At 38.6% G+C, this 72,089-nt stretch overlaps 2 protein-coding genes across 4 annotated transcripts; one reads left to right on the forward strand and one right to left on the reverse strand.

Annotated features, from left to right (window-relative positions):
- The first annotated feature begins 9,638 nt into the window (after nucleotides 1–9,638).
- VWDE (von Willebrand factor D and EGF domains) lies at nucleotides 9,639–46,651 on the forward strand. Of its 3 annotated transcripts, XM_040086773.1 has the most exons (31): nucleotides 9,639–9,726; nucleotides 14,800–14,984; nucleotides 16,307–16,538; nucleotides 18,457–18,522; nucleotides 19,237–19,496; nucleotides 20,882–20,971; nucleotides 22,059–22,203; nucleotides 22,718–22,932; nucleotides 23,261–23,334; nucleotides 25,225–25,498; nucleotides 25,581–25,789; nucleotides 26,243–27,228; nucleotides 28,411–28,547; nucleotides 31,327–31,482; nucleotides 32,074–32,178; nucleotides 32,521–32,635; nucleotides 33,962–34,212; nucleotides 34,331–34,550; nucleotides 35,077–35,214; nucleotides 35,801–35,863; nucleotides 37,310–37,990; nucleotides 38,312–38,407; nucleotides 38,503–38,598; nucleotides 39,114–39,209; nucleotides 40,443–40,538; nucleotides 40,877–40,972; nucleotides 41,462–41,557; nucleotides 41,657–41,752; nucleotides 43,031–43,126; nucleotides 43,690–43,793; nucleotides 44,885–46,651. In XM_040086773.1, exons 1-31 carry the CDS (start codon nucleotides 9,639–9,641, stop codon nucleotides 44,903–44,905), a joined length of 5,583 nt encoding a protein of 1,860 aa, XP_039942707.1. In that variant the 3' UTR covers nucleotides 44,906–46,651. The 3 variants fall into 3 exon arrangements, with proteins under 3 accessions (XP_039942707.1, XP_039942723.1, XP_039942714.1); XM_040086789.1 differs by lacking the exon at nucleotides 9,639–9,726 and having other exon boundaries at nucleotides 14,806–14,984; nucleotides 33,962–34,200; XM_040086780.1 differs by lacking the exons at nucleotides 9,639–9,726; nucleotides 44,885–46,651 and adding an exon at nucleotides 44,109–44,140 and having other exon boundaries at nucleotides 14,806–14,984.
- Nucleotides 46,652–50,478: 3,827 nt separating this feature from the next.
- Nucleotides 50,479–57,997, reverse strand: LOC120755135 (von Willebrand factor D and EGF domain-containing protein-like). Its single transcript, XM_040069763.2, has 5 exons — nucleotides 57,741–57,997; nucleotides 54,872–54,967; nucleotides 52,965–53,069; nucleotides 52,463–52,558; nucleotides 50,479–50,891 (listed from the first exon to the last, which is right to left on the reverse strand). Exons 1-5 carry the CDS (start codon nucleotides 57,946–57,948, stop codon nucleotides 50,782–50,784), a joined length of 615 nt encoding a protein of 204 aa, XP_039925697.1. The 5' UTR covers nucleotides 57,949–57,997; the 3' UTR covers nucleotides 50,479–50,781.
- Nucleotides 57,998–72,089: the final 14,092 nt, after the last annotated feature.

Below are 72,089 nucleotides of genomic sequence, written 5' to 3' on the forward strand. Positions count from 1 at the left end.
ACAAGGGACTCGTAAGCATTAATTTCCATCACATTTCAGGGCAGGTTACAAAACAAATTTTTAACTGCTGTTTGAAGGCTGTTGAAGATATTGGAACTTTTATTATCCAATGCTTTTCATTACCTTGTTTTTTGTTTTTATAATTGCAGACTGCATTTTAAATTCATGACAGTGGATTCTATGAAAGCATTTCATGCAGTGGACAGCTACAAACACACAAGCTACAAACACACAAGAAAACCCACGTAATGCAAATTATTTTCCTACTTACTGGAACTGCATAAAAATGAGATAAATCCAGCAGCTAAATTTTATCAACATGAAGTCATGTAGTTCCGTGGGGCCCACCAATGTAACAGACACTATTACAACAACCAATATTTTCCATTCTTTTCAACCTTTCTCCCTCAACTTGCAATCAGACATTGATGCAGTTTAACAGTATAATTTGGCTTTGATTTTTACAGTTTTTTTCTGGTATCTTTTATGTTGATTTCATGTGACAGTTTCAGCAATGACATGCTGAAAGTATTCTCCAAGCCCCTGGGTGGTCTCTGAGCCAAAAAAAAAAAGGACTTGAAAAATGAACCGTATTATAGAGTAATAGGCCTAACAGGAGATTATTATTAATAATGCACATTTATTTAATTTTGTATTTTCATAGCTCAGGCCTACAAAGATGAAGACTTAGAATACCAGTAGCAGTAGGATGCTACAGTAATTCTGTCACTCCTTAAAGCACTGCAGCTCCAAGCTTTTCCAGGTGATGAATTTTTCTTAACTTTAAACTGAGATATGGCAGGAAATAGGTCTGTTTTTTAGCAGCACTAGCCCTTCCACTGCTGACAGAAGAGACATAAGAGTTTATGGCTTTGCTGTAGTCACCCATCAAACCTTCAGGTATTTGTCAAAATCACATTTCCTCATCAGAAAGAGCACAAGCTGCTGACATCTTCTGAATATTTTCAAGTTTGAAGGAGTGTTGTATGACACTACATATATGATGCCTTGACATTAGTAATTGCATAACACCTCAGGTTAAGCATATTACCATTTTTATAGCAAGGGAGATAAGTTGTCCAACAGGTTGGAGCAAATCTTTGCTTAAGGAACACAAAGAAGTGAAGCTCACTCAACTCAGCTGCTTATGCGTTTTTTCGAACACAAACAACACTCTACCAAATGTAACATCAGGCATGATTTCCCTTTGTCAGGATCACAGATATAACCAAAGCAGCTCTGAAGTGAGACAGGTATGGTACAGAAAGGATGTACTTTTAATGGGAAAAAAAATTGTTATGGGCATACGGTTTGGGGAAGGATTAAGGCAAAGACAAATGTCTACACATAGGTTTTGTAGGAGACACAATTTGCAGGGAGCAGATTCACTACAGCCTTGCGCTAGCTGAAGAAATGAAGTATCTGGTTTGTTGGGTTTTTAAAGTAGTGCCAATATCTCAGTCTAGATTTTATTGATGAAGCTATTGTTTTATTCGTACTTGTCCTGTGTAGACATTGGAACAAAACTTGTATCATTAAAAAAAAAAAAAAAAAAAAAAAAAAAAAAAAAAAAAAAAAAAAAAAAGCCAGAAGATTTATTTGTCCCCCCACTGACCATCTGGCTTTCATTCTCAGATCTACTTATGATCTATTGCTAAAATGACAAAACTGAGATGATTAACAATATGAAATGTCAGAATACAGAAGTTAATTTTTTTATCCTTACTCAAAACTTTGTCTCCATAAGCCATTTAACTACCAGGTTCCATCCAGTCACATCTGGGTGCCAGAATAACATTACATCTAATACAGTTCATATCAAAATTCCCAACTACAGAGGAAGAAAGGTAGTGAAACAGAATGTTCATAATACAGTAACATTGAGAGAGTTGCCAGAAAAACATACAATTAAAAAAAAAAATTACATAGCATTTACCATACTTACACTGCCAATAAAATGAGAATTAATATTTTAAACTAATATTTTTTCTGTGTCTCTCAGTATAGCTTTCCTTTCACAACATTTCTGTTTCTTCCTATTGTTAGCTTAAGAACCTGAGGTATACATTCACGAGCCAGCTAAGGTTCCCTATTTAAATCTGGCAATGTTTAGGTAGCTGTTTACCTCGTAATTATATGCAATTATATATTTTTTTGCATTTTTACTCTTTACTGAAGATTAAGAGCTTAATAAAAATCAAACCATGTATCACTCAATACCAGTGCCTGAGAGGGACCAATACCATCCTGCTAAGAGAAAACAGAACACACAAGTGAAATCATTCTTTGTCCCATTCTCACTTTTGTCCGATCCGATGCTTTGGTTTTCCTGAGCCAGACACTATAGCTATGTTTAACACTTCCTCATGCCTAACACTTCATCAGATTAACAGCCTTCAATTCAGTGTAATTAATTTAGCACCAGGCTTTTAAATCTGGAATACTACTAAATTAATATTTTAGTGGATTTTCAGATTTTTTATTTTTTAGAAATCAAATTAGCAACACTACTCCACATGAATTTGTAAAACAGCTTTTGAACATTTTGTACACTTCTTTAAAACCTGTGCTTTGTTCCTGTATCAATAGACTTCTGTCAGATCGAGTCATGCTCTATTTTTTTAAGCATAATAAAAACCAATGGTGTTAACCTAAACATTGAGATGACCAAACTATCAAGGAAGGAAGTTAACAGGGCACCAGGCAGAGATTGTCCTTCCAGTTTCTTCAAACTAAAGATAATAAAAACCATTTTCATAATTTGCTGAGCCAAGAAAATTGTATCAGTAGTGAGATATCTTACTTCTATCCAAGAAAAAGACTTCATTTTATCTGGGGAACAGACAAGAAACATATTTTCCATTAGAGTGAGGCAGGGGGATCTGTTTTCCTCAAAATACTTGTTTAAAGCCTCAACAAAGCCCAGGGGGTGGGGGGGTGGAAATCACATCTCTCTGTGAGGACACTTCTGCTTTTTCTTACTGTATAAAGATACAGATGAAAACAGGCATGCTGGGCGAAATCCTCAGCAAAAACTAGTGGAACTTCATGCAATAAAGCTAATTGATAATCTGTGCTTCTGCCCCTTTAGAGTGCATCTGTTCTTACCATCCCATCCTATATCGAGACAGTAAATATTGTCTCTACAATGCAGGGAAATAAATATTTCTCTACAATGCAGGGAAAGGCTCACAGAAAGTCACAGCTCAGCTCAGCGTAGTAGTTAAAGCTGAGGAACCCCTCTGCCTGTGCTTACTTCCTTTTATGATCCTCAGCTGTGAACTCCCTCCTTCAGAGACCACAGAGACCATTTCATAAAACAAAGGCAAAGAATATGCTTTTTCTGGTTTGGTGAATGCATCTTTTTCTTACCAGGCCAGCCACAGGTTATTTGTTTTCATATTCAGGGTTATCAAATAGCCATAGATTGTGTGTAGGATGTGTCCCTTATCAGGGGTGCCATGTCTGTATTTGGACACAGCCAGAGGTGGCTGCTCAGTGACCTCACTGACTCACTTCCCAGGAAGCTGCTCCTACATCAAAAGTAAAAGCTAGGAGGAGAAATGAGAGGCCCAGAAAGAAGGAACACGGCTTTTAGCACTAGGCTATGGGATTTGGGAGATTTTTAATCCCCCTTCTTCTTGTAGAATTTTACTGAAACACATTTTAACACATCTAACACATTTTAACACATCTACTAAAACACATTTTAATGTCTACATGAGCAAAGCTTTTGATATTCGCAAAATCTGAGAATTTGAGATAAATATTCTATTATTTGCTTCTCATCTGCATAGGTTACTTATTTAAAAATATTTTTTCTCGTCTGCATCTTAGAAGACCACATAACTTAGTCAAGACTTTTATCCAGTAATGTTAACTTTTATTTCACAAATATTAGAAATAGTGGTGCAAACACAAATAGATGAAAGGCAGTCAGACTGGGTATGAAGTATACCATTACCTATAAGATCAATGTTTTGCACCTTACTCAAGTAGCATTTATTCTATATAGCGTAAAGAATTAATTCTATGGTGTCCTACTTTTTAAAAATTGCTACTAAGTGAGCTGTACACACACAAAGACAAACTGCATGGGAAACAGAAAGAGATTAAATAGTAGTTGAGAATTTTATCATACTCAGCAATGTAATTACATGTCAGTGCTACATTTCAGTATGCATAAAACAATTATTCCATTAATATCCCAGTAGCCAAGGGATTTCCCAGACTTCAAAATATTCTGGCACATTCTGAGTAAATACTGCTGACAGACCATGAGCTAACAATATAAAAATACTTGAGAAAAATAAAAGATTAAGTGGTTGATCCAAAGATGATTGAAGAATAGAAAGCCTAACAATGATTTTATTTGACTCTTAATAACTCCTGGAGACAGGTCTCCCATCACTTACATTAACTCTTATACTGCTTATCAAAGCCAAATTACATAAGATTTTTAAACTGAAGTCCTTTACTGCATAAGTCAAATATCGTATATACAAGAGGTCAAATATAAAAGAGAATTAGGGACTAAAGATATTAAGGATGTCATTACTTCTGAAAGTTAAACAGACTGTCAGTGCTGAGTACATTTACATGGCAGTTTAAGAAATACCATCTATAAATTTTAAAAGCATTTTGGAAAACAAATGTCACTCAAAAGCCCCTCAGTTTTCTGAAAAAGCCACCAGGAGAATAAGCATGAGTGAAGTTAACCACTTGTGATGCTGCAATATTAGTAACAGAATGACCAAAATGAATAAATGCATGTGACCATTATCTATTCTCTGTTTCTATTTATTTGGTGTCAAAGATAGGAAGGGGAATAAAATATCTCCTTCTGAAATGGAACTGGCAATGTGTCTTCCTATGTTTTAGTGAAGTTTCAGGACATTAGTTTCAGAGCTGTTAAACTATGTTTTTAAATCAAATGAACCTTAGTTAAAAGTCACACAACCTACAATTTGAAGGGAAGATTGGAATTTGACTTTAAGGGCAGAATTGATTAGACAAAAAATGTTAACAATTTATTGCTTTGGAAAAGATGAGTTTCCTTACCATTCACTTTTATGAACTGGCACAAGCAAAAAGGAATTATTTTTACACAAAGAAAGAACTGAAAACATTAAGGGGCAAATGCAAGAGGGGTTGCAGGCTATCTCTCAGGCATCTGCTCCATACATGAGGGGTGTTATCCGCTGAAGGCAACTCTTTTCAAACATTCAGCACTTGGCAATACTGCAATAACCCTTTGAAGCTCTGCAGAGAAATTTCTCCCTGCTTCCAAGTTCTGCTCACAGCTTTATTTGGAGCTATCATCCATGCTCTATCTCTGCACAGATAACAAATACAACAACATAGATTTAAAGGGATTATTCAGATTTACCTTGCCTTACACTACAGACATGTACTTAATGGAACAGCCTAAAAGATTCATTTAAGAAAGACTTCCATTTGTACTCTTAGCTACACAGTTGGGAAGAAAAGGTTTATAATTATTTAGATATAGTGGGCATATTTAGCCTAAGCTTAGTGAGATTCTTCTCTAAGTATTTACCCGTGTTTACAAAACCTGGTTAAGAACTTCTGTGTGTCAGAGCCAGCAAATCCCTAAGTATCAGAGCTGGGGATTCATTGTTCAGGACAGCATCCACCTAGCCAGCTGCCTTGAGCTCTCAGCCTCTGCTTCCCCTCTGTTGTGCCCTACCATTCACACTAATTACTTGTTATTCCAAGCAGCCCACCACAAGTACCGCCTTTCTTGTAGGTGATTCCCTTATCTACCTTTGAGTAGATCTAAACCTGAGTTGAGGGTTTGGATACAACTAGGAAAAAAAAAAAAAATCTGTGGCTTTGTCTAGAGACAACTTTTAAAATTCAAGGTGATTTTTCATTTCCAGTTTAAGCCTGAGCAGCTGCACATATCTATTGGTACATATTTTGGCAAAAACTGCAGATTGTTCTTCTCAACTTAGTTACCTAAAAGTCTTTAATCAACTTTCTATGCACTTGGCGGCTGCTCACTCTGGGCTATTTCTCCAAATGCAATGGGAGATAATGACATCTTGTTAAATAACGTATAAACATGTACTGCGTTTACATTAAGCTACTGATCTAAGGTGTACTGCTACAAACATCTCACTGGCATGTTAGCAATAGAAGTGTCAGATGACAAAGTTGCTATGTTGGCTACGTTTATGAGAAAATTCCCTTTTTTCCCTTGGACGTTTTTTCTGGGATCCCTGTTATTCACACACAGCCCATGACTGAGCTTCACAGTCATGAACTCACGCAGATAACCTTTATATCAGAACAATACAGTTGCAGATCTGTGGCAGTGTCCCTCACGCCTAGCAGGCGTTGACCACAGGCTAGGTCAGCTCTGCACTGCGGCAGCGTGGATCAGTGGGGGTTACAGGCACGGCGAGTAACCTCCTCCCGGTGGGTTCTTGGTTCCCCACACTGGCGGGTGGCCCTGATGGTGTCACAACTATGGCGGCAGAAAAAGGGTCGACTCTCTTTGAGCAGGGTAAAAGATGATTTATTAAAGGGGAGTCTGGCAAGGAGCTCCGCCTCAGACCCTTGCTGCCCAGAGAGAGCCCAGATCAAAGCTGAGCACGAACTTATAAACGGGGGAGGATCCAGGGGTGGTGACAACGGGCCAGCCAATAAGGGAACATGGGTGTAACAGGGGGTGTCAACTCTTAAACAATGAACGAATCACAAGAGGGGAGGAGGGGATTCCCCAGGCACCAGCCTATCACTTGATGCCTCTCCTGGATCTTTCCAGAAGCCAGGGAAGGGTCCCGAAGTGACAGACAGGGCAACCAGGAGGAGAGAGGGGGGATTGACAGGGAGAGGTGCAGGGGAGGAATGATTGACATAAAACGTCTGGTTATATAACTAACTCATAGTGGGGAAACCATTACAGAAAATGGGGGGCACAGTGGAATGAACCATTACAAAAAACATCTTATAAAACTTACAAAAATAACTTAATAAAACAACTCATGCACCACCACACAGATCCAAGAACTTAGCATCAGCAGATCTGCCTTCTTTATCTGGATTTTTAAACTCTATTTTCAGCATTGCCCATGTTGTGTTTCTCGTCATGCAACACGTCTTTTTTTCTTTGATTTATCACTATGCTCTCTTCCCTGTCTTATGAGACAGTCATGAGTCAGCAAAAGCATTCCTGCTCAGGCTTTGTTCAAATAATTAATTTAATTTATTCATAGACAAGTCTTCAGAATCCACCTTAAAATAAATATATATTCAAAAGATTTACCAAACAGGCTGAGATTACTAAACTCTAAGTTAGGTTTGGAATAATTTTCAAAACCAAGCTTAAATCTCTCTTACTTCATTGTTAATCATAAAATCCACTGTGGGAAATGCTGTTTTGTGCTGCAGCGTCTAAATGCTCCCTAGAATTGATATCATTGTTCCTTGTGCCATGTTTTCAGTGGAATATTAAGTAATGACTTGGACAACATAATCATGACAGTATCTTAAATTATTCATAACACTCTTGGTTTTCCTCCCAAACATCCTGCTATTTATAATATACACATACAAAATTGCAGTTTGACTTCACATTCCATTGTAAACGAAAGAAGTGTTTTCAGTAGTGCAACACAATTTTACGTAGCCTATGATTTACTTAATTGAAACGATGGAAATTACTAACAGAAACTATCTGGAATTTCACCTGTTGGAAAGCCCTGTTCTCCTATTATAATGGGACTGCCTTAGAATTACTTTCATTTTCCATAAATTCACTGTCACTGACACAACTCAGTTACCATGAGTGCCAAGTACTGCTTTTGGCAAGTTGTCAGCTCTTTTAACCACAATATGTTTTTCCCCCTGCTGTCGCCGTAAGAGGCTACAAGGCTGATAGTAGCAGAGGGAGCTGGCAGAGAAAAATCAGTCTAGAAAAGATGAAAGGTGCCTGTACTCCAGCGGCCATTACTGCCACCTCTTTCTATCCCCTGAATGATCCATGACAAAAGGTGTTAATCCTCCCGTAAATCCCACTCCATCATGACTAGCAGGGGTCAAAGAAGTAGCTCAATGTTTAAATTTTGTCAAAGCTTCTCACATCTCTCTTTCTAGGTCTTGACTTTGTAACTTGTTTAGTAAACCTCCTTCTTTCCTCTTGTTTACTTTATAAACGTGTGGTTTGGGAAAAAAAAGAGTAATAAAACACAAACTAATTTCAGACATATGCAGCATTTCAGGATAAAAGCTTGTCATACCTGCTGACAAATAACAGGGAGAGTTGATTAAAAAATTAAGAAAACTTATTGTTAAAATTTCCCCGAATCTTTAGGACAAAAGCGTCTGACTTAGCTGACAGGAATCCAAGACACCGGATTCAATCCTCAGGCTGTGCCAGTAATTCCTTTTAAAAATTCACTGTCATCATGGAGCTGAACTGTGAGCAAAAGAGGACTTAGGTTACCCCAACAATGCTGCTCTGCCTCTGCCTTGAATTCAAGCCCTGACACCTCCTCCTGCAGAGAAAGCTGCTCTGCAATGAGCCATCCAAGTCAGTACCTCATGGAAGCAGTCTTAGTCGACCATTTTAGCCTGGCAGATGTTCAGTGGATAGCAGTAAAGGTGTGTTTTAGTGTCATCAACTTTTATTTTTTAGACTTAGGCCTACATATGCTACATATATACCTACACATAGAGAATGTGAAACATCTCTGTGGACTGCTGTACTGCTTGGTGTGTATAAAGTAGTTTAACGACTGCACAAGCTCAGGCCTACAGTGGAAAATACCAGCACTGTCAAATCTTAAATGCTGAGGTTTGTCCTGCTCTTTGACATGACAATCTCCAAGGAGGCACATCTCTTAGCAAATCTTGAAGCTTGGGCTCTTGCAACTGTCAAATATTTGCTAAACTCAGTCTGCATTAATGGTACTGAAGATTACATATGGGAAAGCTTAAAGCAATATAAAACATTCTTGGGAATCTATCGAAGAACCAACTTGAAAACGGCTCTTCTTCAGAATTTTACTGTACATCAGAAAACAAATACAGTTCTGAGTTGGAGGGCAATAGGACATTGCTCACGATGACGACCTGCTTTGGGACTGCTTGGACCTCTTTGGGATATGGACAAGCATCATCACAGAGCCCCCGACAAGAACCAAGAACTGTTTCACTCGTTTTCTTTCCGAGAAGCCCCACGAGGGAGCCCCGGACAGGGCATGCCACAGCGGCCCGGGCACAAGCTCCCGGCCGTGGCAGCCGCAGAGCCACGCCGGAGCGCGGACACCCCTCGGCCACCGCGGCGGGGCCGGGCCGGGCCGGGCCGGGCCGGGCAGGGCAGGGCAGGGCCGGGCAGGGCAGGGCCGGGCGGGGCCGGGCCGGGCAGGGCAGGGCCGGGCCGGGCAGGGCCGGGCCGGGCAGGGCCGGGCAGGGCAGGGCCGGGCGGGGCCGGGCAGGGCCGGGCAGGGCCGGGCCGGGCAGGGCAGGGCAGGGGGGCGGGCCGAGGCCCCGAGGGAGGGGCTGCGCGGAGGAGCGGGCTGGGCGCACGGAGCCGCCGCGGGCGCCGGGAGCGAGCCGGGCCGGCGGCGAGCGCGGCTGGGAGCGGAGCGGCTTGGAGCGGCGGGGCCATGCCGGGGGCCATCCCCGCAGCCCCGCGCCTCTGGCTGGGCGCGGCCGTGCTGGGCTGGCTGGCGGCGGCCGGGGCCCGCCGGCGAGGTAAGGGACCCCGGGCGCAGGGAGCGGGCCGGGCACCGCCGGCGGCAGGTGGGCGAGCCCGAGGGGCGGGGGCGGGCGGCCGCGGCGGGGCAGCCACAGCGCCGGGCTGCGTGCCACGGGTGTCGCTGGAACAGGCTGCACCTTATACCTGCCAAAGTAGGAACTGTCCTACAGCGCACTTGCGCGGAAAACCTGCCCAGGGGAACTTCGAGGGGCGCTGGGTCTCCCACCCTCTCTTCCTGGCGCTCTTCGCCTGCGTGTTGGAGCGCAGGCAGCGCCTTGGCTCATCCTTACATGGGACCTCTGCTAAACCCGTGTCTGTATAGTTTCAAACTTCGGATAGAAAATCTACATCAAGTGTAGATACAATAACAATGAGAACTACTAGAAAATGTTTTATAAACATGTATTTTACACTTTTGTAAAGGTTATGCGATTATTCACTACCTTTGCAAAGCGCCTCGTAGGTTGTGAACAGAAGTGGTGGAAAAGTGTTTTAACACCCAGTCTAACGAGGTTATTTGTAAAGATGTATTAATTTGTGCGTGTTGATTCTATTTTCTTCATTCGTCCGTGCATAGGAGTCACCATGTTCAAGACTGTCGTTGCTACAACATTTTTGCTCATGTTCTTTTATAGGTCTCATCAAAGAAAATTGTATTTTTTAGGTCGTTACAATAATTTTTATATTATCCTTTAAAAGTATTACTCTAAGAAGTTGCTCCAGGATAACTTCTTCCAAAAAAGTGAACTTTTTTTCCTATTTTATTATTTTGGAAGAGTTTAGATCCACAAATACTTTTGTTAAATTCAGTCATAGTTCTAATTTCTGCCTTGGGATGTTGGTATGCTGCAACCTTTGCAGTCAGTAGATGCAAGAAGAAGCACATTCACGCTTTTTTTTTTTTTTTTTTTTCCCCAGTGGGTACTTACTGAAGTCACTGTAAGTTTATCAGTGGTCATTTGTCAGACCCCAGCCTGTGGGCAGCAGGACATATACACTCATAAGCTATTTGTACCTGAGGAACTGGATTGCCAGTGCTGCCACTCTCCCCTTGCCTGTCTGTAGTCTGCTGTGACTCCTTTTCCCTTCTCTACTCTAGTTTGTACCTGGTAGTCCTCAGTTTCTTACTGTTCCATTGGGTTGGAAACATTCTGGGCAGGTGGAAAATCATTGACCCCTCTTTGCACATGGATAGAATAGAGATGTGGACAGGAAGTTGAAAAGCTCTTCCTTTGTGGAACTCATTTGCCACTCGAGTGCCTCAGAGATAGTCATCAGGAGCCACTTGATATCTCTGTGGCAAATAAGCTCCTGTGTTGACTTCAGCAACCTCTTTGACTTTTGGTTAATGTGTTCAGAGGACCTCTTACATGGCTCAGTTTACAGCAGCTGTGGTAGAAACCTCAACGTGTTTGCAGAGATTTCATCTGTATCTCTCCCAAAAGGCTCATTCTCTAGCACAAGGCTATCCATGTGCTTAAGATGTTGTGGTTTAGGGTCACATTTCTCAGTATCCATCAGGACCAAGGAAGTCTGGGATGGATCCAAGCAAAGCTCACTGCAGTAATCCTGAAGACAGTCAGGAAAAAGCAAATATGGAATCAAATTCTTCCTGGTGTGCAGAGACAGAAGTTGAAGTACAGTAGAGAGCCATGTGCAGTAGATAGAGGGTGTTTGTGGAAAGAGGCACAGAATATAAGTAAACACAAATGCTAGGGAAATAGCTGCATATTTTCTCAGGATGGACTGCTCTTTTTCAGCAGACACTGTGATGTATCTGGACCTCCAAACAGAATGGGAGAGTTACAACTTTCTAGGAACAAGTCTCTCCTGATAACCTATTGGTAACCTTTTGCATGTTTCTCCTCAAGCTGAAGTGTGAACACGGGTGCACAATCTACAAAGGACACTGGATATCATGGTTTTATTTCTCAAGTATTCATTTGTGTATTTTATAATTGGAATTTCACTATTCTATTGCAGATATTTTAAAAGAAGGTTATTCAATCACTAATGCACTTAAATCCATAAAAATTATTAAAAAGAGTATTCTCATATGTATGAAAAGGTTTTCGTCAAGAACAATCATGAGTAAATGCTAAATTTTGTTAATACTTACATGAGTTTTCTGGTTTGTGTCAGAACATACTAGGATATTTTATGATTGTGGATGAAGTCAAGTCACCAGTAGTGCAGAAATCTTCCCCTAATTTAATGTTCCTCACATCCTGGGCAGAGCTGGTGGGTAAGCCTGCCCTGTAGGTAACCTTCCTTAGCACTTCAAAGCTATCAGAACCTGTTTTCAGTTCCTTGTAATTTTGCCAGATTTGAATCATTGGGAAGCCTCCAAGAGAGATTGAGAAACACTGTTTACAAGGGTGTGTAGTGACAGGGCAAGTGGTGATGATTTCAAACTGGAAGAGAGTAGGTTTAAATTAGATACTAGCAAAATATTCTTTACTGTGAGGGTGGTGAGGCACTGGAATGGGTTGCCCAGAGAAGCTGTGGCTGCCCCATCCATATAAATATTCAAGGTCAGCTTGAGCAGAGCTCAGAGCAACCTGGTCTAGTGACGGGTGTCCCTGCTTGTGTCATGGAAGCTGATATATTTGATCTTTAAAGTCCCTCCCAGCCTAAACTGCTCTATGATTCTATAAAATTGCTGGGTGTAAGACACAGGCAAAGCTTTTCTGGAGCATTTCGGTGAAGTCAGTATTCATCATTCCGAGAAGAATGTAGCCTACTCCCTCTTAAATGTTTCTGATTGGAGCAGATCTGTTCTGCAGGGGTAACGTTTTTGCAGAGAACATGACATTAATTTTTTGTGTGTCTGTCCATAAATATGATAATTAATTTGTTTCTGCTGTTGGTGAAGTTAGCACTTCAGTTACACTCAGGTGCGTAAAAAAGTTGGTTTTATTTGTGTTATTGTTGATGACAGTTATTTTCTGTTGTTTTGCGGAATTAAAAAAAAAAAAAAAATCAACCAGTGTTAAACAACATAAGACTTCCAAACAATAACTGTGGAAATATTAGCATACTTCTAGAAAGGAGAAAAGGATTCATAAAGAGCTGGATGGCCTTTTAAAGTAATATGCATAATAAGAAGAAACTTCTAATTTGATCTTTAGTAGGATTTATAACCCTATTACAAGTGACTACAGTCAGCTGTTTTAAAGATCTATCAAATGATGATCTAATTAAACTGTGGAGGAAAAGAAAATAAAGACTTGTCTCATGTCTAGCCTGATTTATTAGTGGAGAAGGTAACAGATATTAATTGTTTCAGGAGTGATTCAGTTACAGGAAAGAAAAATAACGAGAGTGCTGTATGAAAGGGAGAATTCCAGTGAAAAATAGAGGACAGGAAGAAACTTTCATCATGGTTCGTAAACTGCTTGTGCTGTAGTTTGCTTGAAAAACATTTCAATAACACACATGACTGACCTGTGATTCTTCAAGGGCCTTCCTTTAAATTCCAGTGAAGGGTAGGTTCCCTGTAAGGTCAAATTGTATGGACATGAATAGCCTACAGGCTACTACAAGAAACTCAGAAACACAGTGGTGGCACAGTCAATTACACTGACTTCCAGCTGCCCTTAGAGGATAGAAGATAAAGCCATTGTTACCTGCCTGGGTAGCCTAAAGCCGTACCAGATTAAATCTTCAGTCTTTGAAAGACTGTAGGATTCTCACACTGTGCTGAAAGAGATAAAGTTTATTCTTTCCCTAGGACATCTTCTCTGTTTAAAGGTGGGGAATTACCTGATTTTGAAACTGTTTTATATTTGTGGTTATCTAGAATGACATGAAAAATGTGGAAGAAAGTTTATTATCTTATGTTAATAAACCAAAATGTTTCTAATCAATGAGACAACTTTACCATGCAAAATATGTGACAAATACAGACAAACCTGGAGATCAGAGCATTCATATTCAAAGTGTAACATTAGACAGCTTTGCTTACAGCTGCATCTTTAAATTTAATAGTAGCATAATAAAAGCAAAAATTTAGATTCATTGTATCATTCAGTATAACCCAAAATTCTATTTACAGCATCAGTTGGTATCCACTTTTAAAAGCAAGGTAAATAGATAGGTGTACTTTTAATGCCACTTATGTATAAATGTTTTCTTATTTTATTTTTTCCATTCTTTCACTTCCCAAGCACATTTCTGAACAAGAATGACTATTCAGGATGTTGCATGTAAATATGCCATTAACCAGAACTTTTGTTAGACAGAAGTCGACTCATCTACCAGATCACACTCAGAAATTCTGGCATTCTGCTTTGTTTCTAAATGAGTTTGCATTACAAAAAAATCCCCCAAAAAACTGTGGTAGATTTCTTCAGATTCTGATCCTTCATTTTATCTATCAGAAAATTTGAGAGATTTTTTGAGGCCACAAGGTCACTTAGATGTCAAAAAATATGTTTGGCAGTTGTATTTTCTTTACGATAATTTAGTATGTTATTCATGCAAATTGACTTAAAATGTGTAATCAAGTATCCACCCATTTTTATACACACTTTTGTGATGTTTTGCATGTATACATGCAAACTGCATGCAACTATCCAACTATCATGCATTTGAGGGAATTAATAATTTCATGCAGAGGAGTTCTGTAAAGTGGTAATCTATTCTGAAAAGACCTTGGGATAAACTTTACTCCTCCTGAGGTAAATTTTTTATATTCTCATGTATCTGACACCCCATTTGTATTTAGGTTTCATAAATACCAGTGGAATTAGAAAATCAAAATCCAGGTAGAATGTATAAACGTATTCCTTCCCACTGGTTTTGCATCCAGGGTAAATGCCTGTGTGGCTATTAATGCATTTATTGTTGACTAAAAGAAGGAAAGTTATGACATAATGAATTCTATTAAATTTCAGAGTGCTAACATGCAAAGCTGTTGTTACTAAGACTTCAATATATTCTTTAATAAAATTAGTTTTGCATGATATTGCAATGTATCCTTATTTTCCTTTAAAAATGCTTAATACCTTTTCTAAAATACTTGTTAGACATTCCATCTTGATACTCAAAATCCTCTCACTCCACAGTTCTTGAATGCTCTCCTGGTGGACATCAGATCCTGCAGAGCCCTTACCGAAGCGTGGATTTTGAATCATCCCTCCTCCAGCAGTCAGCTATTCAGGATTTAATCTGTGACCATTCCTTAACACCAGGATGGTATCGCTTCATGATTTTTGATAAGCCTGCTGAGATGCCAACCAAGTGCGTGGAGGTATTGTTACAAATAACTTCATTCTGAGAAATAGATATTTTGTTGAGGAATTTTGCAGTAAGATAGGTATAAAAAACCAATATGATTATGGGGACTGATGTGAAACAATACAAAGTTCCTATCTCCTTTAAATACTTGACTATATTAGAATGTGTGAACTGGAAAATTAAGTCTTAAGCATTGAAAATTTTACACTGAATGGGCAATAGCAGGGGATGATAGATTAAATCCCTTTTAGAGCACTCAAAAACTGTAATTTCCACTCAGTGCTGAAGAAATTTTCTCAGTGGCAGCATAGCAAGGCTATCACGTTGTTGAAGTGGAACTGTGTGATGGTCAGCGTGTTGGGAAGGCCATCTGAGAGTGGTATAAAGGCTTGCAGCCACATGAACCCAGTAATTGTGGAGCTTTTAATGTCATCATGTCACAGAAAAGAGATTAGTCCTAAAGTGACTTAACTAACAGAGCTCATTGATTATTTGCTTTGTCGTCTGCAAGCCTCTAAAGACTCACGAATTACTTGAAATATTTTATACTTCAGATATAATTCTTCAGTCTAATATACTTCAGTCTAATTCTTTACTTCTAAGCTTATTTGTAGCTTTATTTTGGAGCTCTGTTATATTCTAAGGAGATACATCTTTTTAGTTTCCCCTCTTCAAAGCATTTCCTTCCTTAAAAAACCTAAACATGTCATTAGAATATTGTAGCCTTGATTTTTCTAATGAATTGAAATTTCCTTGTCCCAGTCTCTTAAAAAATAAGCTAAAATCCCATCAATTAAGTGTTTTTAAATTAATACAAAGCAGTTCAAACAGACTAATGCATCAGCTGCTCGCATCTCTTAGAAGAAATCCAGGTTAGTTGAGCATTCAGTTGATGGCAAAGGGCAGATAAAAGGTGACAGCTTTAACACCTTTAGCTGATACTCAGTGTACTTCTGCTCTACACTGCGTTTGCTGTGCTCTGATAGCATCCACAGTCACTTACTGTAGGTTAATGGTGCAAAGTAGCTCCCTAAGCCATAACACAACTGTGAGCTTTCCTGAGCAAAACACTCAGATGCGGATTCCAGTGAAGTTCTTCAGGCACTAAATTATAGCCTGTCTTTAGAAACAAACACAAATTCACTAGGTTCTGTAAAGGACTTAAATCTTTTGTGTGCATTTGTATTCAGATTTAGGAAAGTCAGCAATCCCACTGTTTGCTGACTTGCTAAAAGCTCATGCGAGAAATTAATTACATATGTACCTCTCATTAAAGCACAGCAACAGTTTGATGTAGCATTAACCATTTCCTGATGTTTTTCTCTGGTGCTCAAGATGAATCACTGTGGGACTCAAGCCCCTGTCTGGTTGTCTCTGAGGGAGTCAGAAACCATGCCTGGCCCCGGTGAGATCAAGCAGTTAACAGCTTGTGCTACATGGCAGTTTTTCTTCAGCACTTCAAAAGACTGCTGTCTTTTCCAAATCCCTGTCAGGGTGAGGAACTGCGGAGATTTCTTTGTTTACTTACTGCAGCCCACCCAAGGATGCATGGGGTATTGTGCAGAAGGTGAGAAAATGCATGCTCTAACTCACCTAAGTGTGTGTGTTTATAAGTAAGTGTTTGTCTGATCTGTATCTGTCTGATATTTGGTAGAGTGGAAATGTCAGGAAATAGTTTTGCTAAAATTTTTTGCAATCCTTACTTTTAATATTGATCTGATAGGAGAAATGATCGGAAATGATGAGGTGGGTCCTCTTCACCCCTCCTTAACTTACATGTAGCATTTGACTAATTTTCAAAGACCAGAAACTTAAGAATTGAAGTTTTCCATATAGTGAGGTGGGGTTATAAGGCACATCTAGAAGTCAAAATTCAGTATACAAAAATTCAGTGTAATTCATGACACTCAGACTGTTCAAATAGCCATTACTGAACCTGCATAAAATTATGTATCAGAGAAATTTTGTCTCAAGTACCTCAGCAAACTGTGTTTATATCAATTATTATTTATCACTGTTAGGAATGTTTTCGTTGTAATTCTTATTGTCTTTCTGGAGCATATGCATGTTGCTAATAGAAAATTCAACACAGAAATGCTCCACTGATACACCTTTTATTAGTAGTATGACAAAGGAGACCTTTTGCAATGTCTGCTGTTGTCTTGTGATGCTTGTGTAGCAAAAGTATGTTGTGTTCACAGCTCAAAACTTCAGTATTTTGTTATTCATGACAGATTTTTTGGATAATCAAGCCGGGGTTAAATCCTTACAGTTATAAATACTGTGAAACAGTGACAAATTATTGCAGTAGGAAATTCTTATTAGCTCATATAACACACCATTATGAAAATACTAGCAGTATTTTCATGCATCATATGCTGTATTGCTTAGAGTCATATTCTCTGTTACAGACTACTTTTAAAAGCTTAGTAGCAAATCTATCAGTGGGCTTTTTGGTGCCTTGGCCCATCGTTATACCTTTAGATCCGATTGTTAAGACATTCTCCAAGGGTTCAGCAAGCATGTGCCTGAAACAATGAAGAACTCCTGCACAACTGGACTTGCATTTACTTGGGATCCTGGTACATGATGAGGAAAGAAGATGTAGCTAGACAGTGAGCTAGACAATTTTTACTGCCTCAAAACAAAGCAGGCAAAAAAAAAGCATAACTCTTATTTTCCTCTACTGAATACTGTAAATCTGAAGCACATCTTGAGTTTAAATGCATATATTTAAGATGATGTTGTCATGTGAAGTACATGGTACTGTTATACTGCTTTTTGTATCTAGGTTGCCATGTGTACTGTGTTTTCCCTTTAACACTTGACAGCTGTAAATACCTGATGCAAATTTTCAATCTGTACCCTACATGCTGAGGAATTCAGAAATTATACCACTGAAGTGTGGAACAGCAAAGTCTCCTCATCACTCTTTTTGGGGAATGAGACTTCCAGTATTGCTGCTGCCCTTCTTGAGTAGAGGGCCTAACTGGCATTTTCACATTTAAGTCAAGTTCCACTTACTTTTCTATAGGATTCAAAATACAAAACAATAGCAATGCGCAATCACTTTTTCTGTAGGATTTCTTCAAAGGTGATTTTTTTCAAAATAGGTCTGCACTGAATTTCGCTGTCTGGGGTTACAGTTAAAGAATAAGTGTTCAGATGTGAATTTGGAGAGGCAAAGTATATATTTGAGAGAATAATTCATTTTTATTCACTAGCAAAATGTATAAGTATTGGCTGAGCACATCAGCAGTAAAAATTGTAGAGGTGGTAGAATGTTCTGTTCCCTTCCTCCTGGATGATTTCCATCACAAGACATTGTGCTCACTGCTGTCATAGCTGTACAGGGATCAGATTACAAGATTGCTTCTATTATGAAAATTCACACTTCAATTAGTGTTTTGTGATATTTGGTCTATAATCTAAGAGCACTGGTGTTTGTACTCTGTATGTGTGTGAAATTTAAAAACACTTTATAGCTGTTTCAGATGCAAGGCCACAGACCTGTGATCCTGAGGGAACGGAAGCTGAAGGCATCTCTACCAGTGAGTATTTTGTTTTGATTTTCGAGATTTTCTGTGCATCTGTGACCCAATAATGTCAACATTTAGTGATATTCTGACTTGAACGAAAACATGTTCATGTTATCAACAGTATTGCTTGGTTTGGTGCAAAATGAGCAGTTTGGAGGTAATTTCAAACAAACTTGAATTTCAGAAATTCTTTCTCAGAATATTCTGAGTAGTTATCAAAATGTCAAAAAACAACGCTGAATGGCAGATTACTCTGATTCTTCAGAGTAAAATATAAGAGAAATTTATAAATCATATTGTTGCTGATTCTGCTCCTTTTGAAATAGCCTTTTTCTTTTTCTTTCCCCGCTTTCTTCATAAATAGTGAAATTATCCTTCTGTAAGACAGATTCCTTTGCATGTTGCTCTCTCCTGCCTGGTAAAATAATTAATTGCATTTTATTTGCTCTATGGGTTTGGTTTAGGTTTATTTGGATTGCCTTTTTCCCCCCTCTTTAACACCTTCCTATTGTCTAGAATATAAAGAGTTTCTTCTCCTTTCAGTAATTATTAGAAGGAATATACATGTTTTTCTTTGATTCTCTTAAGAAATTACGTAGTGTTTCTACATATTAAAAAGGTAAATATTATTAGTGTATTAATTGGCAAAAGATATGTCAATGTCATTGTATCCAATGCTGATTTTGTGCAGAATAAAAAGCACAGACCACACTTCTGTTTGATTAGGTAACCTGGCTCCTACATCATCTGCACCTGTGTCGCCACCACTTCCGTCTGTTCCTGAAGTTGTAGCAGAGATGATCAAAGGCAGCATCTACCTAAGATGTACCTTTGGCATTCCTTTTGCAAACAGCTCTGTTGGATTCATTGTTACTTGGTCAAGACTTTCTTCTGAAGGTGTCAAAGAAGAACTTACACATGAAACAGCTGTTCATACCTTCTCACTTCTAGAACTAGATGGGATAAATGTCAGACTTGGAGACAGAGTACGTTAAAACATTATTATGATTTATTTGTATATTTGTAAATATGGCTCAGTAGACACTAACAGTTTTTAGAGAAAGGTCCAACACCTTGCTGTATAGTTTTTGTTGGCAGAAGTCTACTGCCTCTATTTATTTACACCAACTGCCCATATGAATGTGTAAATATCACAGAAATATAACTACCTCTGAGGTTTTGAGACTGGTTGTCTCAACACAGTGCAGTGTGCCTCCAGGAGGTATATTTTTATTTGAATAATGTAAATTAAGAGGAGTTTTAGATGCAGCTGCATCTCAGTGAAAGATGGAAGTGAAAGTGGAAGAGCCAGAGGTTGTGAAAAGCTGTGTTGTTGATTCATTAAACATACAGTTTTTCCTTGGATGAGCTGCTGCTTACTGGTTTTGCATCTGGGATTTATGTTTTAATCTCTGCCATCAAAAGCAGTGGGATGCCTTGCCTTCCACTGTACCAGAGTGAAGACATAGGCTTTCATGGTAACTTTGAGAAGCCTAGGCGTTGGAAAATCAATAGATCTTTTGGCTGTGTGTACCAAAATACAGGTGAATTTTTCCTGGAGAAAATAAAACCCAAAAAACCGTGGTTGGTATGCATATGTACATTCAAGCCAAAGCCAGGCTGCTGGATGACTTAAGGACAGTAGTTGCAATTGTCATTGCTAAAATCATTTGGGGACTTTGTGAAGACTTGCCTGACAGTGTTGGCTTGGAGACAGTCAAAAGTAAAGGCACAGTCATAATCTACCTCCTGCTATGAATCACTTTCTTTTCAGGATCAGAAATACTACATGTGTCACCAGCACATCTCAAAATGGATACAGAACAAACACCAAACCAAAGCAAAACCACAGTGTCTAGTAGCATGAAACTACTTCAGAAGAGAAAAATCACGCTGAATTCCTCATCTTGAAAAAGATTTTCCAGGTCTATAACATCAGAAAAATCATAATCTAAGACCTGATGGTCACTAAAAAAAATTAAAAGGCAAAAACTATGAAATGGAAAAAAAAGTAGTAAATAACATGTAAACAAGTGTAAAATACATTTTCATAGATATAATTGGTTGCAGAAATGCTTCAGAAAAGATTTTTTAAGTATCCATTAAATATGATTTGTATGCAGCCATTAGTTGAAGCAGTCTCTGCACCACTGGTAGAATATGCCAGGAATAAGTCCTAGGATGCTCAGTCTGTTTCTATTTTTTTTACTTTTGCTGTATTTATCAATTACCAGTGGCAACTGGTACCTTCTGGTACAACTAGAAGACTGGCCATGGTGAATCATTGAACTGACCATATTGGCTGAGTTTTGTCTTCATGTGACCATTTCATACTAAAAAAGTACTCTCTTATTCTGGTTTTACCCTACAGGTGTACTGTAGCAGTTCTTCTTTTTTCATGGAGAAGCCAGATATACAAAGCTCTTCAGTTGAGAGCAAGGAATTTTTTGCTGGAATTAAGGTAACTTGTAAAAACATAATGTAGTAGGAACTTTTGCTACTGCAGTCAGTCCTCCGACTAGAAGACACTGAAAATGTATAAACTGTGAATTAGTAGTGCCTGTTGTTGGCTGGGGTGCACTTAAATTTGTCCAAAAGCTGGAGAGTCGCAGTGGTTTGTGTGCTCCCTGCATAGTCAAGGTGCAGGAGGGCTGCATTGGCACCTTGCACACACAGTGCAGGCCTCGGTTTCCAGCAGCTGGAGCTGACTGGTGCTGTGCTCATAAAGTTTGAGGGCACAGCCCTGAGCCAACCCGGTCTGGGTTTGAAGAGGGGTAGCTGAGAGGTGGGCTGTGCTGTTCTGCTTGGGCAGGGGCAAAGCACCAAACTAGTTTTGGTTCCTACTCTGGGTAGAGCCATAGGGACCCATTTGCTGGCCGAGAATGGAACCCCAGTCCTAGAAAGACAAGACTTCATGTCATTAATTACATATTGGGTATATTCCTGCTGACTTAGCCCGAGCTTCGTTCTGTAGGATCGGAGCCCAGATTTCTCTCGTGGAAGTGCCGTTCTGCAGCATACCCTGCAAAGAGGCAGTGTGTTCTCTTTGTTTCCCTGTGAGCCTGCATTCAGGGCTCAACCCAGCCTACCAAGCTCAGCTGTAGGGCCCTCCTACTGATCTCTACATGAGCTTTTGACTATACATTTTTGGTGATCCATATTGTAAGCTTGCAGAGAGGAATCCCAGGAGAGATATGGTGCTTCCAAATTCTTTTGGAATTGTTACCTGCTAACCAGCTTCCCATTTCCTTCCTCCCACCCAGGCAGTACACAAAGCTGTTTGTACCTTAGCTTCCAAGGGCTACTCATTTTTGTGGTGAAAATGTGGTTTGCTAACTCCCTCCTTCCTAGCTAACCTTTTTTCTTGCCTTTTCCTTATCCTTGCCCCTTTACCCACCTCTTCAAGACTATGGCTGCTGTGCCTGCATCTTCTCCTCAATATGCTGCTTCTCCTCAGCCCATGTAAATAAGCACTCCTAGGTGTTAGGAAGCAGTGCTGCAGTTTACTCACAAAGATAGCGTTTTAAGTATAATTTCTTCTGTGCCAGATACACCCAGAAACATATGAAATATCAGAAGATGGGAAGGAATACAGGCTGACAGTAGAAAGTAGCATTCCTATTCCTTGTCCTGAACTTAGCCAGCTACAAAGGGACTGCAAAATCTCGCTAGCATTAAACAGTGTTGATGAGGGTAAGTATTACCCATATTTTCTTATATTTCGTATATTTAATTGTATTTTTGTATATTTTTATAAATATTGTGCTGGTTTCCTTCTTCAGAGAAGTTATTACACTATAAAATACTAAAGGTAATTTTGTTTACCTCTTGCATTACAAGTATTATATATGCAGTCATCAAGTCATAATTTTTTACTCTTATAGCCATTTTCTGTAATATTTTCTCAAGCACAAATCCTGTGAACCAGGAGGAGCCTTGCCTATGCAGACAACCATTTTTTTCACATTATCCAGGCTATCATGATTTCCATTTGTCTATCAAACTGGGGAATGCAAAAACATTGTCGGGTGTGAATATGAAGAGGTAGGGAGGAGGTTTTTTGCATGACCAAACCCAAGAAAAACGCATAATTATTTTAATTTATGAAAGTGTGTGTAAATAAGTTAATATCTATAATAACAGTAGGATGGAGAATGTTGCTTCTTTAGAGGGGGAACTCACTAATGATGTATTTTCTTTAAAACAGGTAAAGAGGAGTTAGGTCTAAACTTGGCTCTTTCTTCTTGTCATGTGGATCTTCTCCAGAAATCCTGCAGTGATGGAATCTGTAGTCAAGCTGTAATTTATTTCACTGCTGTGACAGACTTCATGCAGGATGGAGACAGGCTTACCAGAATTACAGTCGAACCTATATCCAGTGAGAATTTCCTGTGGAATGGCTATGTTCCAGAAAGCACACAGGTTGAAAATCTTTGTGTTAAGATCTGTACACTGTCCAGAAATGTAGCTGGTATTAGTGAGACTTTTATTTCAGTTGTTGCTGATTCACACCAAGTTTTCTAAGTGGTTGATTTTAGTTGCTTTGGGTTTTTTTGAAATTCTGTGTTTTAATTTTAATTTTTTTGTTTTACATTTTAATATTGAAGTAACTACTATGATTATAAGGACAATATAATATACTTTTTAGAATAGTAAACTACTATTATAAGATAAATACCTGAGTATTTTACCTGAGTGCATTTATTTCCTAACCTGAAATGTTTTACAATTGTTTTTCTTTGTTTTGAAGATTACAGTTAAGGATCTACCCACTGCCTACTGTTACTCATTTACCGACCCTCATATAATTACTTTTGATGGAAGGTAATTACTGGCCTGCTGCTCTTAATTTTAAGGGTGTTGGGAGTTTTTTGGATGGGTTTTGGGGAATGTGTTTTATTTCCTTAATTACTTCTCTATTTATTTCTCTATTTATTTCTCTGTTTATTCTAAATCTGTGATACAAGTAATTGCAGTTTCCTTCAGTTGCACTGAGTGTTTTACAATTTCTTATGACAATAAGGATAAATATGCATTAGTTGGTAAAAGCTTGCCAGTCATGATGAGGTTTGTAATATTTGCATTTCTAAAGGCAAGTTTTAAGGTTGTGGCAAGAGAATGAAGCAAATGGACAAGAGGAGTGGTAGCTGTGGAGTGTGTTGAAAGCAAAAATTAGAAATGTTCATATATTAAATAGGAACCATGATAAAATGATGGCATAAACAAAACTTTTAATGCAAACAAAAGCATAGTTTCCCTATTTTTGTGTGTCAGTATCTGAATCTGTATAAGGATCAAATTATGAGAAGCTGTCTGGTGTCTGGGTAGCATTTTGCTGTGTTTATTAGTGAAATAATTGAGGCATTGAAAGCAACTTGCTGCTGTCACTTGCACATCACTGGCCAAAAAGGATTTTGAAGTGAAAACAGCTTTCTTAGCCACAGCTGGTTTTGGTGTGCTTTCTTACAAGGTATTTCTGATTCATAAAGGATGTCTGAACGAACACAGGCTCCACACCTGGAGATTTTATATTCTTGGTTCAGCAGAATGACATTTCAAGGGGCAGGGTGAGAAGAAGAGGTTATATTGCCTCCAAAAAAAGGATATTCAGCCCACACATAACAGAAGAGGAAATAGATGTTGTGACTGGTTCTCTGATAGAACTTTGACTACTACTATTACTAATAAAGTCAGTGGGCTTATCCTGATCTTGCAGTTTCTCCTTCAGTGGAAGTTTTAACTGGGCGTTGTAGCCATGGATACATTGTGATCAAGCTTTCTCATGAAGCAGTGTTTTACTGAAATGTGATCTGTCTGGAGGCATGATGCTGCTATTTTATTTTACGAATTACATACCGGATTATGGACAATCGGATGCAGTCACAGTAGTTAAGCCATCTGCAGTTTGTCAGCTGGCCCATTATACACAAAGCAAATTGACAGTCTACAATCAACTGTCAAATGCCATTTATAGCCAAGAGGCTATTAAACTTACAGCAAAAGTTTGGGGATTTTCTTTCTGTTTCTTTCTGTTTTTATTTTTTTTTCCTTGCTGCTGAATTCATTAAATTGGCTATTTTAACCTTGCTTCAGGGGACAGATGGCTAACCCTAAGGAAAAAAGCAAGTTGCTATTTATGGTTTTCATCTTAAATGATCATTGGGAATAAGCACTCCCCATCTCCATCTTAATAAAGCAGACCTTTTTAAAAGGATGTGACTTTCTAAATCATTTTGTCAAGGGTACTTGTGCAGTTTTCAGCAGCTGCCCCCACATGCACGCTGCTATGCATCTTATTGCTCTTGCTACATAGGTGTACCATTGTAGAAGCACAAAGGTTGAGAAATACCCTCCATATGCACTGTTAAAATCAAAGAATGGCAGTAGCTTCATTCTTATGTTTCCATTCACAGCCATTGTCTACATATATCCTACTCATGATCCTTCTTTTCTGCTGTAAAAATAAGATTTTTTAAAAAATTATTTATTTATATTAATTTAGAGCTGCTCAGAGGAAGATATGATGGCATTTGCTCAGGATAAAGCTGTGTTTTGCTCTGTGAGCTGTGCTGTTTTTTCTGACTTGGGAAAATGAGTTTCAGTATCAGTGTTCACCAAATATTAAATATCTGCTTGAAAATAAAGTTGCTGACATGTAGTGATACAGTTATTTCATAATCAAAGTGATATCACATGCTATTCTTTTGATTCCAGAGTCTATGACAATTTTAAAACAGGAACATTTGTTCTCTATAAGAGTACATCTCGAGATTTTGAAGTTCATGTTCGCCAGTGGGACTGTGGAAGTCTTCACTACCCAGCATCCTGCAACTGTGGCTTTGTTGCTAAGGAAGGAAGTGATATAATTGCATTTGACATGTGCAGTGGTCAGCTCCATGAATCACAGCCACACTTATCTGTAATAAACAGAGACACAACAGGAAGCAATGTCAGAATCACTGAATCCTACCTAGGAAGAAAAGTAACAGTAAGTGGTAAATAATTGCTTACCGAATAAGTAAAATAAAAAAATCATGTTTCTCATGAAGCTTTCTTCAATCTCTTTTTAGGTTTTGTTTTCTTCTGGAGCTTTTGTTCGTGCTGATGTGAGTGAATGGGGAATGAGCATAACTCTTAGGGCACCCAGTTCAGACTACAGACATACAGTGGGACTCTGTGGCACCTTTGATGGAAATGCAGAGAATGACTATCACACTGCGAGTGGCATGGAAATCCCAAACCATGCTAATGTTCCTTTTTCTTTTATTAAGGAGTGGAGGTAACAAAATGCTTCTGTTGATAAATGTCATCAAATGTCATCATTTTTGGTTCTACCTTTCCTTCACACACTTAAAAACTCGTCAAAATAATAAAAAAAAATCTCCCTAAGTTTTCAAGATGATACTAGAATGTCATAATTACATTCCATAATTAATTTAAGAGGAAATTGAAACTGAATTGGCAAATAAATATTTAAGCACTATGATATAAGATTATTTTGATTAGGTTTGGAACAAAGTACCAAGGTATAAAGAAAATATCCACTCATCTCAATTCTTTTATAAGTTACTCTTGAGGTTTTGCGTTTTAACTGGTGTTTAAATATAGTTGTGTGCTGCAGACTTATGCTGTAGAAGTATGAAACAACAAAGAATGAAGAAAAGTTAATACTTTAGTAACACAAAGAAAATAGTTCAGATGGTACAGCTTCACCTTTTCCTTTCCTCACTAGAATTTTACCAGGAGAGAGCTTGTTTGACAAGACACCTGCTTCTTTAACATCTAGAAAAATTTTCTTCTGTGACTGTACATTTGAAGATGCCAGACTATATCAACCAGCAAGCAAACTGGAGACAGTTACTCAGTCAGAACCTCCTCTGTCTTGTAAAGAAAGTGAAAATGGTCGATTTCTTTCTTTGATACCAGGACTGGATGTCACTGCTGAATATCTTGGCCCTGCTGATCTTGTCAGGGGCTTAAAGAAACGTTCATCTACGCATGAAATGGATTCATCTGCACTTCTGCAGAGGCAGAATAATCAACCCAAACTTCACAAAACATCACTAGTAAACTCACGTCTCTCTGCCACCTCAGTGGGAAATACAGGTACAGAAAGAGAGGGAAGTTCAAGCTTAGACATTAGGAGAAATTCTCACCAGCATTACAGCAGCCATTTTCACAAAAGTCCATCTGCTACAAGTAGAGGGAAACGCCAAAATTATTATGAATACCATCCAGTATTCGTCTTCCAAAGTCTCAGCCAAACAGATTTAGAGGGATATAGTTATTTTTTCCCAGAGGACCATACCAGTGACACAGATGAAAAGCTCCTTCCTTCTTGGCCGACACCTTCAGGCCTCACTGAATCTAGCGCTTTGTTCCTGTGCCAGCAGGCAGTAGCTAATTCCAGCATAGGGAGATCCTGTGGTGCTCTCCTTGGCCGGCGAACAGGGGATGCCGTCGATATGTGTGTTAAAGATTTGCTGCTGAAAGATGACCTTGGTTGGGCAGAAGCTTCCGTAGCTTTGCTGGAGAATGAATGTGAGAAAAGAATTTTGGAAGAAGTAAATTACAACCCACAGGAGCTTGAAGAGTCAGTTGAGAGCCTACTTACTGCTTTAAAGTGTCCCAGTCTCTGCAGTGGTAATGGGGAATGTACAGAATGGGGCTGTGCATGTTTTCAAGGCTACAGCTCATATGACTGCAGCATGCTGTCTGGTAAGTGGGGGGAAAATGAGATTTACTTCAGTAATGTTCTCAGTGTTTGTGCAAAGTTTTGTTTTGCTGCCTTTCTCTCCTGCTTTTGTACGTGGACAAGAGTTCTTAGTTATTTAGTTACGGTTTACTACAGCTATAATTATTTTGCATTCAGCCTTCTTGTTTCCGAGGACAGAACATGAGCTTAGTTTCTAATAGGTCAGATTTTAAAAGTCAGTTTGCAATACGGAGTCTAGCCCCCAGAGACTGGCAATGTTTCCACATGCTGTCTCCTTCAGGGAAAATACGCGACATTCATCCCTCCCCTAGAAGTGCATAGTTTATGTGATCCTGTTTATTAACTCTAAGTTGGATGTTTTTGTCCTTGGTGATGTTACATCTCTGTAAGCTATTAGATGGGATGGGAGCAGAATTGGTGGTGAAGAAAAAAGAGGTATAGCAAATAGTGCTGGACAGTGATTTGATGGGGTTTTTTTTTTTTTTCAGTAGGTGAAATATTCACTAAAAATTCAGTTGAACAATTACACTGGAAAAACATGAACAGTACTGCCAAAGACAAAACTCTTTCAAAATAAAACCTGTTAATATTTTAGTTTGCAATGGTGTTTTTGTTTTAATAACTTATTTAAGAGCAAATAGAGAAAGAGGGAATAGAATAATAAGAAATATTTGACTTCAAGAGGAATCAAATAAACTGGGCTTATCTCATAAAAACTAGTTTTGAGGGTTCTGATCTGTCAATTTATTTCCTGAAATAGCTTTCATCTGAGGTTTTTTTAATGTTTTTAATAAGAAATAATCCCCATATAAATTAATGCATAACTGTCTCCTTTCCAGTTCCTGTTTCTAAGGCCTTAGTTTCATTTCACCTTTATTCTGGAAGTCTGATGTAAAGAACCATTGTTGAGAAAGCAAAACGTATAACAAGCATTTGTTATGATTTGAAATTTCTCTGCTTCAAATACTGAGGTTACAAGAGAAGACATAAGCCTAGCTTTAAATTTAAAGTTTCAGTTTTACAATGTAAAATCTTTCTGTTCATGCTTCCCTTCAGCTGGGTCCAGATTTTCTTGTGTACGTAGTTTTCATGGTTGGGTAGAAAAATAAACACATTTCATAATGTAAATGCATATAAATTAGCTCCCCCACTAGCATTTATTGTCTATAATCTCTTCTTCCAAGACCAGACACCAGAAATTACAGAGTTGGAGAATGCTGGGCTGTGTGATATTCGACAGTATGAGTGCACATCAGTGAGAGTGTTTGGACATGGCTTCAGGGACTCATTGAACCTGAAATGTGAAATCATCAAATTGCAAGTAAGTCTCCCTGAATAGTGAAAATTACATTTTAAACTTCTTAGAGAACAAGGGACAAAATGTCAAACATATTATTCATTGATGTGGGCACAACCCAATGCTTTAGTGGAAGCTAAAAGCAAAGGCACTCAGCACTTTCACAAACACTCAAGACTTTGCAAGATTGCCATTTCCTCCGTGATAAGAGAAATACAAAACATAATGGGAATGTTCAGCAGCTGGGAGGGAGATAAGAGCATATGGCAGCTATCCATCAGAAAAGGGCAAGGGCAGCCCTATTAGTAACAACCAGTACATGGTTGTGTTTTTAAGTGCTTATGGAGAGGAATTGAAGTACCACTTCTTTGAAAAAGGACAGCGAGGTTAAAGCCGTTACTAGATTTCTGTCTCAAATCTAATGCTTGAAATAGCCTTTTATAAACATAATAAATCTGTTAGGAAAAGATAAAGGCATCTTTGATATGTTGTCCATTTCCCAGAGGTAGAATACCGTGGCTATTTAATGATATATGTCAGGTTTGAACAGGAGATTAAAAAATGTTTCACTGTAAACTTAAGGGGAATTTGTGTAGAGAGACTGTTGTTACTCATCCTTAAAAAAGTTTTTCAAGGCAAATATGTAAGCAATTTAGAAGTTACAGCCTGGAATAAATGGTCAGCAATTACAACTTTATATGCCATATTAGACATGAGAACAAAAAAAGCTAAAAGTAAAGCTGTATTTTATTGCTGTGATGATGGAGGGAGGGAGAGCTGGCAACAGGGGAATCATTCAATGGGAAATTTTGTTCCTGAGACAATAATTTTCTTTAGCTATTTCCAGCAGATGCTGAAATTATTTTGACAGATTAGGCAATGCTGGCTATAGATTTTTCTTAAACTCAACTAGTATCCACTCAAGTTGGCTTGAAATGATTGTCGAGAGTAAGTTTATGCTCCCCTTATATTGAAAGACTTTTAGACCAAGCTCGCAGTAAGACAATTATTGGGAGTTCACTTATCACAGTTTCAAATGTCTCAGTTTAAACTCATGGCAAGATGTTCTGAAATCTCTCTTGGTGGTGCTGTATTTAGCTCCCAACACAAAAACTTCATAATTACTCACTTTTAATGATGATCTTCTCACTGACAAGAGCCATTTTACTGCTGTTAACTGCGGTTGAGAGAAAGCTGTGATTTTTTCCTTTGAGAATACAAAAGAAAGGAAGTTTGGGGTACTGGGGTTTTTTTTGTTTAGTTTTTCAGGCTGGAGAAATAGTGAATTTAAGGAAATGTCAATGGACTTGCAACAGTATAGAACTCCAAAATTTTGAGATTGAGCTTAAATGATCAAAACTTTATAGAAGAGGCATGTTGACAGAATTTAGAAATTTTTCTTTTCAATTTTCACATTTGAAGTGTTAAATCAAATCTGTTGTTCATGGGCTGTTTTACCCAGCTTAGGATAGATACTTGATAGAGTTTTGGTAGGAAATGACCAGAAACCTATGATTACAGAGATCGAGAATTTAAATTTAAAGGAAGAAAGTATGTTTAGACTCTGCATAACAAAAATATGGCTTTATTTCCTTCTATTTTACATTGAAATGCATTTTCTGTCAACCTTAAGAGCTGGAATGCCTACAAATCTGAAGGCTTTTTAATGGGTTTTTGAAAGGTTAAACTTTCTGAAAAAAAATTATCTGAACTTGCCTCTAGCTAGTAACAAAAGATTTCTGAAGAAGTAGACTGTATCCCATTTCAAAAGTTACAGTACTAAATGCACTCAAAATTACATATTTAGAAATATTTAGCTTTTATATTTACCTGTGCTGTGAATTCCTTAAATGATTATAAGGGGAAAGAAAACAATGTGTGGTTGGAACAGAAGTAGCACATGTCTTTTTAGCAAAAGTGTTTCTTTTTCTGTTTGGTTGTTGTGGGTTTTTTGTGGTTTTTTTTTTTTTTTTTTTTTTTTTAAAGGCAAGGGCTATACAGCGGATAACTCTTAATGTGAGGATTGGGATTGAATAAATGTTTTGATTGGCTCCAGTAACAACAACAAAAAAAAGCCAGCTCAAGAAAAACTACTCAAGCTCAAAATGCTGTTTACTTACCATTCTCTTGATTCTTAGTCTGTCTGAATTCTTACTTCCATCTCGTTTTATTTATTTTCCATATGCTTATCCCTACTTCCACATCAATGCTTCAGTCAAATAGTATTGTCATCCTTATTCTGTTATCTTGAACTCTCAAGATGGATCCTTGGATGCCCTGTCCTCACAGCAGTTTAGAAGAAAGGTCTGCAGGTCAATGGTGTCTTGTTCTGTTGAACACCCTATTGGCTCCTACAAGGGCGAAATGGTACTGCCAGTATCGCCCCGGCACCCAGAACGATTCCTGAGCCCTGCCAAAACCCTCATCTGTTCCTTTGACTAAAGCCTGTTCTCTCGTGGGAGCAGAGATGGAGTGGAAGGAACAGAGGCACTTGAACGTCAGATCAGTGGTGTTTGAGGATCACCCACTGCTCCACCCTCCTGTTACCTTCCCGCTGGAAGGACTGTTCTTCCTTGTCAGTGCAGTGCCAAAGGGCTGTGCGTCAGGAAAGACTTCTCTGCTGTTCCTCCACAGTAGCAGACTTAGGTCAAATCTCTGTGTGCAAATACTGTCATCTAATATTTGTCACTGCATTCTAATCCAGGCACATTAGACACTGTGCAACAGTGGGGAGTTTTTCTCTGGTAAAAAAGTTTTCATTATGTATTTCAGTGAAAAACAAATTTTTTGTCTTAACGTTCAGTACAGTGATAGACAGTGGATTCCTGGAGAACGTCTGACTATGCCAGCTGCCTTCCAAAATGCTAGGACTGTTGACTGCCACTTACCAAATGATGGCCACCAGTCTGATGAGATGGATGTAGTTGATGACAAACCCGTTGCCAGATGGCAAATAAAGGTACTCTGAGAAATTTCAAATATTCATTTACAAATATTCCTATTAAGATGAAAATACATCATGTAGGTGTATGACGATCCTTTATTTCGTGGTACTAAAGGGAGAAGTTAACTTGCTTAACTTAGGTCTTGTCACCTATGCTTAAGTGTTAGGTATCATTTGACAGTGTTATCCTGCAAGGGGACTGCTAGATACAACCTAGGTCCTGCAGAGACACACATTCTTCAAGAGCAGAAGTTAAAAGCCAAGTAGTTACCCTAGAGTATTTCAAATGACCTTGGATCCATCTTTGGTAGAGCTGAGTTGAGCTCAGGTACATGTACAAATCCCTGTGAGCAGGTAGATATCTGAGATCTCATACAGATGGAGTCAATAAGGTCAGTAGAGCCTACACACAATTGAATTTACCTTAAAGTAGACACCGATGTGTGGTTGGTCAAAATCTGCCCAGACTCCTTGGCTGATTTGATTTCTGATGACTGTTGTGAGGGACACCTGTCCAATAACGAGTGGGAGCTCATGCTAGCACACCATATGGGTTATATGTCAATACTTGTATCAGTTAATCCATTTTTACTGCTCACCTTGCAGATTTCTAATGATGGATTTGTTTATAGCAACTCTAAAACAATGATATTATATGATGGAGCCTGTCAGATATGTGAACCACAAGAATCTGGGTTATGTATGTTAAAGGTATGTGTTTCACTGCTCTCTATTATGAAAATATGCATTTTTCAGGCTGAAAAAAAATAGAAAAATTAGCAGAACATATCCTGTTCTTGCTTCCAACAGGGATTTTCAATGCACAGAAAGAGAAGCTGGGATGAGGCAATTTTAAATGTAAAAAATCAAACTGAAAGCTCCTCATATGATTACCAAGTAAAACCAAACTTGCTATCAGTTGTTTAGATTTAAAAACAAGCTTAGTGGTTTAATAGAAGTGCAGAATTATTAGATTTTATTTGATACTTACAAATTCATAACAAGTTTGATGACCAAAAACATTAATGAATCACATTTTTATTTCTCTAAAAGGACAAGATATGCAACATAGATGGACTCTGTTATGGTGAAGGAGACACAAATCCAACCAGCCCTTGCTTACTGTGCAGACCTGACTTATCAAAGTTAACTTGGTCAGTTGTTGAAAGTAAGTTCCAAATAGTTTTATTTTAATATCAAATAGTTGAAAGTCTGCAAAGTTTTAAAATATATGGTAATAGTGATGTTTTAAATTTAATTAGGTAAGTGTTTTGGCATTCCTGTTAGTTTCTGAAAATCATATTGTCATTTCCAGACCATATATGTAATATTTTGATTTACTTTCCCTGACTCTCCTGCTATAGCCATTACAAATGACTAATGAAAATTATTAACTTTTAGTCTAATTATCACTTTGGCATCTTGATATTTAGCACAGCTACATCCACGTTTGTCTTCAACATATAAGTGTAACAGGTATTTTTCAACAAATTATTCTGATTACAAACAAGTGGAGATCACAAATTAAGTTAAATGACATCTCTTATTTATTAGCCACTTAATATCTGGGCATCATTTACATTGATGGTATAGATACGTGGCCTAAATGCTTGAAAGTACATCCAAGGCTGCTGTACCCCAGTCCATTTGGAAACCACACAATGAAGGAAAAACTTAAGTCTTAAACTTAAGAATTTTTCATTTTCCTTATCTGTAGTACAAAGTTCCAGCATAGAAGTTGTAGCTCTTTTAGTGCAGATTTTAGTCTTTGGATATACGCATCACCTTGGCTCCTTCGCCAAATGGAATGTTTCTTGGAGCTTTCATATTAGCCACCTAGCCTGCCCTGCCAACCCGAGTCTATAACAACACAAATACAGGCATCCTGTCAGTGTCTTCATGAGTGAAAGACTCATGAAATCAAGACTCTTCCTTGATTAGGAAAGGTCCTGTCTGGATGGGACTTCTGGTGCCTGCCTTGGTGAATCTTGTCCTGTTCAAACTCATACTGAAAGCCAAGGTAGATAAAACTGTTCTAAAAGGATGAGATATGAGTGGAAGGAATGAAATGAAAGTCATCCAGCAGACAGGAAGTCGAGGGATTTCCATATTATAGCCATGTTCTGGACTGGAATTCAATACAGCCAAAGTCAGAAATGAGAAAAAACGTAAACCAGAGGAAATGCTCCAAGCATAAGGAGCACAACCTCTTCTGCAAGGAGGATGATGTTAGAAATAATGGAGTTTAGCAGCTGAGACACTGATTACACCTTCTTCCTTCATGGGTTTTGCCACAGTGGGTGGATTCCTGTTTGCCGCAGTCACTTGCTAGTATTGAAAATATCAAGAGTTTTTCATGTGCCATTCAAATGGCATTAGAATTTAAGAGAAATAAGTACATGGTATTTCTTTAGTAGAAAGATATGTTCCTTTTAATTTTTATAAGTATGTTGCAACTTTTCCTTAGAAGAGGAAAATATCTCCTCTGTTGCAGGTAACCAGCCCCCAGTGCTTGAATCTTTTCAGGGTATGCTACAGACATTTTATGGAGAAGATTTTTTATATCAGTTTTTGGCTTCAGATCCAGAGGGCTCTGCTATTCATTTCACATTGGATTCTGGTCCAGAAGGTGCCAGTCTTTCCCCATCAGGTCTCCTTTTGTGGAAAGCTGTGGCAATGAATGTCCATAAATTAACATTTTCTTTGACAGACGACTGCAATGCAACGACTAAGGTAGAAATAGAGGTAATGAATATTACAGTAAAATGACACTTACTAATAAGATATCTAAGTTATCTATTTACAGACCTCATTGCTAGTTCATTAAAAAAAAGAAAACTGTCTTATTGGGCATGTCTTGTAGGTCAGTGTAAAATCATGTGATTGCCTAAATAATGGCTCATGTGTGACAAACATTAACTTCCCACCTGGAAGTGGAAGATATCTTTGTGTGTGTGTGGCTGGATTTGAAGGTGATCTCTGTCAAGTGAATACTGATGACTGTAAACTTAACCAGTGTGGTATTGGCAGATGTGTGGATGGAATAAACAGCTATTACTGTGAATGTCCACATGAACTTCAAGGTAAATTGCTATTTTATTTCCATGCATTTCTCATGTTTAGTGATAAACAGTTTTTAATTTTATGTCTACAGTTTTCTTTTTTAATTTTTCACTGTAACTAACTTACTGTTGTATTATGAAGAAATTTTATGATCTTGTGGTACAGATATATGATATACTTCAGGATTTTTCTTGCATGAGTATAATAGTTGTTTATTTTATTTTCATTATGAAAGCTAATTTGCATTGTTTTCCTCTGCAAAGGTAAATTCGTCAACACGGGGAAACACAGGAGATTCCTCCTGCAGATAAGCCTGTAGTCCCCACAGCCCATCCTCTCCCTATTCTACAATAAGCAAAATACTTGATATGAGATGAAAAAAACGTGAATAGCAAACCTTATCATCTGTTCCTGTTAGATATACTGAAATGATTTTTTGTACTTTTTTTTTTCTCAGCACTTGCATACATTGTGATTTTATAAACACACCATCAAAGTCTAGTGACATGATATTATAAAAAAAATTAAATCTGTATTTCAATACAGGCAAAAATTGTCAAGAGGATGTAGATGAATGTGCATCCAGTCCTTGCTTCCCTGGAGTATTTTGTTTCAATACTTTTGGTTCTTACTATTGTGGTCCTTGCCCAAATAATCTTCAAGGAGATGGGAAGTCATGTCATGGTAAAATTATTTGATTTTCAGAAGAATAGTATTGTCTTATTGGCATTCAGATAAAATATCTTTGATTGTGCTTTATATTTTTAACAACTTAAAACTCTTTTCAGTAGTGAGCAAAGCAGGGCTGTGTCTCTGCTGATGGCAGTATTAGCCTGTACTGGGTCAACACAGCTGTAAAACACTTTTTCTAGTATAGAAAAAACAGATACAAAACACACTCCCATTCTTTTACATCAAAGTAGAATAATGCAGTGGAATATTTTTAGCATTTTTCTTCATTATTTTCATAATATGATAAATTATTAATAAATTATTGAAAAAATTATTTCTATTAGGTTGGTTAACATAGAACTGTTTACCCAAGTCAAGGCAGCTGCCAAACATTTATTTACATGCAATTACTGAATCACTTGTATTTTTAAAATACTCTGTTGAAAAACTTTTTAAGAAACATTTTTTTAACTTTTATCTACTTTCTGAATTTTGAGGTTTTTTTTAATGTAACTAAATTTTAACTCTGTAATTTATTTAAATTTAAACAAATGTAGCTACTTCTGTGCACTACTAATGTGCCTTCACATCTTTTCAGAAAGCTTTGATGACGCTGATGTTGAAAGGAAGGATTCCACAGGAGAAATTGGAGGGAATAAAGGTGATTTTTTTCCTGAAGAAAATGGAATTTCTGGTTCATTTACTGATAAGAATATAGCTGGCAAATAATGGTTGTAGTTTTATGCTATTCTCTTTATTTTTCAGTTTGACACAATTTATTAATTACTGGGGTTGTATTCTGATCTGAAAAAAAACGAGACTGAAATGTCAATATCAACAAATCCCTTGGGTCAGTCAAGTGATTTTATTAGCAGTGTGATGTATGACACTCTTACAGTTGCCTTTTGTTTTAGTGACCAACCACTGACATAAAATAGGTAACATGGGGATAGGGACATCTGCTATATGAGATAAACAAAAGTTTATGGCATTATGTTGAATGCCATTTTCCTACTTTAACTCAAAGGAGAGGTGAAGGATATGGCAGGTGAAGGTCTTTATTCCAAAACTCTCTAAATGCTGTTCCTGGCATTTCCAGGTCTGTGCCTGCTGGGTGTTTCTTTTTAGGGAAATCTCATGTGTCTTTTCCCTTTATCTCTGAATTGTTCTTGGGAGGAAGGCATACTCCCTCACTGCACTGCCTCTGCTGGATAATTCTTCATCAGCTGCAAAACGGTTTGCATTTCAGCAGTGGGAGAGGACACTTTATTATGGTTCAGTGAAGTTTAACCTTTTGTAAACCATTTTCTAGTTATAAATAGGTTAGGATTTCATTCCTCCACTGCCCCATAGTGCTAAAACCCCATATACAGTATTCTACCAGTGTGGGATTACAGTGCTGTACTTCTTTCCACAAACCACAGGCTTTGCCTGGGCAGAATATGAAAAATTTATCATTCATTTTGCACTCTTTTGAACGAGGAAACTGAGTCAGTCTCTGATGTTTATTAAACACTTAAAACATCCCACTACTAAAACCCATGCAGAAAGTTGATTAAAAAGTTTGAAGAATTAAACATGGTAATACTTGTGCCACAAGTTGGTGGCTTATTCCCCTAGAATACAGTCCATGGTGCATCAGCATGTATAAGCATCTACATACATGTGATTTTATCTCTGCTTCTAGTGCTTAGACACACTGATGAGCCATATGCAATATGTTTTCTTTGAATTCTTTCAGTTACCTTGTTGAAAGCAATATATGGAGCTGATAATCTGCTGACAGTAAATCTGTTTAATGACCTAATATGGGAAAATCTCTGCTCCTATAAATTATCTTTTATTCTTATCTTCCAGTTGAGGAAAGGCCATGGTGAGGGCAGGAAAGGTTGTAATCAGAATAATTCTCTAGCAGAAATCTTCTCTAATTCTCCCATTTAGATTCTACTGCATACTTACATTCGAACATAGCACAAGGGGAGATTTCCTGAAGCACAGAATGAATGGGCTGTGTGTTCTGTTCAAAAAATATTCCCTACACTCAAAGGGAAAGAAAATCTGATGGTATTCACATATTTCTCCCCCTTTTTGTTCTAAAATACTGTAGGTTTTCAACCATCATCCTTTGAAAAGGTTTTGAGCATCTCAAGTGATATTCCCAGTTCTACAGATGTCCCAAACAGATTTATTTCTGCAGAAATGTTTAGTAGCAGCAGGCCACCAGCCTCCACAGTAAAAACAATCACTGCCTGGAAGACACCTGATTCTCAGAGAAGTGCTTCTGTACAACCAGTGGTTACTGGACACGTTGCTCATGCTCTAGGCACCGTCAGTGGTCACCTTGCTGATGCTGAAAACAATACTTCAATACATGCTGTAAAGGCTGCATCTTCAAGGAGCCATGCTGTATCACCTGAGGAGAAAACAAGGGCACAAGTTGAGGCCTTCAGCTATTTTGAGAGCAGCAGGAAGACTCCCCCTAGCAGCAGAGCAAGTATAAGCAAAGGACACTCTCTGCCAAATGAAGCGTTCAGAGGTGGAAATGCTCAGAGAGTTCTGCACCAATTAGCTAAGCATAAAGCAAGTCATTTACCTTTTACCCTTGTTGAAGTCACTGTCCCACCAAAAAGGCTGCCTGAAAAACTGAGTGAAACAGTGACACCTGAAGTAGTGACCTGTTCTGATTTACCCTGTTTTCCTGGTGTATCCTGTGAGCCACGTCAGGATGGAAGTGTCAAGTGCGGTCGTTGTCCTTATGGTTATTATGGAGATGGCTTCACTTGCAGAGGTATTACAAATTATTGCACTTAAATGCTTTGAAGAAAATATATGCCTTTATAACTTGCAAATAGATTGTTACGGTATTATCAGTGGAAAGTGTGGTGTATTGAATTTTCTCATTTTCATTATTAATATTGGCATAGCTTACAGGCTTTTAGTTGTATGGATGCTCTTAAAAATACTTTCCTGATGCATCTCAGGCTCCACATTTATGGGCAGTGACTTAATGGATTCTCTGTGATCAGTTCATTACATTAGGCAAAACACAAAGTGCTGAAATGCCACTTTCATTTTTCTTATTCCTTTCTTTGTTTTCTTTGCCTTTCAGCAAGATGTAGACAACCCTGTGGCAAAAATATGGAGTGTGTGGCACCCAATATTTGTAAATGCAGGCCTGGTTATGCTGGTTATAACTGTCAGGCTGGTGAGTATGGCATGTTAATTCTGCCTGTGGTAACTCATATGCACAAATTAATGATTTGCAGTGTGCTGTTGATTTTTTTTTTTTTTTTTTTACAGCTCTCTGCAGGCCTGATTGCAAAAACCATGGGAAGTGCATTAAGCCCAATGTCTGTGAGTGTTTACCTGGATACAGTGGCTCCACCTGTGAGGAAGGTAAATGTAGCAGTTTTTGCTTTTAAATCCATAACTACCCAAAGGATGCTGTGAGCAACTCCCGTGACTGTTCATTTTGACAGCATGAACATGTGTTCGTTTTACTGTCACTTTAAAAGAACTCTTGAGCTACATTTTGGTATATGTCCTGATTTTCTTGATATACACTGTAAATGTTGCTTATGATTGGATATTCCTAAATTTAGCTTTCACATTAAGTAGTACAGTGAATGTAGTTGCCTCTAAGCTGAACTTTCCTGAAGAGTGGGAAGCACTGTCTGGAAACTGTATCAGCTTTCTTTTCTTCAGGGTGACCACCACTATTGGGACTCTGTACTATTGAAGCAAAGTTGTTCTTGTTACTTACTCTTGTCCAATGGCATTGCATATATCTCCTTATTTTATTTCCAGCTTTTTGCTCACTGACAGTTACTAACATTTCATTTTTTATAAAGCATAGCCAGTCCATGCATCTTTTTAGAGGAGATTCTTTGAACATAATTCTATATCTGCAGCACACTGTAAACCACCGTGTCAAAATGGAGGCACATGCTTGGCCAGAAATCTCTGCACCTGCCCATATGGTTTTGTGGGACCAAGATGTGATACAAGTAAGCAAAAGAGAATAAGAGAAAAATATATAACATTTTTCCTGTTCTTCAGGAGCAAGAAAGCAAATTACGGTTTAAATTTTTTATGCCTTCTGTCTAATGCTAGCAAATGACATAATAGCTGTGCCTGTTTGAAGGTTCCTGTACCTGGGCTTTTTGAACAGCAGGTAATATTTGCACATAACTGAAAACATAATGCACTATAAAAGCAGTAAATAATTTATATTTTATGATTCACAAATATGGAAAAATTGAGTACACTGTGTATGTGATACTACCTGTAGAAAAACACACAGATGTTTCATAGTCCTAACAGCTTTTTAGCTTCTATCAGCTCAGATTGATTAGATACTGGGGTACATTCAGAAATTGGTGTCAGTGAATCGTGTGTCAAAAAGACTGGGATACAGGAAAACTGAATTCAGAACCACGTGATGGTGTCTTATTTTCTTTTACCTGACCTGAAAATTGAAAAATTTGCTGTGATCACAGCTGAAATATTGGAATTACTTTGTCTCACATAAATTGTCTTTAAATATCAAATCATACATGCTGCAGTTTGGCAACTCCAAATTTTAGGTAGATTTTATATGGGTAATTTGTAACCTTCAGAGAATCCAAATCTAGATATGCTGTTTATATATTGTCGCCTGAATGTACCATTGCATTATTCACTCTGAATTTGGAAAAACCTTTGTCTCCTCCTCAAAAGCCAGGAGTTTTGGTTTTCAGTTTTTCTTGTTCTAATTTCAATTCTGACAAAAACAAATGCTGCTCTTTGTGAAGGAGTACTAAAGAGAATGGGGTGTTTTCCTGAAGAAGTGATTCATGTTTTTCCCTAGTTGTGATATTTTAATGTCTTTGCTTGTCAGTCCCATGTTCCTGTGTGCATGCAGCTGCGCTTGCATCACGTAACACAGTCCATTTGTCTCTTAGTATTGCATTTCTTATTTGGTTTAGAATTTTTATTTAAACTTCTACATTTTTAACACTCAATATAAGCAGACCATGTATATTGGTATGGAAAGAGATTTTATTTACCTTTGTCACCTGTGCTTGCTATTATAGGTGTGAGACTGGATTACTTTGTTTAGCAATTCCTCTTCAGCTAGGAATTGTATATTACTTCCAGTGTTAATTTTTGGGAAAGAACTGAAAAATTAATCAAGAATAATTTGTAATGTATCTCTTTCTTGTCCTCCCAACCTCTGTCTCCTCCTTCTTGGATGGTAGTGGTTTGCAACAGACACTGTGAAAACGGTGGTGAATGTCTCACCCCAGACATCTGCCAGTGTAAACCTGGCTGGTATGGACCTACCTGCAGCACAGGTAACACCCCTGCAACTTCCATGTTCCTGGGAGAGCATCCATAGGACCTCCCATTGTTTGAAATTTGGAACTGCATGGCTCACGTGGCAGCAGTGGGCAGCTGCTCTCTGCTGCAGAGCTCCCACATTCCCTTGAGTCTTTGCATGGTAGTTCTGCTGCCAGCTGCACCTCTGGGAAGTCTTGTGCTGATCCTTTAATTTGGGGTAAAGATTCTACAGGAATGATGTTACCTGCAGTTATCTTAGCTGTTTAATTCCTCTTCTTGAAACAGACACACATACTTCATAGACTTTATTTGGATGTCATGCTTCCCACTCTTCTTGACCCTATTTCTGCAGCAATGTGTAATCCTGTGTGTCTCAATGGTGGTTCCTGTGCTAAGCCAGATGTTTGCCTGTGTCCACATGGATTCTTTGGTGCCCACTGTCAGAATGGTAATATTTTCTTTTTTTCTTCTCCCCACTCCTTAGTTGCCATTATGAGGAAATCTGTGAGAAAACATTAAGACACAAAAGTATCAATCAAGTCATGTACCTGAGAAGTGGTGTAAAACAGAGGTTACATTATTTTTTAGATCTTGTGAGTGATTCAACAACTGTCTAAGGAGAATGAAGACTCAAAATTAGTCTTTTATTCCACTCAACATTTAAGCAGTTTTCATCCAGTTCCATTGTATGTTATGTGTAGTCTGGTTACTTTTGTACACGTACAGTTGCCAACACTGACTCCTTTTTGTCTGATTTTGTCTTTGCTATTGATTTTTACACCAAACTACATTACTACAATTTTTGCAAGGCAGGCCTGATAGTGCTAAATGTCCATACAACCTGCCAGAATCCTAGTGTTGCACTCTGGTTTTCCAAAAGTATATCACAAAGTCAAAATGCAGACTTCAGACTTTTCCTCATGTTTGTGTCTTTTAGCTGTCTGCAGCCCTCCTTGTAAGAACGGTGGTCATTGCATGAGAAGTAATGTCTGTACTTGTCCTGATGGGTACACAGGCAGAAGATGTGAAAAAAGTAAGCCAGTGTTAAAATCTTCCTGTGATCCAGAAATAGCCAATCAATTATTCTGTAATCAGTTAAATGTATTAAACAGCAGATGTTTTTGATTTTAAGGTGTCTGTGAGCCAAGGTGTATGAATGGAGGAAGATGTGTAGCCCCAAACATTTGCTCTTGTCCTTCAGGATGGAGAGGAAAAAGATGTAACACTCGTAAGTACCTTGTAGTTACCAGGAGAACCATACCCTGGAAGTAATATGAGATGCAGGGCAACTCTGCCCACACAAGTAATAGGGTTTGTGTCAAAGAACTTAAGAATATATACACATTGAAAAAACAGTTGTTTGTAATTAGGCAACAGAATTTAGGATGGAGAACTAGTACCATGCAGTTCTTAGGGTAAATCATGCCTAATCACTGAAGTATCTATGAAATTCTTGTATAGCAAATATTATTTGTTTCTTTTTGGATTCTTGTCTAAATAAAAACATCTGAGTTTCTGCAAAGAGATGAGGCAAAAAAGTGAATGAAATCCAGTTCGTGCTGTAGGACATAAAACCAGACATAACAGAAAAAGTAGTTCAGTGAAATACTGGAAAACTGGAAACATGGACATGATGTGGATGAATGATGCAGTGGGCACAAGCTCTTGAGGAGAGGTAGAAATAGGACAGTGATGGTTGCACATCGGTGGGTCACATTGTATCTTAATGAAGATATTGATGGTGCATAAATTAATTGTGTCAGCATGGATAAAAGCACAGCGTGAATATCAATATGAGGATGGATGGTAGAAATCCCATAGCTAAAGTGTTAGTGTCTGTCAGAATACCCACCCAAGGCTTGAGAACTGATGTGGGCAATGAGTTCTCTAATGGCATGGAGGAAAAATACATTTTCCTGTATTACTTTCTGTAATTATTGGAAAGGGGTTGTTTTTTTAAAAAAAACCTATATTACCAGTATTTACAGGGGTGAGATATTCTTGGACACTATGGAAGAGAGATTTGGTTATCAAATAGTCAGCTATGATTGAATGGAAATAATAGTGCATTAGATCATGGCTTAATAAGAAGGGACAAATGTCCAGACAAATGAGTCATAGAAAATAACTTCGGATCAAATATTCTTGAGTTGATTAATTGAGTGTTCAGTTGAATGATAAGACAAAAGAGTTCTCGCCAAGGTGTGTGTTTTAGAAAGGTAAATTTGGAAAAAATAAAGCTCTTTAATGGTGCTCTCTTAATTCAGTATTTCATGCTTTTGTAGCAATCTCTGACATAGCAGAACCTCTGAATGTGGGTTTTGGTTGTAAGGCTTTTTGTTTCTAGTTGCCTCTCTTTAATATCCTGTTGGCCTTAGACAGATTTGAGTGAAGACGTGACTCTGTATAAAAAGCACTCCACCTCTTGTGAGCATCCTGAAATCTGAATAATAACTCATTGTAACCATTTGGGATATAACCATACTTTGTGATGATGTTTGTGCAGCAATCTGTCTTCAGGAATGTAAGAATGGTGGGGAGTGTATTGGACCAAGTACCTGTCATTGTCCTCCGCAGTGGGAAGGAATCCAGTGTCAAACACGTAAGAATGATGCAGCCTGAAACCTCTTGCTTCTGCACAGTTCAGAATGCTTTAGCCACACACAATGCAGGGAAGTCCTCCTATAGCTTGGATGTAGTTTATCCACATCTCTGTCAAATGTAGGATAAAGAGTAGAGATTGCTCTAAACCCTTCTGAAGCCCTGCAGGATCTGATGGCACTCTGCGACAGTGGCAGTATGTGTTGGTTTGTTCCAGTGCTATATGTTGCACAAGCTCTGGGAGGCCATTGTGTTAGCTTGAAATAGCAAGATATGCTAAAAAACAACTTACTCATGTTCTTTGCTCAGTCTCATTCATACCCTCAGCATGTTCTCATGTTAAATCCGTGTCAAAGCAAAAGGCGGATGGGATAGACATAAGAACACTGTTGGCTCCACATGACCTTTAAGTCTCCTTATGCTGAGGGCTGTAACCCTGTGAAAATACCTTCCAAGATCTTGGTTCCTATAACAAACAGAATAAGTATCTAGAGACAGCATCCAGTTTTCCTTCAGCAAGATGTGTCCGTGAATAAAGCCTCATGTGTACCTCTCTTATTTTAGCTGTGTGCAACCAGAAGTGTCTGTTTGGAGGCAAGTGCGTATTGCCCAACGTGTGCTCTTGTCGTCCAGGTTATACTGGAGTCCTCTGTGGGAAGAAAATTCAGGTAAATATAGAGCCAAGACACCATCACAATACAGTGATTTGGGAGTTAATAATTAATCCACACATGTCCAGTGAAGCAGCATGATATACACCAAATGTGTATTTTGTCTGATTCCTTCCTTTCACCCTGCAGTGAGGGAGAATTAATGGAATTCCTAAGAGCTTTTCCAGTAATTTTTAGATTCTAATACTTAGAGAATTGTTCTCAGCACCAAATGTAAACTTTCTTTGTTTCAAATTAAGCTGATTGTCTCTTGTCATGCAGTAGAAAATTGACAATTGTCCTCTTCACAACAACCACTACTTTCTTTTCCAGCATCTGGCCTCATTTTAGGGAAGAGTGTCCCTGCTGATGACTTTCTTACTTGTATCAAGTCAAGCCCTGAGCTTTTTCCAATTAACTACATTGCCAGTCAGTTCATCAAGTATAACTTGGGAATAACTTTACTTTTTTGTATCAGAGGGAATGATGACCATTTCTCTGTTTTGTCATGCAATTTTCTGTTGGATTCCCTTGCTTGAGAGCTGATTTGATTAAAGTTTTTTTACAACTAACTGTTTTGTGATGTCTGAAGTAAAAGCATTCCGCTCTTCTTGCATCATCTGTGGTGTTTCTCTTCTTCTAATTTCAGTGTATTTAGACACATTTGTGCTGCTGGCAGAATTGAGAGATGGGGTAGATGTGTGTCAGAAATTGAAACATATTTTCATATGCTTATACATATTTTGAAAGTATGCAACTACACATCCTGTATCAGTGAGACTGTAATGTTTGTAATATGGATTTCCAAAATGTGGTGCAGAGAGAGAAATAATTTTGATTTAAAGGTTTTCATAAAAATGTCCTGCATGGAGTTAGTCTATTTTTAGTCTAGAAAATAAATATATTGTTGGTCAATCAATCTGTGCTGTATCATATTTTGATCAAAATGGCGCATTTTCTTAAAGAAACAAAAAAACTATAAGCACAACTTTAACTTAATGTTCTGATATCAGGCAAGCAAAGTTTATTAAACAATTTTGATGAATCTCTATCATAAAATGTGTTGCCTCATTAAAGTGTGGTTTTAATATTTGTTTTCTCTCTCCAAGGTACAGAGACATAATGGTTGAAGAAGTGTAGCAATTCAGTTGCAATGCTGCATGGATGTATGAGACTTGAAAATATCAGAAGGGCTGAAGGCAATTACAGAGTACATTTAAATGAAAGGAATATTCAAAAGATATTTAAAAGATTCATATTAATCTTTTAAAGGATTCATATTAAACACAAATGTTGGTGAGCTTCAAAACAACAGTCTTGTAGTCACTAAAGCATATGTATATAACTAATTTTTTGCTACCTCATGTACAAACCCCACAGCCTCTGATGTCTTAACTGAATTCCAAGATCTGAGAACTGAACCTAAAATTCTGCTGTTTATTCCTGTAGTCAACTGGACTGTGAAATTTCTGTTGAGGGAACAAGACTGTAGCAGCTGTTGGGTGACTCTAGCAAGGAAGGCAGCACTTCTGCACTTGTGAATGGTACCTCCTGTTTACAAACAATGTTTCCATACATATTATTGTGCTGTGGACTGAAGAAAAAGCAGAACTGTTCTTTCTTGTTTTGTATTTACGTTGGTCTTCTTGTAATGACAAGACAATAGCAGGGAAGGAACGGAAACCGGAACTGAGGCTGGGCTACCAACAATGAAGGCAAGGCCTCCTGTTCTAACAGAATGACTCTGATTTATCTATGACAAGCCTTTGCAGCCAGAAGCCAGATCCCAGCTTTTCTCTTTTGACTTCATTACTTACAGTCATGAATTTAGAACCAGCTACTGAATTATTTCTGTGTCTGTAAGACTTTTATGGCCCTGGCTGAGATGGCAGTCAGTAATATGAGGAAATTTTGTTTCCAAGACTCTTAGAGAAATTTAAGAATGCTTTCAGTAATGCTGAATGTTAAAACAGGAACTAATAAGAGGAGAAAGTGATTGTACATCATGTCATCCATACTCATCATGTCAGAAAATATTTGTAAAGACTTCAGAGAGGATTTTTTTTTACCCATTACCAATTGCTCCAATGAGCTGTTAGAACCTACCAGGTGCCAGATAGTTTTTGAAAAAATAAAATTCCAGTTTTTCTGAAGTTTCCTACAGAGGACTGCTATCTTCTCCTAGAGCTGTGAAAGGTGTTTCAGTTCCTGCCATAACAAAGTGAGCTCTGGAAATAGAACAAGCATCTCTTTAGCTAAGCCATTGAAGGTTACTGCTTCAGTTTTTTAAGCCAAAAATAAAAATCATGACTTCCTGTTCTCCTGAGCAATATTCAGTTTATATACCCTAATTTTGAACAGGAAGAAAATAGAGGCAATTTTGCTATTTACTGCCATTCTGGGATGCTGATTACCAAATCATAGCTGTTAGCAGCTCTGTGCCTAGATTTCTCTTCACCTTTTGATAGTCTTCTTAAGTCATCTTGCAAAGTAAGCTGGTATGTTGAGAGCTTAGCATCATTCCAGAATGACACCTCATGGATTTCCAAGTGCCTGACTGGTGTATTTTAAAAATGTCCAGTTTCCACTTGCATTTTAAATTTCAGTGTTTCCATAGTTTCTTTCAATCAAGCATCCACATGGCTGATATCCTGATGATCTGGGAACCATTACCTTATTTAAAACCTACTCCTCTTGAACCATTTCCTTTCTCACATCTCACAAAGATGTCGATGAACAAAGTCTGACTAGCTCTTGGAACTGTTTTGGATACACAAGGTACTGAAAAAGTTTTTAACTACAAATACACCAATATTACATAATGTCATGTTGTAATCACTGCTGTTCCTTGTGTCAGTTACAGAGAGGTGCTGTGAAAAAAAGATAACATCTGCCTGGAGCACTGCTAATATTACTTTGGTTAATGAGTTTGTGCAGTCCTTCACTCACAAAACTTAATCAATACATATATGTGCATTTCTAGGATTTCAGGCACAATAATTTTTTTTTAATTATAATAGTTAGTGTTTGCTGTTTATTTTCAATGGTTTTAAAAGCAGAAATTATTTCTTTTACATTTTCCAAATGCAAGATGTGTGAACAAAAGCACAGCTAGAGTTGTGCTACAGTAGCTAAAAATTCTCAGTGTTACGCTGTGCTATTTTTGCAATTAAAAAAAAATAAAAAATTAGTACATGCAAAATGCCAGACAGCTACTTCAAAACTGCCCAGTAATTATGTGAGTAGTTGAAACTGTTCTGTTACTACACTGTCCATCATACACATGAAACAGAATGCACTGTAATTAGAAAGCACATGGCAACAATACAGTAAAATTGCTCAGTGTGATGAGATGCAGATTTATATAGAGGGCTTGTGTACAGAGGTTAAAAGAACTGGTAAAATTGTAACCTGCAATTAGGCCCAAAAGAGTTAGGGGATAATGGGAATGGGGTGGAGGGTTGGCATTGACACAGTTTCACTCTGAAGGAATGAAGGGCAACTTGTATCAAACTGAAGATTTTGCAGTGATTCTTACCGCATTACACACAACACCGTTATCTTAGTTGGATTTTCTTGCATGAATTCTTTAGACACTGAAGAGTGCTGGAAGGTACCTATGCACATCATCCATTTATTACCTGGTTGTATTACAGTTGCTCTGCAGGCCAGCAGAAATTCTCCCAAGTGCACGTTGATTTTGGCCCTGATCTTGAAAAGATCTTTTAAAATGCAGTACAGTGAATGTTTTCTGAAGGAAGAGCTTGTGCCACAGAAGATGCCACAGATCAGATAGTCATGTAGGCTATGATTTAAAAATAAAACCACAAGTGGGCCCTCTGGGAAAGGCTTTTTCTTTTTACAAAAGTTAATTACGTGTTTTCATAGCTGGGACGAGAAGGTTAACATTGCCATTTACCAAAAGCAAACTCATGAAGAAGTATCAGCACAAGCCCTAAAGTAAATAGGTATAAAAACTGAAGCTACTTGACAAATTGGCTACACCCACTCCATTATTTGTCCGAAAGGAAAAACCCAAAGTTATATTTTTAAAACATAATATTGGGGTACATATACAAATCCAAATGTAGAGGTTAGAAAATTTTGCTAATAACTAAAGTTGTTTATGCAGTTTCTGTCATTTAAAGGTATCACATACTGGTATCAGGTAATTTTACCCAGTTTCTGCACACAGCTCATTCTAGCTGGCAAATGATATTTTATGTCTAGACCAAATAAATCCATTCTTGCCAGAAGCACTAGGAGCAGAAAACATAAATAAAAATGTGCATGTAAGTAAACTAAAAATAAACACCTCACCTTTCCATGCACACTCTAGAAAGACAGAGTATAAAAAAAGCAACCACTGCAATACTGCTAAAATTTTTACAGTTTTTTTTGTGAAATCCAGCATATCTGTATAAGGTGTTACAGTTAGCTCTAATGAATAAGAGAACTAGCATGTTCTGTGTTGGTTTCTCAACCTTTTCTTGACTGCATGCATGACTTATCTCCCCACAGGAAGACATAACTATCTGCAAAAATTATGTGCTATTACTAGTGTGTTCAACCCTCCAGTGAGCAGAAAACAAAAGACAAGAATTACTGACAGTTCTTTTAGTCTTTTTAGTATGTTTAACTGTGGAAATAAGAATCTGTGGACACAGACTGTCATTAATAATACATTCTAAGATTATTCAACTCTAACTAACTAGAAAAATCACTTTTAGATTCAAAGTTTAATTGAATGTTAAGAAGAAATATTTCTTAAAATCAAAACAAAACAAACCCACAAAGAACACTATAGCCAGTAGATGGTGCTATGTTCAAGTAGTATTTCTGAAATATGCCATTGCATTCTGTGTGGCATCGAATTACTGCTTACTTCAATCATTTCTGAAGAGGAAAGTGAATTAGCATTTATTTTGGCCTGTTCAGAAACACCAATTACAGCTCTCTCAATGACTACTTCTGGTCTCGTGCTCCTGATAATGCCAATATCTCTTCCAGCTTGTAGTCACTATTACTGTCACTTTCGTCTTTATTAGTAGAAGTCAGTCTTTTTGGGAATAAGATGGGAATAACTGAGATGTTATGCCTCTTTGTATTTACATAGTACTAATTATTTATTCTAAATCTTGGGTCTGGTGCAAGTAATTTTTTTCCCATTCATTCCCCTGCAATGAGTTTGTCACCTTAGATATTCAATCTACCTCCTGAATTTCTAAATTATGGCATGATGTAGTGGACTGTGACACAGAATTACATCATCATCATCATCATTATAAAACATCAGAACCATTGATGAAATCATCTTGTTCCACACACGAGGATCACATTTTCACTAGCAGGTGTGTAATAGCCAGTGTATCCCAGCAAAAAACAGCACAAAAAATGTGCATTGCTCTTATGTTGTGCCCTGTCCCTGCTGGAAATCCTACACAACATCTCTGCAGCAGGTTTCCTCTGAGAGCCTCCAAAGCAAGCACAGGAGAAAGCTCAACTACGCTGCACAGTAATTGCTCATAAGAGGAAACAGGAGTCTCCGTAACTAAACCACTGCTTTTCAATTGCCCACTGCATGCCCACTGCAGGCACTGTCTTGTAGAGAGGATTGGTAACTGAGAAGACCCCATTACCTTTGCCTCTTTGGTCAGTGGCTTGTGATCCCAGGAAAAAAAAGTCCATATAAGTCACTGCCCCTGAGAGCTATGTGTTCTGGTAGCTGAACACAGTTAAAATGTTGTTCCAACAAATGCACTAAAGTAGCTAAAATTTTCCCACCAAAAAAAAAAAAAAAAAAAAAAAAGAAAATCCAGTTTCATCTAGAAGACAATGAAAATCAATCTCTCAAGAAAATAAAAATTGATCTGAGTGTCATTCAGAAAGCTGACTTATTGGGTTTGCATGTTTTGACAAAATCTTTCTCAACAGGACCATTCAAGAATCAGCACAAATGAGACAAGGAACAATGAACATAGGAGATTCAGTCCATTCTATAGCCCATTCAAAAGGCTGAAAAACCTAAATGAAGCTGAACAGGAACATCTCCAGAAGACAAGCGTCAACAACCCCCACACATGGGATTTGTGACAGGCACGGCTTTTCTTCACTGCTAGTCTACAGCCTCCCATTATACTGCTCCTATAAAAACACTGTCTTAAATAGCATAGAATTATCAATGTCTCCAGAAGAAAAAATACATTTTCCTGTCTCACTGGGAGAAGGAAACAAGTAATAGGAAATGGAGAGATAATCAGATAATATGACTGTAGAAGTAGTCAAGATAAGAACTCTTAGAGTATCAGCATGGATTAAACTTTCAGGAAGTAACAGCAGAATTGTCTGAACAAGTACTGGCGGGGGAGTGTTGGTTGTTAGGGTTTTTTAAATACTGTTTAGCTGATTGAGATCCAGATCAGATTGGAGGGGGAGGGACAGGAAGCAGACATAAAGCGATAACCATAATTTAAATAAGATGCTCTGCAGTTTGGTAATGTTCCAGAAAGATGCAAACTCTGCAAATTTCTTCTTGCAACTGTTTAATCTCAAAGCAAATTATATTTGAGCTAACACTCACTTCTGATGAACTGAATTGAGGGCTTTTTGTTTCATGTGCTTTTTAAGAATGTAATTATATAAAACAATAAGTTTAGTCAAAGGGGAGAAAAATCACAAAGATCATAGATCTATTCTGAAGTACTTGATTTGAAGAAAATTTTATTTCAAGGTCAGCTGTATCAACCAAGGCATAATACTTCTGCTTATGAAGAAAAGATGAGGAGAAAACATATCATATAGTGAACACAGCTGGCTATTTGTAACAACTTTCCTACAATCAGCAATACCTTCATTTCATACAGAAAAGCAAGTACTTAATATAGTGAGGACAAAAAGCTGTCTGAGATCAAGTTACCATGTTTATTTTAAGGTCCCTCACTGCTGCAGATTTCCCCTCTGTAGAGTTACATGAAGAAAAATTCAGCTTATCTTGGCTGAAGTTGCTTCACTCCTTCCTTTTCTTTGTACACTGTGGTCCAGAGTATGGCAGTCGACATCTACACACATTTGGAGCGATGCATTTCCCTCCATGCTGGCAGGGCAGTTTACATACAGCTGAAATGAGACACCAGATACACAGCATGCCTTCAGCACAACACAGGATCATTTTTCTTTTTGTCTCACTGCAGTAGCACAATTGTTCCCTGGTGACTGCACTGGGACAGTATAAATACAAGCATAATGGAAGAACTGAAAAGCAGTGTCTCTCAATTTATGGCATTATGGCCTTCACTGGGATACAGGCACAGTATGTCTAGTCTTATTCATGCTCCATTTCCCTTTTAAAATACTATAATTTTTGTTTAAGGCACAGGCTTTTTTTGAGATGGATTCCCCCATAAAGTGAGAGGACAGTAACAATTCCTGTTGAAACTTACTCAAGCCAGTGCTTGGATCCATACCCATAAGGAAGCAGTCACCTCATCCTAGCAGTATCTCACACACTGCCCTCCTCTTCCAAGAGCAGAGGGCTGAGTGGGCACAGCTTCAGCTGTTCCCTGCTACGCACCGTTCAGCTGACAAGCCAGGGGCTGCAATTTGGTTATGAACATGTACACCAAAAACCAAACTTGATGTAGATCTAGTTAGTTTTTGAGAACAGGGATTATTTTGACATTAAGAACCTGAACACTTCTGCCATTACTGCAGCCGCAGGGAGCTAAGCAACGCTAAGCATTCAATAAGTTCTCTGCAACTCCCACACTTGGCTTTTCATATCACCCTCTATCTCAATACACTGATGAATATAAAGGATAAGCATTTTGAGGGTCAATAGGAATATCAAAATATTATTTGTGAATATTTTCTTGACCATATATATTGTAGAACTACCCCTAGCTGATTTAGCTCCACAGCCATGCCCACAGCCATGTGAAAATATCAGATGCAGAGGACTTAATCCAGAGACCCTGCACCCACAATATTCAGTTCAAAATCAATGTTTGCACGAGGGTTTCTCCAGGCTCCTAGAGAAGAACAAAAAAACCCCTTTCTTTTTGTAGTCTCAGGATTATTGCCTTTAGCATGTGGGTGGTGCAGTTACAAACATACAAGACCCAAGAGGCGTAGATTAAAGACTTTATAATCACCTGCTTTTGTGAAGCAAAGTTTGTGAAAATGGAAATGGTTTTTCAGAAAAAGTGTTAGTACTAATCCTTATTACAGGCAGCTTTCAGAGTTCTAAGAACACATAGAGTTGATTCTATCAACTTATCCTCAAAGTAAGAAGCAAGTTTCAATTTTACATGTCCATAAAATTTAATGTAGCTTCTAAACTACACCAGTAACAATAGTACTTCTGTAATTTCAAGTTCCTTATACTGGGGTCTCAGTTTACAAACAACATTTCAGAAATACCAACAAAACATACCAAGTAATTAATTTGGTGACAACCAAAATCTGAATCTCTTTCGAAGCAGAAAAGTTCTGTGTTTCTGACCAAATTGAACAGCCATCTACTCCCTACACATACTTTTAAGAGGTCCAGTATGTGGAAGCAGCTCGCAGTTACTATTCTAAGATACTTTCTCTGGAGGCTTTTTTAGGCCCTGAAGATTTGAATACTTTGATTGGCAAATCAAACAAGCAGAGGAAAGGATAAATGAAAAATGTCAGAAGTCATTTACCTAAGTGACATGCTCTACCGACCCATCCAGCTGGACAGCTACAAATCCCAGGAGCCACACAAGCTCCATTATTCCGACAACCTTGAGGACAAATTGCTACAAGAAAAAGAATGGTTAAGTCAGCAGGATTTATAAAACTGATGTAAAAGAATCCTGACAGAATGAAAGATTCAGGATGATACAAGTCAAAGTGGCAAAACGCATTTTCTTCTAGGCCAGATATTCAATGGGTGTAACTCCAAAAGCATTTCCAAGACCATGGAAATGGGGAATAAAATAGGTACTGTGTTATGAATCTTGGTTTAAATGTGAGGGGTTCTACATCTTAATGCAACATATATTCACACTATTTTATCTGTCTGAGTACCATAATGTAGGTCACTCATTTATGTAGTAATGCAATGACATTTCTATAATTATTAGTCTCTTAATACTTTTGAAATGTTTTTGTTACTGCAGTTTCAGAATTAATATCAATATTTGTATGAATGTAGACACACACCTTCCTGGCATCTTGATCCTGTCCAGCCAGAAGCACAAAGGCACTTCACAACTCCGTTGACAGAGACGCATTCTCCCCCATTCTGACAGCCTCCTTCACAGCTTACTGTGAAAGACAATATACACCAGGCATTTCAGAAGCAGCATAGGACTTCAAATAATTATCTTTAAACAGCTCATCTGGCATCAGCTACTTGTTATATCACATCTGCAAAAGCTGAGATTTCAACTGTTCATAGCAAGGCACTGTTCTACTTCTCACCAGTAACATCACTGTTTACCAGCTACACCATAGGGATTACGAACATGCATATATTTGTATCAAACTTGCCAAATCCCAGCTGGTTAGCCAATAACATGTGGTTAAGGATTCACATATTTCCTTAGCTGACAGGACCTTCACGTAACAAGAGGAAGAAGACGATATTACTTTGACAAATGAAACTAAGACTATAGTCAAGTTAAGCAATGCCTTCCCAAAGGCCAAATACTTCAGTTAGCCTCCTCATTTCAGAATTGTTCTACACATCAAAGCCCTGAAGGCCTCATTAATGAAGCATTATTTATGCTACACATATGATTGATATCAGCAGTGGAGAGTACAATCGCTGTTCTGTACGATCAAATGCTTCCTTTCACAAGTATGAATGCATATTTTATACCACCTTCACTGTATTGAAGAGAAACAACTGCCCTTCATTATAAAGATGGACAGTTTGGATGTCTGCTTAATAATTTGTAGATAAAATATCCAAATCTCTTGTTCAACCACAAGTATTGAGCACAATTCCAGCTAACAGATATTTGGCGCAAAAACTGAACATGCAAGGACATGCAAGGCAAATCCAGCACAGCTGGGAAAGCTCTTCAATGTTTGCATATTGGTCATGCAATGTAAGTTAATGTATTTAATTTTGATTGTATTTGTTTAATCATGGTAACAGAGAGAAGTGCATGAGGGCTAGATGAAAGCAAATATTACTCCAGTCTTCTAGAAGGACAAAGAAGGACCCAGGCGACTACAGGCTGGTCTGCCTCACTTCAGCCCCTGGTGAAGTAATACAAGAACTGACTCTGGAAACCATTTCCAGCCACATTAAGGACAAGAAAATCATCATCAGGTCTCCACAGTGAGGGTGACCAAATGCTGGTACAGATTGCCCTGGGAATTGTGGAGTCTCTGTCCTTGGAGATATTCAAAAGCCATGAAGACATGGCCTTCAGCAGCTGGCTCTAGGTAGCCCTGCTTGAGCAGGGAGCCTGGAAATCATGACCTCCAGAGGCCCCTTAGAACAGTGCTCAGTCTGTGATTTTGTGAGAGATTCTATTAATAGCACTTTGCCCCACACCACAAGTTTGTACATGTACAGCAGCGATTTCTTCAGTTGCCTTTTCTAATACATGCATATATTCAATAGGCTTCACAAAACCATTAAAATTGGTCTTTGCTACTCTTTCTCTGTCATCTCCCATTAACTCTCTACAATACATTGCCACACGTATCCTCAGTGACTGGCCCTCATTGTTACCATCTTGCAGATACTACATAAAGTTTCAACCGCTTAATGCAGGAATATGTATCTATACAAGCTATCTCAATAAATTATTTAGAAAGAATCTGTTACAGAGCTAAATGGAATATTTATGTAGCACATAAGAAGGGTATTTTCCAAGGCAAAAAACCTCACTCAGATTCTCACAACACATTTCAGTACATACAGTGCATCCCATCCTCCTGCAAAAATGCAGATCCTCTAGGCCATGCATGTCTTGATAGTAAGGTCAGAGATTTAGGAATTAAAGTAATTATTTCAAAGTGCATTAGATCCAGGACTTGAGGCATCCTAAATTAATTAATCTGTTTTCAAACTCCTTGTCTTTCCAAGCTACCACATCCCTGGGTCTTACCTTTATGACAGTATCTACCGCCATACCCAGGTGGACATCTGCATTTTCCAGGTCGGAGGCACTCTCCCCCATTTTTGCATTTTGGATAGCATGTAGCTGTAAGACAGATAACAAAGAAAGCTTGGATAAATATTAGTGAATCTTACTAAAGTTACTACTTAAATACATAAGAAATTTGCACACTGTAGTATTTTCATTGGTTTGTCTTCATATTTTCTAAGATATCTGCCGTGTCCTCTTACATTGCTGATAAGGTGAAATCATTTCCCTGCACGGGGAGCACTCCACCATACTAAGATTTTAAGCACTCCAAACTAAGGAATGTTTTGGGCCTGGACAGAACAGGCAAAAGAAAGACCCACATTAAAAAGGCACAGGGCTGAATGGCCAGAAAAGCTTTTGGCAGATAACTGTAGTGGAGAAATAACAGGTAAGAATATAGGTGATAAAAAGAAATGATTAAATAAAAAGATGTTGCATCATGGGCAACCTCAGAGGCATCATGGGATTCTTAAGAGGAAATATCAGACTTTTTACTGGATTCCTTTGTTCCTCTTCAGAAAAACTACATGCTCTGTTCCTTATATCTCTTCTCTAAAATGCCTTCCGGTAGTAAGCTAGGATTTCTTTCTTCCCCATGCTCATTTTTCCCCTTTTTTGCTTCAGCTGGGTTTTTAGAAACCTTTCTGAAATGTACAATGTTTGCAAGCATCCATTTTATATTTCTCATAACTCTAATCATCTGTTGGGAGAAAAACATCTATGATCATCACAAATCCTGCTACTTTCTCATTGCTGACAACTTGGACAGGTTCGATAAGGTACAAATAAAAATCTTAATTTTGCAAAATTCTGGATCAATCCAGTCAGATTGCAAATAAATTACCTATCACATAGACTCTTGGCTGGTCATAACCACCCCTGAATCAGCCCTGCTGTCAGAGAAAACATTTTTTTATTCACACACAAGTTTTAGAAACGCATCTGTTTCTGGGAGTCACATCTGAGTTAGCTGCTGGTTTAAGATGAGCTTTCTACTTAATCTTTGACTGGGTGGGTGAAAGGTATGAAAAAGATGAACAATGAGTAACACCATCCTGATTTTGTCCTAATATACTTATTGAACTATTGAGAAACCCAACTGAAGGACTGAGGACTTTTCACATTAGTACCTGCAGAATGAGTATTAGCAGGCAAAGAATGGACAGATACATATGAAAAAAAGAAAAAAGAAAAAAAAAAAAAAAAAACCAGCCAGTGCTCAGCTCTCTGTAACTTTTACCAAATGCTCTCATTTCTTTGGAAGTGTCGTACAAGAGCTCTCAGTTTAAGAAAAATTCTGTTTCTGTGTTATTTCACACAGTTTTCAGTTCAGTTTTCTTGACAGAACAAGGGATGAAGCTCCATTTATCCTTTTTTTTTTTTTTTTTTCCCCCTACATTGAAGACCTTAGGAGCACAGGGATTCAGTAGTTTTCTTAACAATTCCAGACAGTTCAACCCTCTAGTTCAAGAACTGATCTGTCCCTCCACCAATATTTCACTTCTCTCCTAAACCCCAACAGGAACCAACAGTTTTTGGAACAGTTCATACAGCATAGTTTTTAACCTCCATTACACAGCACATTAGCTATACATCATTTGTCACCACCTGCTAGCCTCAACCTCAAAATGAAACAACACTCCATGAATGATTACGGTGCTGAATGAAATTTTCAGCATTTCATCTCTGAGTTAAAAAAAAAAAAAAAAAAAAAAAAAAAAAAAAAAAAAAACCACAAAAAACAAAACAAACCCACATGTTTTAAATGAAGAACATTGAAAATTAGGACAAATATTGTACAATTTTATCACCTTTTCCCATAGGACAACATGCAAATCGAAGGACCTCCTGACACTGAGTGATTTTTTTAGCCACAAGCTCGACAGTTAAACTTTTAAACAAGAAAAATAGAAAATTAGAAATCTAATGTGTTATGTTGAATAGGATTTAAACTAAAACTCCTCTTTGTGATGTTTGTTTTTGCGTATTAGGTGGCATTTTCAAAAATGTTTTGTCTCTCCAAGGAAACCAACAGGAACAGACTCCACCCTAGGAAACTGTGCCTCCTACCGTGGAAATGGGATGTACGAATGACCCCGTGTGTCAGGTAACATGCAGGTAGTGAATGACAGTACTTTACAAGCATAATGTATTCTAAATAAAAAATCCAGAAAATAACCTGCTTTCTACACACTCTTTTGATGTTTCTGTTAGTGACTAATCCTGACTAATTACACCTAGAGATACTAGTTAAATGTTGCTGTGGTTTAGAATGTTGTCAAGACTCTAAAAGCATTCAAGCACCATCTGGATGCAATCCTGTGCATTGTGCTCTAGGATGACCCTGCTTGGGCAGGGATGTTGGTACCAGGTGACCTTCTGGTCCCTTCCAACCTGACTGATTCTGCGATTCCTTAAATACTTTCAGGGAAGTATTTAAACATGCAGATAAAGCAGCAGGAGAAATAAAACGCCAAAGCTTGTCCAGCGAGTGGCCTCTAACCCAACATCCAAATGGCAAAAACTCTATTTATATGGACCCACGACCATTTCCAACAGGGGTTCTTCTTACTAACGTGAGGTCTTCACGCTGGCTCTTGGCTGTGCTCCATCAGTTTGCTATCGCTGCCTCACCTTACCAAAGAGTGACTTAACTCCCTTCTTCCACCTCGCCTTCTTTAGGTCCTCCCCGGCACCTCACCGCCCGCCTGTCACCAGGTCCGACCCCTTCCCGGAGGGAGCCCTCTCGGGCGGGCTGGCAGGAGCGGGGCGGAGGCCGCGCTCCCGCCCGGCCCTGCCGGCCCTCGGCGCGTCCCGCCCCCGTTACCGTGCTGGCAGCGCTCGCCCTCGTAGCCCTTGGAGCAGAGGCAGGAGCCGTCGGCGAGGCAGAGCCCGCCGTGCCGGCAGCGCGGGCTGCAGGCGGCGGCCGGGCCGGGGCACAGCGCGCACAGCCACAGCCACAGCCAGAGCAGCAGCAGCCGCGGCCCCGCGCCGCCGCCGCGCCGCGCCATGGCCCCGCCGGGCAGCCCCGGCATCGGGCAGCTCCGCTCCCGCCTCCTCTCCGCCCGCTCCCCTCTCGGCCCCGCTCCCTCACGCCTCTCTCGCTTTTACCCTCTCAGTCCGTTCCCACTCCTCCTCCTCCTTCTCCTCAGCGCCGGCCGCCCCCGCCCCGCCGCCCCCGCGCCGGGTCACACGGGTGGGAGCCCCCCCGAGCGCCGGCAGGGCCGGGGTGCCCAGAAAAGGGGGCTCGGGGGTCACCTTCTCCCCCTCCACAGCCCCCTGAAAGGAGGCTGGAGCCAGGGGGAGGGTCGGCCTCTTCTCCCAGGCAGCCAGCGACGGGACAGGAGGACAAACTCTCTAACTGCACCAGGCGGGGTTGAGGTTGGCTATCAGGAATTTCTTCACAGAAAGAGTTTCTAGTCATTGGAATGGGCCGCCCGAGGAGGCGGTGGAGTCATCGTCCCTCGTGGTGTTTCAGGAAATACTGGATGTGGCACATAGTGGCGTAGTGGTGGTTCGGTCATAGATTGGACTCAATCTTCCCAGAGGTCTTTTCCACCCTGACTGATCCTGTGGTTTTATCTGCAGGTGCAGAGGCCTCTGACAGCAGAGGACCAGCCACCGGGTAGTGACAGGGGGTGTTGGACAAGGAGCCCACCTTAGCACCTGACCTGCTGGCACACCCAGCGTCTGCTGGCCCTGCTGCTGCTTCCAGGACAGCACAGCTCTGAACTCCCGCCCCGTTTGAGACCCTACAGACCCTGATTTCTGAAGATTCCATCGTTAAAGGTGCCATACATGAATAGCATGACACAATATTCAAAGGATGATTTCAGAGAGAGGACTGATGGACTGAACTCTCTGCCACCTGACAGAGGAGAGGCATACGGGTCTCATAGAATCCCAGAATATTTGGAAGGGTCTTTAAAAATCACCTGGTTCCAACATCCCTGCCATGAGCAGGCACACCTTCCAATTCAAAGCCTTATCCAGCCTGGCCTTGAACACTTCCAGGGATGTGACATCCACAGCTTCTCTGGGCAACTTGTATTAGTGCCTCACCACCCTCACAGTAAAGAATTTCTTCTTTATATCTGCTCTAAATTTACTCTTTTTCAGTTTGAAGACATTTGCCCGTGTCCCATCGCTCCATGCCCTTGTCAAAAGTTCCTCTCCAGCTCTCCTGTGGGCCCCTTAGGTACTGGAAGGTGCTCTAAATTCTTCCTAGACCATTCTTTTCTTCAGGGGGAATAGCCACAGTTCTCAGCCTGGCTTTATGGAATAGGTACTCCAGCCCTGTGAGCATATTGACTGCCCTTCTCTGGACTTGCTCCTTGCCATGCTGTCTCTGGGCAAGGCTTGAGTACAATTCTGTAACAAAATAGCCATATAATTCAATTTGATAATGAAAATATTTCTGTTGCAAAGAACACTAACACAGATGACCAGAAAGCATTTTTTTCTCTCATTACTTCCAATATTTGCACACATTTCCTATAATTTCAAAAGTTTCCCAGTGAAAACAATCACTTTTAACACCAATACTCAGTCCACTGAAGCATTTTCAGATGAGTTTAAATGACCAGTAGTGAAAAAGAGAGAATATAAACACCTACTCGAAGTGTCTAATGAAAAGTGAAATAAACATCATGCCTTTTGAAAAACTAAGGGAAAACCAAGTCTCATTTTCAACTGAGAGCTGATTTTGAGTTACTTTTGCAAGTGGCATAAAAGAGTTTAATTTGTTTTCCAGATGAAGCAGGAGTAGTATTTGGTAGCTGCTTTCACTCTGGAAATTAAAATTTGTGAGATTGCCTTGCAATTGACAGAATAAAAGTAAAAGGTACTTCTGTTGTAAAACTGGTTTAAATCCCTTTTCACACTTACAGAGCGTGGAACATAAAGTTCATAGCAGGAGTAGAATACAAGGCAAATCCATTGCCAGTAGCATGAGGTGCCGTCTGGCTGCTTGCAAAGGTTAAAGCACATATAACATTATCTTTGCAAGACTGCATTTAGACTTTCAAGGAGCAAAATACCATTAAATGATTAAACAAGGGTAATCTGAAAGTACAACACCGAATAATTGTCTAAAACATGCACAATTCCCTCTTGCTTGTGCCTAGGCAACCAAAGCAACATTTAGAAGATATATACACACAATTACATTTGTCCTGTGCAAACCCACATAGCAAATATCCTTTCAAGTAGTAATGAAGAAGCAAAAAGCCCCAGTGATTTAATTACTCATGGACAAGTTGCCATAGTGTGTTGATTTGCTGTCGAGAATTAGAACATCCAAACCCCATTCCTTCTGCAGTTTCAGTTGTGGTGAGGAGAACAGGGTCTACTGTTTTCACATACAGTATTCCTTCTTGCAAGATCAGGAGTAATGGGATTATGCACTGATACCACTTTTAGTAAAACCACTCACCACAAATATATTGTGGAATAAATTCTTCCCAAAAGGAATAATTTCCTTTATGCCATCCCCACAAGACCAAAATGAAAGAAGAACTGAAGATGCTGACTCTGGGCTGTATTGTTCTCTTGGTTTATAATAATTTTGCACCTCCTTGACTTCTGCCAATAATTTTGTGCATATTGATTTCTTCACAGAAATATTTTTTCCATTACTGTCTTTCCTCTATAAGACAGTTTTATGTGGAAGTGTGTCTTTCTGATATTAATGCCTAGCAACAACACCTTCATATAGAATTCTTTTCAGATTTTAAGAGCTGTTCTTCATTATTCATGATTTTTAAAGCACTATTTATTTTCAGTTCCATATCCCATCTTCTCTATTCCAGAAAGATGACTTTTGGTGGCTCAGGTTAATTAAGACCCCCTTTTTTATTTCTCTTCTGGTTTCCTTTGAGGATCTTAAAATAATTAATACCAGAGAAAAGAATCATATTTTGAAATATGGCAAGTGCCCCATCAGAGGGGATAATTAAATGCAAAGACTACATTAAATAAGCTTGCCCAGGTGTTTCATTGAATGAAGTAAATTTGTTTAAACATTATCTTCTGTAGGAAGGATTAGGCTGTTTCACTATTTTTGTGCATCTAAATTCATCTCAGGGCTTATCAAATTTGCTGGGTGCATGTCTGCATTTACAAATGATTAAATCATGTTAACAGAGGTTCTCACTAAAAACAGAAATGCTTCCAGGCATCCAACATGCTTTAGACTTAGAAGCACAATCTGATTTTAAAAAAAACCCAAAAAACAACAAACAACAACAACAACCCCCAGCAGGTAATGAAGTTTTTACATAGAAAGTTAGACAAAGAGAATTTAGGTTCATTCATTCTTGTCATAATGGTCATATTTAATACTTCTTTTCAAAAAAAAAACCCAAATAAGGCAGTTTTAGCAGTAGGACATTCACAGGCTCATTTTTGTGTCAACATCCTCCTGATATTCTGTACCATAGCAATATGTAATAGCCTCTTGAGGGACACTGCTGTCCAGCCCAAAGAAGACAGGGAAGAGATGAACTCTCCATTATAATCAGAGTTAAGGTACTCTGTGGATTGGTATATTATGAGAATACGGAAGCTCACCTGGAGGCTGAGATTCTCCTCCCTGTAAAGCAAAGTGATTGGTATATTATGAGAATAAGGAAGCTCACCTGGAGGCTGAGATTCTCCTCCCTGTAAAGCAAAGCAGGTGCAAAACTGGGGTCCCCAACAACCCTGTGGGAAGACACCACTTCTGGCCAGCTTAGAGCATGTGCATGTGTCTCTTGCCTAATCCAAAGAATTTTATTTCATTACAATGTGAAAAATATTCAGGAAGTACAAGCTGAGAGCTTCACATGCCATGGGAGTTTATGACCCAGCCAGCTGTAATACAGCACCACCTCCTCCCAGTAGCAGTAACTTATAAGAAAACAACTAACTTAGAAATTGGGAGACAAAACCTTAGAGGGTGCTTGTGTGGAGGTGATGCACAACCCTCTAATAAAATGTCAGTATCTCAAAAATCAGCTGGAATTGCTGGGGTGAGAGATAATGTTAGAAGGTGTGTTACACAGCCGCCTCTTTACTCGCCCTGCGCTGTTATGTGCAGTTCCAAGCCCTGGTACAACCATCACCGCGCTGGGTGCTGTACGTAAGTACACCTAAGCAATGTGTCATCCAGAGACGATGCTTTGTTTGTCAGTGTCATATCACAGGTAGCACCATTTATAAGTGCTTTTCAGCATAATTCTGTCTCTGTTCTACCACGTGTAGATGAGCCTTCAGGTAAGGGGACAGACAGTTAAGTAGCATTGATCACAGATGTGTCTCAACTCAAGCCCACATCAGGGCTGTCAGATAATAACACTTATGACCAACATCAGTTTTCTTTGTCGACAGCTTGAATACTGATCTGTCTTTCAGTGCAATTGGGCTTCAGTGGCATTTGAATGAAAGTCACTCTAGTTCTGCTAAAAGAAGCAAAATGATATATGGGTTTGTTTTCAAACATGCCCATGTATGAATTAGGTCAGCAGAAATATTATATATGTACAGGCTGTGTACAAGCATTCATTCACAACTGCCAGGCACATCTCTTCTTGTTGTTCAAAATTAGGGGCCTCTGTGGATTGCATGTACAGATTGTCCCCATTAGTGCACCTAGCCCTGGGTCCATAATATGAAATTCTATTTTAATTTATATGGAATGAATACCTTAATCTAAATGATGCCATCCCTACCACTTCAAAACTACTATTCTAATAAGTAATTTTCTTCACTTAATAACAAACTCTCAGTACATGATCTTTTGTCAACAAGACTGATGTGCATAGAAGTTCCTGTTCACAGGTTTATCTTGCTTACTAGATAGAAACTTGAAAAAGGTATGTGTTAGTGAGATATTTCAGAATTAACACTTCAGTCATTGCAATTAGTTATAAATCTCTCAGATTGTCACCTTATGTAGGCATTTACAATTAGAGTGCAGGATAAATTTGTGCCTATGGACTCTGGGTTACCCAAAGCAATACAAGAGTATTGTCAAATGACCAGCCAGGCTCGCTAGGAACAGTTTAACTCTGTTTGAGGCTTTGTTCTATGCAAGTCAAGGTCACACAGTCACTACTCCCTCTTTTGAATCTTGCATGTAAATTGCCTGAGGGGAAAAGAAACAACATTTCTTCTGCCCATTAAAAGAGTACTGAGAAAAAAAGATCAAGGCTTGTCTTGCTGCTTGGCACACAGCACAGCTTTCAGCAGTAACCTTAATTTGTTGTTGGATCTGGTTCTATCTTTCAGGATAGTTTGGTGATGTCTAAGCTAAGAAACCTTCCATTTCTACAGAGCCACTAGAGCAGTGACTCATTATCTGATTTCACACGCATAAAACATTACTTCAAAATTTTAATTTTATGAAACAAGGCCCTAATATTCCCCTGCAGGCCACCTTGATTAGTCACTGCAACCAGGAGAGACCAAATGTCTGCACAAATATAACACCCAAATTAACTTGAAAGCTAAGGCAAATCTCACCTTAATTTAGGGATTTTCTGCTCATGCTTAAAGGTGTTGAGATCAGCCCCATTCTACACATGCACCATCTGAAACATGCTGAGCAGATACCCATCAGTGGAACCCCAAACCTATGGTTAATATTCAAAAATTACTCATAAAGTCCAAAGTCCCAATAAAGCAAGGCTGCAAGACACTTGAACACCATATGCTGTCACTGAGACACACAAAGCAGCCACACACAGACAAGAGGTTTCACAGAGCAGAGGTCCTTCTCCGATCCAGCTCAAAGCTGAGACAGGCGGAGAGAGAGAGAGCCTCTTTGTTTTATTTCTTACTTTTTATACATTTGTGGGTCTAGCAGAAGGTTGGCTTTTAGAGTTTTCACCTCTCAAGCTAACTGGCCAAACCAGCCCTCAGTTACAATTGTTTTCAGGTTAGAAATATACAAACAAAGGACAGAGAATGAAAAACAGAAGATTTGTTTATGTTACATATGTGGGAAAAGTTAGAAAACTGCTCTTAATATTGTGCAGTAACTAAAAATCTGACTCCATTTATGAAAATTCAAAAAGGCTCTAAAAAACTCAGAAAAACCAGGGTAACAATATGCAGCTTCTTTTAGAGCCATCTGGAAACCTCCTTGCTTTTGTCAGTACTATAGTATCAGACTGTATATTCTGGCAAATAAGGGGCATGACACTGCAAGGTTACCTGTGAGGTTATCTTGAATTTCTATTTGGCCTGGAGTTTAGAGGACTCAGTATCTCACAATACCATCAAAGCTGAAATGAAATAGTCCTTATCTACTTTTCTTTCTGCATTGCATGAAGTTGGCTTGCAAGTAAATGAAAATAATTCAATTTTCTCACCACTCACGGGCTCTCAGCCATGTCCCTCAAAAACCCTATATCAAATAAGTATATGGAGTTTTTTGGTCATGGAATTGTACATTTTTCCCTGCAAAGAAATTTGGCATAATATTCAATGAAAAGAGTTATTGAATAGTAATTGATGTAACTATTGAGTATAACTCAGATACCACACTACTGTACACAGTATGAATACTGGGGCCTAATGTTCCTGTAAATAAATTGAAGTGGAAAGTCCATATTCACAATTCATCCTGATTAACTGAGGAAAGAAAAACAATTATAATTCTAAGACCTTTTTTTTAAATATTATGTCATGAATTTTACAGAATTTAGCCTTATATCAATCAACTTTCTACAGTATCAAATCATCAATATGATTTGATATTTGTATAGTTGTTATTGTATCATAATTCCCATGCACGCTTATGCTGCTGTAAGGCAGAGCAGACACTACTGAAGCTGTCCCAGAGTAAAACTGGTGTGAGTGGAAGCATTCAGAGAATCACCCTCAAGACATAAAGATATCACTTTGTCTGCCACAGAAACACTGCCAGCTTTAGGGTGAATGTGGCTACTGTTCAGGAGGGCACAGCAACCTTAGCCACCACTGTGAAACAGGAAATGAATTTTAAAAAAACCAAATCGAATTGATATTTAAATATGGTAGGATGTGATTACTCACGCTGGAATTCACTCAAAGCATCAGCACTCTGAATGCTCCTTTATTAAAAAAAAAAAAAAAAAAAAAAAGTACAATCAGTTCTTTACTGTCCACCAGTCCACCAACAGAGAAGACTTAGGTTTGGCCGCTGATTGTTAAAAAATTGGTTCAAAACACGTTTCTCGTATTTTTCTTGTCATTAAGTTTGTTATGCTTCAAATCTACACCTGAATAAAGAAAGTGGTAGCTCAATTAAGCGGTACTTAGAAGTTTAGAAGCCCTTCACAAGTTTAAAATTAATTGCAAATATTTACAGTTTGTATTCATTTTCACAGCACTTCTGAGGGAATATTAAACAGCAGAACTACTTTGCAAATGGCAAGACACCAAAAAGTGTTCTGGCAACACATATTTAAGGCTAATAGCAAAGCAGAAGTGTATGTGGTATTGTTTGGTCCACAATTGAAATATGACAGCATGACTAATGCAAATGTGTCTTCATGTGATCTGGGGTTGTCTGGCCAGGAAATGAATATGTGAAAAGAAAGAAGTTAGATAGTAATTTATTTCTAAAGAGCTCTGTCATTTATCTAAAAACTACTGGCAAGCATCATCTTTCCTAACTGCATAGGTACGAACATGTCAAGGGAACAGCTCTCTAACTTCAACAGAGCTGGAACTTGAGCCCTAGAAACTTAGAAAGTGAGAATTCCTAAACATAAACCCTTAATGACTACAGAGAAAACAGGTTGGTATTGAATTAAAATTCATGGTAGCCAACAAACAAAAAATGGGAAAATTATCATTAATACCAATGAAAATGTCTCAAATCTACTCTGACTCATATACCTGTAGGTAACAGGTGGAGGAAATTACTATATCCAGAAAAATATAACATTTGTAGAAAAAAACATTTGTAGAAAAAAACCCAACCTTTGTCATTGTCCCTCTTTCACATCACAGTACATAGGTGATCTCCAGCTTAGGTCAACTCTCTCTGCCATCTGTACACCACTGTGCTCCACTTAAACTCAACCCCTTGATGGACACTAACTCTGATGGACACTTGTCTGAATGGATTGAATTTTAAAATGTGTGACAAAGAGTTAAGAATGCAATCCTAGAAAACTCAGGCAGATAAAACCAATTTTTACACTACGATTTCTATATTTTTATTAATTTACTTTCTGTGTATGTATCTTTTGAACTCCTAGGGTATGTAACAATGTTCTTAATTTCAATTTTTATAAATACAAAATAGCAACTTTGTACATACATGCGTAGCTGGGAACACATGTTCATGAAACAGAGCCTGAGATGGCATGGCATGCTAGCACAGTCCGAGTCCAAAAATCCTGAAAATCACACTTTCAAGACATAAAAGTCTCCATTTTCTGGGTTAGATATCCCATCTACAAGCACTAGCAGTGCAATCCCTTGCATTACCTTAGGTGATTTTAACATTTGACATTTTTTAAAACCAATTTCTTAGGCTGTATCTCTTCTGGGAAGCTTCCCTCTCTTTGTTACAAAATTACAATTGCGAGTTATATGTGAATCTCCAGTGTGGAGAGAGGGCAGTTCTCATTTTATCACCTGATCATTTCACAACTTCTCATTTCATTCGTGATTATTCTTAAGTGGTTTAAATCCAGCACTGGCACAGTTGGCAGATACCAAAGTCTGGGATCCCAGTCCCCACAACTGCTAATTCAATGTAAATAAAAGAGATGCCCTTCTGCAGCTAATTTTCTCCATTGGGAGACTTAGATCGCATATCTGAGCTGATCTCAGAGCTGTGTAGTGGAAGTTGCATCACACATATAAACTTAGATGCTGAACAGAAGAGCACAGAGCTGTGGCAAACACAGCCCTGGCTTGAAACACAGTAGAAGAAAGCTCAGCAAAAATGCTTCAGACAATTTAAACCAAAACACTGACTGTGCAAATTTTAACTGAGTACACTTGATGAAGATGAGACTAATAAAAGCCCAGCTGCTTAGCACTTTTGACTTTCAGCTCACACTGCTTGTATGCAAGATGATTTTGGTTCCAAACTGAATGTTGTCGGCTGGAGATTAAGAGGTAGGCTGAACGTATGCTCCCTGTATTTTTCTAGGGGAAAAGAATAACCAAAGTTTAAAACATGAAGTCTGGAAACCACCCTCAATAATGCAAACAGATTGTAAGGCAGCCACTTCCTCCATGCAATGATAAATATTAATGCCAAAATCTCTCATTTTTACTGATTTCAATGATGAAAAAGTCCTGTCCTGCATAAGTTAGCCTCTTCTGTGCATTAAACAAGACAACCAGACAATATGACAGACCTTCCCCTTTTTTTTAAATTTTTATTTTTATTTTTTATTATTTTTTTAACATACTTTCAATAAGGGTCATAGCAATTTTTCTAAGGCAAAACAGAATAAAAAGAGCATAAATACAATTTAGTTAATACTGTTAGATTGTGATATCACCGTCTCTTTAGAATGTTGCCCAGTGGCAGCAGTTTTCATTTCTAAAAAAATTTTGTACCTGTATTTTTATTTTGCCACAATTAAAACTAGTAACAAACATGCCACGGCTAGTATCTACCAGCAAAATCTTTCAAAAGGTAGCATATCTGCATAAAAAAAATTGTGTAACATTCTCGTACATATTTGCTCATCTTTGGAGACAAGCAGTTCTGTCTTAAGACCCTATATTGGTGTCTACAGCGGCCGACAAAAATACTACAGTAAAAGATGTCAAATGTTGCTCTGTGAAGTTATTTTAAGGGCCTGTTAAGGTGAATTGCAGAATTAATGTAGGCTGCTGGACCCTGTTTTAAGATAGATCATTATTAGATGGTTCTTGACTTAATTTTTACGGGGCTGATATTTTCATGCTTTATACACTATCAGCTTATGGGCTAAAGTAAGCCACATGGCTGATGAAGGCTGATGAAGATGAAACTTGTTTCTTTGCTGTCCATTAAAATTCCTAGAGTTGATAATTTCCTTTGAGAAACTTGGTGTCCTGCTGAACTGGCACCTTAAATTAAGATGGCCCTGCATGTGCAAATCGATACATATTTGCAAGGAAGAAAGTGAGAGAATAGGCATGCTCTTTTCTGTAAACCATACATCCTCCAATTCCCTTTTTAACGGCACTCAGAGGAGCACACAGACTGCAGATCACAAATGGGGGGGCCATCATTTCCCTCCCCAGCCAGCTCAAGGGTGGGATTCAAGTGTTTCAGGTGCAATTCAAACCGCCCTTTACACTTAGTAATCAATATGATACATCACTAATGTCTGACTCACCGTTAAAAGTGTTTTTTACACTGCCAAAAGAAGATAAAGCTAATGAGAACCTGCACTATCCCAATGGCTCCAAGGACTCTGGGTCACTGCACTCCTTCCTAGCCCTCTGAGTCATCCAGAACCAGCATCCTACGCAAACAAAAACTCCCAGTATGTAAAATCAGCCTCTTGAGAAAATCGTGCTGTTCCTCAGAAAGAAACCAAAACGTGTGAAAGACATTGCCAAAGCTCTATTTGCTTAAACTCACATGGAATTATCTTAGCGAAAAATTAGAGAAGCCAAATAAGCCTAAGAAGGGAATGTTTCCCATCATAAAGAAATATTCCACCGGTGGCTCCCTGCCAGCCGAGTTTGTGAGGAGAAAAGAACACCAGTTCCTCTAGAGCAGCACGATCAAAACCAGGTAGCAGTCATTCTGCCTGCTCAAAAATCACCCCACTGGAGTCTTCCCAGTGCAAAACCAGCACTATGGCCCAGGTACTGGTAACTAGCAGGCCAACGCTACTATTCCTGGATATACTTGTGGATATAGCTTCCATGAGTTACTGTCATTGTCCCAATGAGGTTAATCACAGAGATAAAATAAGCAATATATAGCCAAAGCCAAGCAAAACTGATTTTAAAGTAATACCAAGCAAGGGAAGTTGCAAAAATTAAAATTGTAGAAGCCTGTGTTATATTTCTGTTTCATAATAAATATAAAAATAGTAGTCTGGAAAAAGGAAGTTTTATTTCCTATTTTCAGTGCTAAGAACACCTACCTGGAATAATTCCATATCCAGAGCTGTTTCTCCTCTACAGTTATTATCTGTAAGTTAACATGGAAGGCAACACACAATACAGTCTAGTGCAGTGAATGGAGTTATTATGAGACTGTAAGAACTTTTGTCTTCTTTGCAATCCTCACACTAGCTACTGGCCACTATGGATTTGCAATAAAAGGAGATGACCCAGCAATCTGCACAGCCCACATAGTGCACCACATTGTCTCACTGGGACTCACGAATTATGGACGCAGCAGAGCTAAAGTGGAGTGTAAATACCTTAATGTCTTCCTTGCTTATGTCATTCCTGAGCATTAGCTCTCCATCTGTAGAATATTGTCTGAGCTGCTACAGACATGTCTATTCAAATGTGTCTTCGTATTCAGCTGACTGTGCCTTTTTGACATGTCCCGTCAAATAGCCAATAATGATGTATTTCTTTTTGGCATTCCTAAAACTGCTTCCCATGTCTCTCAATTACTTGCCCCCAGCAAAATGGCTGCAGTTATTAGCTTGTGCTTCACTGTGTCATTTGTGTTATTCTATTTCGATGTGAAGTATGACTTCCTGCCACTTATTTGCTGATGGCAACTAGCTGCCTTTCCTTCCCTCCTGAGGTTTTGTTTCCCCTCCAATACATACTAGATTTTTTTGCTGGCCAGAAGAAAAATAATTATTCTTCACTGTCAGTAAATTCCTCAGTTTTTGTTCTGTTTAGGTTCTGTTCACATCCAGCATACAGGTATTATACTTACTTAGTAACAAATAAACTTCTGGAGTGTAATTAAGAGGTATTTTCAAAGCACCAAATCCAAACAGTACAATATGCTGTCTGACATGGTTAAAAAAAGACAGCCGTAGAAAAAATTACTTGGAACTTATGATTATAATTTTTTGGTTGTTGCTGTTGATCACCTTGGATTGTAGTCTTTGACTCCAAAATACAGCTCATGTTAACATATGCACAGTAATGCTACAAACTGCCTTGGTGGAGGTATTTAGTTTGGTTTCGTGAAAAAGAATGAGTGTTTAATTTAATCTGCTTAGAATAAGCCAAAAATAAAGCCCACTGAAAATCATTCCTGTCTGTGTTATTTCCATTTGTCAGAAGAAAATATCAATCTTGTAGATTTTTAAAATTCAATCTCCATTAAACACTCATTTCAGAAAAAGTCTTCTGTCCATTTCTGGGCATCACATGCAGCTATCCTGGAGTTTCTGATTTAAATGGTGGGAGATTGTAAACGCCTAACAATGAACTGAAAACAAATAAAATCCAAACAATGAAAAAAAAAACAAAAAACCCAAGAAACAAACAGAACAAACAGCTGAAGTTAGGATGAAAGGCAGACAAAGCATGGAGGCAACAAAAGCATGTCTATCGCACATAATCCCATGTTCTGACCTACTTCATTATTCCCTTTACTGTTTTCTGTACATTGCATTTCCAGACTGTGCAACTGGATGATTGTTTGTTGACTGTAGCTATTACAAGTGGTACTTCAGCACTCCAGTATTTTCTGATTTGTTTAAATGACAAAGTGTGCCCAGGCCTCTCAGTGTTCAGCTTTGACTCCCTGCTGTGCACTCATCCTTCCCCTCCATACTCTACTTGGCAAAGTGGCAGCTCTGATCCTTCAAATGAGTCTGACAGGATGAATCTGGATGCGGTGAACCAAGTCTGTAGGTGAACAGCCAGAGCAGATATAAAACCAGCACAAAGATCATGCTAAACATGTAGGTTTGCATTAAACAGTGCCAGGGATTATTACTGGGAAAATGATAAATTCTGTGTTGCAGGACACTGTTCACATGATCAGGCTGGTGCCTGGCCCTATGAGGCAGGGTTCTCCCAGGCCCCTTGCAAGGACATTAACAGGGATGAACTCCTTGAGGATAACTCCTAGCAGGCAGTGTGTGCCCCACCATGCTGTTTTATAGCCTGTTTACACAGGCAGGGTAGATCATGCCTCTTGGTCTCTTTACCAGTGAACAAACCATAATACTTTTAATACCCTAATCTAGATGTATCTTTACAGACCTAGCATCCCCTAAGGTACAACAGAGGTATCTACCCTAGATTCACTTCTATCTAATATATCACTGTATTAAGATCTGGACACATGAAAAAACACATTTGTGATCCATTTCTGACCAAAAGAGCCTTTTAGTTCAGTGGAACAGCAGCCAGCAGTTTCATTTTGTGCCATATGCTCTTATATTTGTATATACTGGATTAGATGTGTAAAGTATTAACTCCACATGATGTTGTCAAGGAAGAATTGCTCAGCATTCATTTGATATTATGCATGACATCAGATTTAAAAGGCTTAGGATGAGAAGTGTGAGAGAAAGTGGTATAAACAGATTAATAGAGAATGGTTTAGACCAATTTGTATGGTGCATCATCTAAATGGATGTTTGTTTAGTTATTATTTATACTGTTGTTTATTTGCTACAATATTCTTCTCACATTTTTGCTTTGGTAGCAAAAAAAATCAGCCTCTGTCTGGATTATATTTCAGAGTAGATAGTAGTAAAAATGATCAGAGTACATTTCTTTATTACTATGACTACTTTTAGAGGGACTGCACAGCTTGACATGATTTGGGAAGAAGACTTTCACAAGAAAGCTTGTAGAAGAATGAGAGACCTGTCACTTAGGGAGAGTGGCTATTAACCTGAAAACAGAGGCAGGAGGAAAGCACCATTGGACTGTCTGTCACAGCTTTTTAATGCCCACTTTTTCTCACAGTAGCACAAATTCATTCCACTTAAAATTTGCTCCTAAAATCAGCGTTACATTCTTCAGCCTAACATGAAAGCAACACAGAAATAGTTGCAAGCTTTACAAAACAACACAAATTACTTTTCATAACGTTAATCAACTGTCCTACATTTTACTGGGGAAAAGTAATCAGCATAGACAATAATCATTAAAAAAAAGAAAACAAAACTCTCTCCATCAGGTTCAATATTGTTAAAAAAGCAAAGAAATGAAAAAAGAAAACCAAATAGAGTGTTCAACTGTTCATAACCAAGACAGCTGGGTAAAACAAGCAATTTGAATACATTCTGGAGGCAGCAAA

This window comes from Hirundo rustica, chromosome 1 (assembly GCF_015227805.2).
Source record: "Hirundo rustica isolate bHirRus1 chromosome 1, bHirRus1.pri.v3, whole genome shotgun sequence".
Taxonomy (NCBI): Eukaryota; Metazoa; Chordata; class Aves; order Passeriformes; family Hirundinidae; genus Hirundo; species Hirundo rustica.

Coding starts and splice junctions, on each gene's coding strand:
- VWDE (XM_040086773.1), top strand. CDS start 9,639: ATGCCGGGGGCCATCCCCGCAGCCCCGCGCCTCTGGCTGGGCGCGGCC. Junction 19,497..20,881: donor ATGTCAGACTTGGAGACAGA/GTACGTTAAAAC, acceptor TTTACCCTACAG/GTGTACTGTAGCAGTTCTTC. Junction 25,499..25,580: donor ACCTAGGAAGAAAAGTAACA/GTAAGTGGTAAA, acceptor ATCTCTTTTTAG/GTTTTGTTTTCTTCTGGAGC.
- LOC120755135 (XM_040069763.2), bottom strand. CDS start 57,948: ATGCCGGGGCTGCCCGGCGGGGCCATGGCGCGGCGCGGCGGCGGCGCG. Junction 52,559..52,964: donor AGGATCAAGATGCCAGGAAG/GTGTGTGTCTAC, acceptor TTTTTCTTGTAG/CAATTTGTCCTCAAGGTTGT. Junction 50,892..52,462: donor CGGTAGAGCATGTCACTTAG/GTAAATGACTTC, acceptor GTCTCATTTCAG/CTGTATGTAAACTGCCCTGC.